The 72,089-nt window shown below is 47.4% G+C and overlaps 2 protein-coding genes across 2 annotated transcripts; one reads left to right on the top strand and one right to left on the bottom strand.

Annotated features, from left to right (window-relative positions):
- Positions 1–22,414: 22,414 nt before the first annotated feature.
- On the bottom strand, positions 22,415–33,687 carry LOC140724241 (beta-1,3-galactosyltransferase 5-like). Its single transcript, XM_073038721.1, has 3 exons — positions 33,627–33,687; positions 25,156–25,302; positions 22,415–23,373 (listed from the first exon to the last, which is right to left on the bottom strand). The coding sequence occupies exons 1-3, from the start codon at positions 33,685–33,687 to the stop codon at positions 22,415–22,417; spliced, it is 1,167 nt and encodes a 388-aa protein (XP_072894822.1).
- A 6,777-nt stretch (positions 33,688–40,464) lies between these two features.
- On the top strand, positions 40,465–49,389 carry LOC140724242 (beta-1,3-galactosyltransferase 5-like). Its single transcript, XM_073038722.1, has 3 exons — positions 40,465–40,598; positions 41,267–41,360; positions 48,431–49,389. Exons 2-3 carry the CDS (start codon positions 41,300–41,302, stop codon positions 49,387–49,389), a joined length of 1,020 nt encoding a protein of 339 aa, XP_072894823.1. The 5' UTR covers positions 40,465–40,598; positions 41,267–41,299.
- Positions 49,390–72,089: the final 22,700 nt, after the last annotated feature.

Here is a 72,089-nt window from a genome sequence, read left to right on the forward strand (position 1 = left end):
ATGGGATTAATCATTTGGATGGTAGGGGTATGGTGGGCTATGGCCCCAGCACAGGTCGATGTGATTAATCATTTGGATGGTAGGGGTATGGTGGGCTATGGCCCCAGCACAGGTCGATGGGATTAATAATTTGGATGTTAGGGGTATGGTGGGCTATGGCCCCAGCACAGGTCGATGGGATTAATCATTTGGATGTTAGGGGTATGGTGGGCTATGGTCCCAGCACAGGTCGATGGGATTAATCATTTGGATGGTAGGGGTATGGTGGGCTATGGCCCCAGCACAGGTCGATGGGATTAATTATTTGGATGTTAGGGGTATGGTGGGCTATGGCCCCAGCACAGGTCGATGGGATTAATCATTTGGATGGTAGGGGTATGGTGGGCTATGTCCCCAGCACAGGTCGATGGGATTAATCATTTGGATGGTAGGGGTATGGTGGGCTATGGCCCCAGCACAGGTCGGTGGGATTAATCTTTTGGATGTTAGGGGTATGGTGGGCTATGGCCCCAGCACAGGTCGATGGGATTAATCATTTGGATGTTAGGGGTATGGTGGGCTATGGCCCCGGCGCAGGTCGATGGGATTAATCATTTGAATGGTAGGGGTATGGTGGGCTATTGTCCCAGCACAGGTCGATGGGATTAATCATTTGGATGGTAGGGGTATGGTGGGCTATTGCCCCAGCACAGGTCGATGGGATTAATCATTTGGATGGTAGGGGTATGGTGGGCTATGGCCCCAGCACAGGTCGATGGGATTAATCATTTGGATGGTAGGGGTATGGCGGGCTATGGCCCCAGCGCAGGTCGATGGGATTAATCATTTGGATGTTAGGGGTATGGTGGGCTATGTCCCCAGTACAGGTCGATGGGATTAATCATTTGGATGGTAGGGGTATGGCGGGCTATGGCCCCAGCGCAGGTCGATGGGATTAATCATTTGGATGGTAGGGGTATGGTGGGCTATGGCCCCAGCACAGGTCGATGGGATTAATCATTTGGACGGTAGTTGTATAGTGGTCTATGTCCCCTGCACAGGTCGATGGGATTAATCATTTGGACGGTAGGGGTATGGTGGGTTATGTCCCCTGCGCAGGTCAATGGGATTAATCATTTGGATGTTAGGGGTATGGTGGGCTATGTCCCCAGCACAGGTCAATGGGATTAATCATTTGGATGTTAGGGGTATGGTGGGCTATGGACCCAGCACAGGTCGATGGGATTAATCATTTGGATGGTAGGGGTATGGTGGGCTATTGTCCCAGCACAGGTCGATGGGATTAATCATTTGGATGTTAGGGGTATGGTGGGCTATGGCCCCGGCACAGGTCGATGGGATTAATCATTGGATGTTAGGCGTATGGTGGGCTATGTCCCCAGCACAGGTCGATGGGATTAATCATTTGGATGTTAGGGGTATGGTGGGCTATGGCCCCAGCACATGTCGATGGGATTAATCATTTGGATGTTAGGGGTATGGTGGGCTATGGCCCCGGCGCAGGTCGATGGGATTAATCATTTGGATGTTAGGGGTATGGTGGGCTATGGCCCCAGCGCAGGTCGCTGGGATTAATCATTTGGATGGTAGGGGTATGGTGGGCTATGGCCCCAGCACAGGTCGATGGGATTAATCATTTGGACGGTAGGGGTATGGTGGGCTATGGCCCCAGCACAGGTCGATGGGATTAATCATTTGGATGGTAGGGGTATGGTGGGCTATTGTCCCAGCACAGGTCGATGGGATTAATCATTTGGATGTTAGGGGTATGGTGTGCTATGGCCCCAGCACCGGTCGATGGGATTAATAATTTGGATGTTAGGGGTATGGTGGTCTATGGCCCCAGCACAGGTCGATGGGATTAATCATTTGGATGGTAGGGGTATGGTGGGCTATGTCCCCAGCACAGGTCGATGGGATTAATCATTTGGACGGTAGGGGTATGGTGGGCTATGGCCCTAGCACAGTTCGATGGGATTAATCATTTGGACGGTAGGGGTATGGTGGGCTATGGCCCCGGCGCAGGTCGATGAGATTAGGCAGTTTAAATTCATCCGCCGAAGGACCCGTTTCTGTGCTGTACTTGTCTATGACTCTATTGCTCCTACTCCGATCTATTATGGAGATTATCGGAGATCCATAATACAGACAATTGGCTGATTAAATGATGGTCCAAAATAAATATCAGTAGTTGAATTATTCACCCCAAATCCTCCCCCCAGAAAAGAAGTTTCAACCGCATGGATGTGTTTTGAAGTAGTTTCACACTTCCTGGCCCACTGGCCCACCCGCTCCCACTCGCCGATCTTTCGTAACCATGGTAACACTGAAGTTGCTGCAGGAACTCAGCAGGTCTGGCTGCATCTGTGGAACTGAATCATTAATCGATGTTTCGCACCAAGACCCCTCAGTGGAATTGGAAAGGAATGAGGAAGAGGCCAGATCATTGATTTGGAAGATGGGGGTTGTTGTTCTGTTTGACTCTGAGCTCAGGCTCTGTGTGTAAACAGCAGCTGCCTGTCCGTCAACATTCCTCAGAACAGGGAGCGGCCTTTCTGCTGAAATCTAATCTAATCGGTTTGACAATTCACCCTCATGCGGGTGTGAAAAAAGTAATTACATTATGTATTTAACCATTTCTACTGCAGGATAATGCGATAAAAATCTGCAACGTGATTTATAATAAATTGCCCGGGGTCGTGAACCCGCCACGTTACCAGTTACAGTTGCTGCCCCGTTTGCTGCGAGTATGCAGCATTTTATGTTTACCTGAGACTCACACAATCAGCTACTGTTTTAAAAAACTATTTTTCACTATGCGTTTAAATAAATCGACCCGTGACATACCAACCTCGACATTTCACAATGTAAAGAACTTTATCAAGTATCTCGAACCTGGTTCATTCCAAGTCACAGTTGCCAGTAATCTTTTAAATGGCGTTGATGTACGGGTGAGAGTGAGGGGAAGGGACACGGTGATGTGGATGGTGAGGAGTCAGCAGGGCAGGGGAGGGCAGGCTGTGGAGAGGGAAAAGCTGAAGATGTGTTTCACTATTTGGGGCAGGTAGAGGGAGAGAGAAGGGGGGAGCGAGAGAGAGAGAGAGAGAGAGAGAGAGAGAGAGAGAGAGAGAGAGAGAGAGAGAGAGAGAGAGAGAGAGCTAGGGAGAGAGATGGAGAGAGTGAGAGGTGAGGAGAGGGAGAGAGCGGAGGACAGAGAGGGGATAGAGGGTGAGTTAGAGGAGGAGATGTCGAGAGCGGAAGTCAGAGGGGAGAGAGAGAGAGCTAGAGAAAGAGATGGAGAGAGAGAGACAGGAGAGAGTGAGAGGTGAGGAGAGGGAGAGAGCGGAGGACAGAGAGGGGATAGAGGGTGAGTTAGAGGAGGAGATGTCGAGCGGAAGTCAGAGGGGAGAGAGAGAGAGAGAGCTAGAGAGAGAGGAGAGTGAGAGGTGAGGAGAGGGAGAGAGCGGAGGACAGAGAGGAGAGAGAGAGAGAGAGAGAGAGAGAGAGAGAGAGAGAGAGAGAGAGAGAGAGAGAGAGAGAGAGAGAGCGAGAGCGAGAGAGAGCGCTAGGGAGAGAGATGGAGAGAGTGAGAGGTGAGGAGATGGAGAGAGCGGAGGACAGAGAGGGGATAGAGGGTGAGTTAGAGGAGGAGATGTCGAGAGCGGAAGTCAGAGGGGAGAGAGAGAGAGAGCTAGAGAGAGAAATGGAGAGAGAGAGGAGAGAGTGAGAGGTGAGGAGAGGGAGAGAGCGGAGGACAGAGAGGGGAGAGAGGGTGAGCTGGAGGAGGAGACTGTGAGAGAAAGGGTCTGAAGGATGGCGAGAGGGTGAGTGAGAGAGGTAGAGAGGAGAGGGAATAAGGAGTGGGGGGAGAGCGAGGAATCAAAAGGTTAAGAACGATATGATAATGTCCTAATGGCGATATGATTAATATTTCAGTGTAATGATCACTGAAGGACAGGCAGATGAGCTACTGTAGTCATTAGGCTTGTTCACAGGACGGCAGGCCTGACAGCTCAGGATTTCGGGGTTCCGTTGTTTTAGATACAAGAATGTGGGCGGGATTAAAGGGGGGGGGGTTGCGGCGTTACTCGTCGGGAAAATGTGATGTCATTGCTCCGTCAGGACAGACTGGAGAACTCGCCCACTGAGAACACAGAACAGCTCAGCACAGGGACAGACCACGTGGCCCACAATGTAGTGCCGGAGCACCTGAGCAGCAAATCAAATCTCATAAACACTAATCCCTCTGATGCACCATCAGTAACTCACTCTGAGACGTAAGAAGCGAGATATCGGCTTTTATGGACTGGAAGAATGAACAACTCAACATCTTGGAGAATGCGGGCCGGCCTCAGGCCTCATTCGCCTTTGTACAGGGGTTTGTGGGAGGAGCCTCAGGAGCAGTCAGCAGGGGTCTGTTGGGAGCAAACCACTCTGGTATATGTAGTTCACTACACCCTCCCACCGACACCATGTCCAGATCCCCAGTCTTCCTTACATCAATGTGCCTATCCGAACGTCTCTTAGAAACCTCTAATGTCTCTGCCTCTCCCTCCACTCCAGGCAGCACATTCTCTGAACACGACTCTGAATGAAGAAGCTTGCCCCTCACATCCCCCTCGAAGCCAACCCCCCCGCCCCCGCCTTCAATACATGCCCTCTGGTATCAGACATTGCAACCCCGGGAAACAGATAACCCCTGACCACTCCAGTTAAGCCTCTCATAATATTTTAACCCTCTATCAGATCTCTGCTCGACTTTGTTGCTCCAGTGAACAGCCCATTTATCCGGCTTCTCATGATAACTCATACCCTCTGTAGAGGGCAACATCCTTGTAAACCTCTTCTGCACCCCCTCCAAAGCCTCGGCATCCTTTCTACAGTGGGGTGACCAGAAATGTACCAGTTCTCCAGATGTGGCCTCACTGGAGTTTTATAAAGTTGCAATATAATCTCCTAACTTTTGAGCTCAATGCCCCGACTAATATAGGCAAACATTCCATGAGTCTCCTGAACCACCTTATCGACCTGTGTAGCCACTTTCATTGAGCTATGAATTTGGATCACGGATCTCTCTGCTCAGCCAGATTGTTAAGGATCTTGTTTCTAACAGTGTCCTGTCTCCTCCATCTGCTATTTCTCAGCCACATCTGTGACTGTTCTACATCACGTTGTATTTACTGACAGTCTTCTACACGATCGACAATTCCACCGTCCTGGTATGATCCACAAATGTACTAACGGACTCCGGTTACACAGTGCATATTGTTCAGCTAGGACAGCCAGAGGGCATTACATCATGAGTGGTTCGACTGGAGCGATCAGCGAACTGGAAAGGATCTCGTGTAACCGGGGGGAAAGATTTAATCTGCTCCACGAGCATCCTTCCATAATAATTGTTTCTAATGCCACCAGACCACGGGGTGGGTTATTATCAGCAGAATAGTGTCAAAGATTAAATAAGGTGACGTGAAAGCCATTCTGTTTTGGAACCGAGCCACACGCTTTAAAATGGCATGGGTTCGTTTACAGGAATCGCAGCACCGACTGGCCTACTTGCGCCCAGCCGCGTCCGGTTACACAGCGCCCGTTTGCGCTCTACCACTGGATTGCGCCCTGGTGCCGGGATTCTGCCTTGCAACCGCACGGGGTGATCAGGGACACATTGTCTGAAGAACCAGCCCTGCGGCACGGAGCGGATGGGACGCGTCAGTCGTGGGTGATCGGAACTGCGGGGAAGATCGGAGTGGCTGAGCAAATCGGTCCAGCGGCTTCACCTGTGGCGGCACAATGAGCAATGGACGCCTGTTTCAGAAGTGCAGGTTGAAGCACTTTTCTAACTATGGGACAGGATTTCCTCTCACCTTTGGTGTCTACAGTTGGTGTTGGAGCACCTGTTTCTCGCCGTATGTCGCTTGGAACTCTGATATTTAAGAAAAAACGAACAGCTAACGTTTCGGGCCGAGTCCTGACGAAGGGTCTCGGCCCGAAACGTTGACTGCTCGTTTCCACGGGTGCTGCCCGACCCGCTGAGTTCCTCCAGCGTGTTGTTTTCACCCCAGCATCTGCAGTGTGCTCTGTGTTTGAGATCGACGACAACTTTTCTTCTTTTACTACATATAACAATTTTCCTGGAAGGACTCCCCAGGAGAGACATCATATTGATATTTTAGACCGCAGACGTTTTCTCAGAACAGGTGACGTCCATAAGCATTCCCCGGGTCTTGTCTGCATAGATTGTAGACTTCTGTTCTAATGATATGACGGATCAGAATGTCCCTGATTATACCAGTGCCAAAGAAGAATAACGTGGGCTACCTCAACGACTATCGTCCGGTAGCACTCACATCGACGGTGATGAAATGCTTTGAGAGGTCGGTTATGACCAGACTGAACTCTTGCCTCAGCAAGGACTTGGACCCGTTGCAATTTGCCTATTGTCACAACAGGTCAACGGCAGACACAATCTCCATGGCTCTTCACACGGCTTCAGACCACCTAGACAACACAAACACCTACATCAGGATGCTGTTCATCGCCTGTAGTTCAGCATTAAATACCATCATTCCCACAATCCTGATTGAGAAGTTGCCAAACCTGGGCCTCTGTACCTCCCTCTGTAATTGGATCCTTGACTTCCTGACCAGAAGACCACAGTCTGTGCGGATTGGTGATAATATCTCCTCCTCGTTGACCATCAACACTGGCGCACCTCAGGGGTGTGTGCTTAGCCCACTGCTCTACTCTCATTATACCCATGACTGTGTGGCTAGGCATAGCTCAAATACCATCTACAAATTTGTTCAGGATACAACCACTAATGGTAGAATCTCAGGTTGTGACGAGAAGGCATACAGGAGTGAGATATACCAACTGGTGGAATGGTGCCGCAGCAACAACCTGGCACTCAACGCCAGTAAGACAAAAGAGCTGATTGTGGACTTCAGGAAGGGTGAGACAAACCAATCCTCATAGAGGGATCAGAAGGGGAGAGAGTGAGCAGCTTCAAGTTCTTGGGTGTCAGGATCTCTGAGGATCTAACCTGGTTCCAACATATTGGTGTATTCATAAAGAAGACAAGACAGCGGCTATACTTTATTAGGAGTTTGAAGCGATTTGGCATGTCAACGGATACACTCAAATACTTCTATAGTTGTACCGTGGAGAGCATTCTGACCGGCTGTATCACTGTCTGTTGTCTGGTATGGAGGGGCCACTGCACAGGACCGAAAGAAGATGTAGAGGGTTGTAAATCTAGTCAGCTCCATCTTGAGCACTAGCCTACAAAGTACCCAGGACATCTTCAGGGAGCGGTGTCTCAGTAAGGCAGAGTCCACTATTAAAGACCTCCATCACCCAGGGCATGCCCTTTTCTCACTGTTACCGTCGGGAAGGAGGTACAGGAGCCTGAAGGCACACACTCAGCGATTCAGGAAGAGCTTCTTCCCCTCTGCCATCCGATTCCTAAATGGACATTGAAGCTTTGGACTATACCTCACTGTTCTTAAGTATATAGTATTTCTGTATTTGCACATTTTTAATAATCTATTCACTATACGTAATCTACTAGTTTCTTTATCATTATGTTTGCTTTTATTTAGTATTATTATTTCTCCCTCTGCCAGATTATGTATTGCATTGAACTGCCTGTGTTAGGTTAATAAGTTGTACGCAGCATGCCAGTGATAATAAGCCTGATTCCGAGCGTCTAATTCAGCTTTTTAAAAAAAAGCCCATTTTATGCCAGGTCTATAAAACTTCCCAATTATAGCTATAATACAAGCGGAAATGATGGTGAACCTCCCGAGTTCATTGCCAAGCTTTGTGTTTACATAAAGCAGTAAGACTTTCAAAGGGCAAGAGGCGGGTGGTGCAGAACACTGAGGAAACCGCGCGGCTGACCCGACGGGCCGAATAGCAAATTTCGCTCTGAGGCGTTAGTGTCGCATATTGAGCTGCGGAAAAGAAAAAAAAAACCGCCGTCATACATGTGCACATAACATAATATTCTCTATTTTTGCCTTGAACCAACCTTGAGCCGAGGACCGGAGAATGACTGCAGAGATTTCAGGAACATGATCACACCCTGGTTAAAGTTTAATTGCCAGCACGCTCATTAAAACAGGACTTTAACCTCCTGAATCCGTCTCCTTGCACTTCCTTGTTGAATTATGCAAAAACACCCATCCCTATCGTGTGGTCGGATCCAAAAGTTCCTGCTTCAGCTCAGGGTGTCAAATGATTACACTTCTCGTAGCAGTTCCATCTGTTCCTGGAATGAGTCACCAACTCATTTCTGGTTCAGTGCGGTTATCGCCCTGATTCATTGCTCAGCTTCAGGGGGGTTCAACGCCGAACTATGAACCCCAGAAGCCGCTGCGGAGAAATGCCACTGAGGTTCTATTGGAAAAAAATAAAAAAATAGATATACAGGTATACTACTGCAGAGCTGCCCCAGTCTGACGCCTTTTGAGAACCAAATATTCCTCTCTCCAGGCTTTAACCGCAAACTTGCTGTTTGAAGCTGGACTAGGGGCTTTATGTAGGGTGTGTGTCGAGGGTGCTCCACCTGCTAGGTTGGTGATAGGGGGAAGGTACCGTGAGAGATATTTAGGAATCCCTTAGATAGGTAGATGGGTGAAAGCAAACACGCGGGCCAGCACTGCGCTAAAATGTTGTGCAGTAACTTCCCAGATATGTCACGTATCTCCCGTCAGCGGATGATCAAAGTTGTCTGAGCATTAAATTCATTCTGTCTCATTTGCCAAATTGCGCTGCAGGTTTTTTTTTTTTTGTTCATTGGAAGGACATTTGTTCATCTTTGCACTCCTCACCTATCATGGCTGACCTGTCCCTTTCCTCTGCCTCTCAGTCCTCCTTCGCCCCACTTTGATCACGGCGGATCGATGCGTGCTGTCAGCCCGTCAGTGCATCGATCCCTCTGCACCACCTCCCTCCCTCTCCTGTCAAGGATCTGTGCGCATTGCGGAATCAGACATGTTGACAGAACCCCGTATGCTTCCTTTGAAGAGGTGATTTTTTAAAAAAAATGCTGAAATCCGCCACGGGCAGTCCCACTCTCGCCTGCGAAAGGAAGCGTGGGTTCACCACGTGCTCACACTCTGTTTCTCTCCCTCACCTAGTTTCTTCTATACAATCTCATCAGTTTCCTCCACAAAACCTGCTCGTTCTAGCTCTCTCTCTCTCTCTCTCTCTCTCTCTCTCTCTCTCTCTCTCTCTCTCTCTCTCTCTTACAGTTTCTTCCATACCATCTGCTCACCCTCTCTTAGACACAGACACACACACACACACACACACACACACACACACACACACACACACACACACACACACACACACACACACACACACACACACACACACACACATTAAAAGATTTGCAAAGCAAAGTTAGATTTATTCTTTCAATACGTGCATATCACCACAGACCAGCCGGAGATGCATTCTCTTACGGGCACTCAGAGTAGACAAAAATAAACACAATAGAATCAATCGAACTTTACTTACTTTCTCATTTCCACATCGGTTTTGCTTTTATTTAGTCTTTGCAAGTAGGTTTTCTCTCGATTTTCCATAGAATTTCTCTGTTCTACTGTGAATATGATCGCGGGGTAGTATATTGTGACTTGCTGTACTGCGGAAAATAAATTATACTTTGAACTCTGAACTTTTCGGGGTTTGAAGGGGAGATGGAGAGCACGGAGGAAATGTTCTCTGTGTCGCTTTACCGGTCGGAATCTCCTCCCACCTTCTACGCGGCTGCACATTTCCGCTGTCCCTGGTGCTTTACATTGGTAACTCAATGGACTTTAAGCTCAAGCAACGCACACAAAACGCTGGTGGAACACATCAGGCCAGGCAGTACCTATAAGGAGAAGCACTGTCGACGTTTCGGGTGCTTCTCCTTATAGATGCTGCCTGGCCTGCTGTGTTCCACCAGCATTTTGTGTGCGTTGCTTGAATTTCCAGCACCTGCAGATTTCCACGTGTAGACTTTAAGCTCAGGTATTTTAAAATTATATTTCCGCCTTCAGCATTACCTGAAGCCTGCTTAATATAGGCACCAACTCGGTGCGGATGCAGACTGAGATAACTACAGCCAAGTGCTTTGAGGGCTGCTGACAGGGGCATCGCTTTACCAAACTCTACGTGGGTACAACTCAAAGTGATTCATCTGAGACCAAAGCATGCATTACTTTTTCCGTTTGGTGTCATTGTCTATCTTGCTGTGCATTGTCTTTCCAAATTCGTCACTGAGCACGAAACACGTCATACAGACTCGATTTAATGAATGGTTTTATAAGCGACTGATCTTAGTTTACCAAGGACTCGCTTTCCACGAAACACGACACATTAAAACCGCCGGCAGGTTCTTTTTTTTTTTAAAGCATCTGACTTTCATATGCCTGCCGAAACTTAATGATGAATTATATGAAAAAGTCTCTTTGTTCAGCTTATCGCTGTGACGAAGGCGGTATAAAACCCAGCAAGGAGTGAATGCAATATTGATCTTTGGACATCACTATAATGTGGTAGTTTGCACAAGGTGTTTGCTATTCCTTTTGTAAACGCTCCACCCTGCCGGAATTTGAATCCTTCTCTTAATAGTGATGGGATACACGCACGTCTGCCTATGTACTGAGGCACAGAAAAACGAGGTGTGTGGTGGGTGGAGGAGGATTAAATACAATAAACGGAGCAATGAAGAATGCCTGATAGTTGAAACAATGGATCATTGTCCGCCCTGGAACGGATTGCTCGTTCCCCACCAAAAGGTGCGATCCTCCGGCCAACAGTTCAAGATACCGGAGATATTGATGGACAATTGATTGTTTTACCAGGAGTGGAATGCCACTTGGGCAACCGACACCATAGGTGAATATACAACTACGGCGGGGGCACGGTTCCCCAGTATGAAAAAAAATAGACTGAGTTACACCTGAACTGGCTGTTACCTGCAAGGAGCAGGCTCAACCCAATACCGGCCAAAGCTACGTGGAAAGTTCGTGATTGGATCTGCCAAAGTTTGTAGCCGCTGTCCCCCTTGGATTTTCTTTTTCTTCCATTACACGAAGTGCAAAGGTCGAGATATCGGACCGCTGGAAAGGGATCCTGGGGAGGTAGTAATGGGGGACAAAGAAAGAGAGGAGGAAGAGAATAAGTACTTTGCATCAGTCTTCACTGTGGAAGACCAGAGCACGTGTCAGGGGGCAGGAAGAGTGTCACGTTCCCAGAACAGGGTAAAAACTACTTGTGAAAATGATAGGTCTGAATGTGGAGAGGTCACCTGGACCAGGTGGAATACACGTCAGAGTTCCGAAAGAGGCGGTTACAGAGATTGCAACGATCTTTCAGGAATCACTGTATTCCAGAATGGTTCCAGGAGAATTGAAAATTGGAAATGTCGCTTCGCTCGTCAGAAGCGGAGAGAGGCCGAAGAAAGGAAATTATTAGGCCAGTTAGTCTGACCTCAGTGGCTGGGAAATATTGGAGGCGATTTTTAAGGATGCGGTCTTCGGGTACTTGGAGGTATTGTTTCCTCAAGTCAGAATTGTTTCCTCAAGTGAAACAATGGGGATTTTCCCCTCTTGCCTGAAAACTCTACTGGAATTCCCTGAGAAATAACAAGCAGGATAGACTATGGAGAAATGGATGATGCGGTAGTAGTTGATTTTTCAGAAGCTCTCTAGCAGGGTGGAGACCATGGTACTGCAGGAAAAACTCCAGCATGGATAATGTAATGGCTGATTGGCAGGAAGGAAAGAGTAGGAATAAAGGGAACATTTTCTGGCTCCCTACCGGTGACTAGTAGTGTTCCACAGGGGACCGATGCATTTTACATTATACGTCAGTGATTGGAAAGTTGGAATTGACGGCTTTGTTGAAATATTTGCAGACGGTATAAAGATAGGTGGAGGGGCAGGCGGTTTCTCGGAAGTGTGGATGCTGCAGAAGGACATAGGCAGATTAGGGGAGTGGACAAAGACATGACAGGTGAAATGCGGCTTGTTGAAGTGTTCGGTCACTAACTTTGATAGAAGAAATGAATGGGTTGGCTATTTTCTAAATCGAGAGGAAATACAAAAACTTAAAAAGCTGAGACGCAAACGTACTTGATCGCCTTTGTGCAGTATTCCCCGAAGGTTTATTTGCAGGTTGAGTCTCCGGTGAGGAAGTCAAATAAAATGTTGGTATTCAATCTCTGGATTGCTACCTGTGCCACGTGCGAGTGAGGCAAGGAACAGAAAGGTTATACAGATTAATACGTGGCTGAAAGGATGGTGCAGGAGGGAGGGCTTCAGGTTTGTAGATAATTGGGCTTTGTTCCAGGGAAGGTGGGATCTGTTCCGAAGGGACGGTTTACACCTGAACTGGAGCGGTACTAACATTCTTGTGGGGAAGTTTGCTAGTGCTTCTTTGGGGGGTTTAAACTAAATTTGCAGGGTGCGGGGATCCAGAATGTGAGAGAGGATAGCGAGAGGAAGAATAAAGGACAGGTGGGGACTACACGGTTCCGGAATATTAAGTGTGTAGTAGAGAAATGTGAGGCGGAACGAGTGATAAGGGGGACACATGTACAGAGGGATGGTCTGACGGAACATGGAGTTAAATGTGTTGAAAGAATAAATATATTTAGGAAGGACAACAAAATTCTAGGGGCATATAGCCCGATGGGAGTTCGGGGAGCTGGGTTAAGCACAATAGGCAGCGATTCAAACAGAGAGAGGAGAAATGGGCTAAAAATTCTATATCTGAATGCACGAAGTGTCAGAAATAAGGCGGATGAGCTTGAAGCCCAGGTGCGAATGGGTAACTATGATGTTGTTGGGATAACGGAGACATAGCTGCAGGGAGATCAGACCTGGGAAATGAATGTACAAGGGTATACGTGCTATCGTAGGGACAGAAATGTGGGCAGAGGGGGTGGGGTGGCCCTGTTGGTGAGGAATGAGATTCAGTCCTTTGCAAGGGGGGATATAGGGTCAGGAGAAGTAGAGTCTGTGTGGATAGAACTGAGGAACAATAAGGGCAAAAGGACCCAAATAGGTGTTGTCGACAGGCCACCAAACAGTAGCATGGATATTGGGTGCAAGTTGAATAGGGAGTTAACATTGACATGTGGCAAAGGTAATGTCGCAGTAGTTATGGGGGATTTCAACATACAGGTGAACTGGGAGAATCAGGTTGGTGCTGGACCACAGGATAGGGAGTTTGTAGAGTGCCTACGGGATGCATTCTTGGAACAGCTTGTATGAGAGTCGACCAGGGACAAGACTATTCTGGAATTATTGTTATGTAATGAACAGGATTTGATAAGAGATCTTGCAGTAGGGAGCCATTAGGAGGTAGTGATCATAATATGATAAGTTTTTATCTGCAATTTGAGAAGGATAAGGGCAGCTCGGAGGTGTCAGTGTGCAGATGAACAGGGGAAACTATGGAACCATGAGGGAGGAGCTGGCCAAAGTTGACTGGACGGATAGCCTAGCAGAAAAGACAGTGGAACAGCAATGGCAGGTATTCTTGGGAATAATGCAGGAGGTGCAAAATCAGTTCATCCCCCAGAGAAGGAAGGATTCAAAGGGGGGAGAGGGGCTACAGAGGTTGACAAAGTAAGTCAGAGATTGCATAGCATTAAAAAAAAGGAAATATGACAGAGCTAAGGTGAGTGGGAGGACAGATGATTGGGAAGTTTTTAAGGAACAACTGAACTTAACTAAAAAGGCAATACGGGGAGAAAAAAAAATGAGTTACGAACGCAAGCTAGCCAGGAATATAAAGGAAGATAGCAAAAGCTTTTTTAGGTATGTGAAGAGAAAGAAAATAGTTAAGAACAATGTTGGGCCCTTGAAGAATGAATTGGGTGAAATTATTATGGGAAACAGAGAAATAGCAGAAGAATTTAATGAATACTTTAGATCTGTTTTCACTACGGAAGACACAAGCAATCTCCCAGATGTATGGATGGGCCAAGGACATAGGGTAACAGAAGAAATGAAACAGATTGACATTAGGAAGGAAACGGTGATGAGAAGACTGATGGGACTGAAGGCTGACAAATCCCCAGGTCCAGATGGTCTGCATTCTAGGGTACTAAAGGAGGTTGCCCTGGAGATTGCGGATGCATTGGTAATCATTTTCTAATGTTCCTTAGATTCAGGATCAGTTCCTGAGGATTGGAGAATAGCTAATGTTATCCCACTTTTTAAGAAAGGAGGGAGGGAGAAAACAGAGAACTATCGACCTGTCAGCCTGACATCGGTGGTGGGGAAGATGCTGGAGTCCATTATTAAGGATGAAATAGTGACATATCTAGATAGCAGTGATAGGATTGGGCCGAGCCAGCATGGATTTACCAAGGGTAAATCATGCTTGACTAATCTGTTGGAGGTTTTCGAGGATGTAACCAGGAAGTTAGACGGGGGAGATCCAGTGGATGTAGTGTACCTCGATTTTCAGAAGGCATTTGATAAGGTGTCACATAGGAGATTGGTGGGTAAAATCAAAGCTCAGGGCACCGGGGGGAAGACATTGACATGGATAGAAAACTGGTTGGCAGATAGAAAGCAAAGGGTAGCGGTGAATGGGTGTTTCTCGGAATGACAGGTGGTGACTACTGGGGTGCCACAGTGCTCGGTATTGGGACCACAGCTGTTTACAATTTACGTCAACGATTTAGATGAAGGCATTGAGAATAACATCAGCAAAGTTGCTGATGATACTAAGCTGGGTGGCAGTGTGACATGTGATGAGGATGTTAGGAGAATTCAGGGTGACTTGGATAGGCTGGGTGAGTGGGCAGATACTTGGCAGATGACGTTTAATTCGAATAAGTGTGAGGTTATCCACTTTGGGAGTAAGAACAGGAAGGCAGATTATTATCTGAACGTTGTAGAGTTAGGTAAGGGAGAAATACAAAGAGATCTCGGAGTCCTTGTTCATCAGTCACTGAAGGTGAATGAGCAAGTGCAGCAGGCAGTGAAGAAGGCTAATGGAATGTTGGCCTTTATTACAAAGGGAATTGAGTATAAGAGCAAGGAAATCCTCTTGCATTTGTACAGAGCCATGCTGAGACCACACCTGGAGTATTGTGTACGGTTTTGGTCTCCAGGGTTAAGGAAGGACATCCTGGCTGTAGAGGAAGTGCAGCGTAGATTCACGAGGTTAATCCTGGGATGATAAAAAAGAATTGAGGGTCTCTATTGTACATTTTCTTATAGCGAGTCAGCTTTTCACAATTCCTGAATAAGTGTCCCCTATCGACAGCTTGGGCGGTAGCCATTTGGAGATGGCTGCATGGATGCCCGCGCAATGATCATAATGCACTTCTCCTCCAGTTACTTGCTCACTTACAGCATAATATCCCGTCATCAATCAAAGGAAATTACCACCACCGTACTTACCCTCCTCCTGCTGGTGCACATCCCCTCGCAGCACGTTTACCCTACAGATATATCAAGTATCTGCCGGTAGTGAATGATCGAAACACCCCGAGCATTACACCTAATCTGCCCCTGAAAAGGGAACGTGCTTCTCAGCTCGCCTCCTCTCTGATCAGGGCTGATCCATCCTCCCCCCTCTGCCCGTCAGACCTGTTGCCCCTCACTGTGATCTCGGCTGCTCTAGCTGTCCTCGTCGCCCCTCGGTCCTGTTCCCAGATTACCGTGAGCACGGCCGATCCGTCTGTGGGATCGGCCCCTCGGTGCTTCGACCTCCTGCGACACCTCATGACCATTCCGACAGCGGAATGAAACGGAGGGACAAAACGCCAGCTGCTTCCTTCGAATAGGCGAATTCCAAACTACACATAAAGGAAAATGGACAGACAAATGGCTAATATACATATGAAGACAAGCTGCACATTACATTATTATTATTATTATTATTATTATCATCATTATTATTATTTGATATTACTGTCATTACTGTTGTTAATGATATTACTACTACTACTATTGCTATTGTTGTTATCACAGGCCGATGATGTAGTGCCACCAGCACCCAGCTTCGAGATGATGGTCCCGAGTTCAAACCGAGTTCAAACTCACATGCTGTCCAGTCGTGCTGGGATGAGCGTCGAATTGTCAACTCGGCCTCCTAAAAGCAGCCAAAGGCTACGGAAACGGCAAGCATCCTGCCCGATGCGCCCCTCCCCCAAAGGCGCGAAAGGTAACAACACTAACCATAATAAGTAATGTCTTTGTGTAGTCCCATAGGTTGTGAGGTTCCTTGTTGAGGTGAGTGAAATTGTCCACGTTGGATCAGCAGGCCGATGTTTAGAGGATCGTGACTGCTTTCTGAAGCTGGTGGTGTGACACCTCATTCTCCCATATATTCCTTTTTGACAGTTCTTCCAGCAAACTATACCCACCTCTATGTCAAGGTCCCGAGTTATCTTTCATTTCCCAGCAGATGCTCACTCATTCCTCTTGAGAGAGAGAGAGAGAGAGAGAGAGAGAGAGAGAGAGAGAGAGAGAGAGAGAGAGAGAGAGAGAGAGAGAGAGAGAGAGAGAGAAAGAGATGTTGAGGTGAACAGTGTTTCTGGACTCTAGTTTATGGTCTCTTCAAGTGAAGGGAAAGGGGATTTTGCCGGTTTGTTGCTGGTGTGGGGGAGGGGAGGGGTCTTCGGGATTCTAGCCTTTCTCTGTCGTTCACTCCTTAGGGTGTTGCATCTGTCCCATGGCTAAAGTTTGCACCCCGGGTACAGGGTCTGATATTGAATAGTACCGCTGAACTATTGAGCAAGAAGGAGAGAGAGAGGAGGGATGGGGGGCAGAGAGAGAGAGCGAGAAAGGGAGAGAGAAGATGGGTGTGGGGGGAGGGGGAGACAGGAGGAAAAGAGACGGAGAAAGGGATGTGTATACGTCGTAACATGGTCGGTCGATAATCCAAGCGCGCACACCCTATTACTGTCTATTCAGTTAACGCGGGACATTCCTTCAATGCTGACAGTACAGAAAAGGGCACCTGCAATATGATGGAGGAACTCAGCAAGTGGACGTTTGGGGTGGGGTATGAATTTTATCTTCGTATTTTGGAAAATACATCAGTCTAATGACAATATTTAGTCACCGTGTTTCTGCAAGGGGTGGGCGGAAGCAGCAGTGGGAGAGAGTGAAAGACAACTAAAAAGAAAGCGAATTTCAGAAATCCCATTACGATAGTAACCTCCCTGTCTGCTGGAGAAATTGTGGAAATCAAAATGCAAATCATTATCATATTTTTTGGGTCTGTCCTGTTATCAAAAACTATTGGAGGGGGATACACAATGCCCTACAAGACATCTTTAAATGTGAAATACCCTTAGATTGTAAGATCATATATTTTGGATATATACCTCAAGAATAGTTGAAAAGAGATATATATTGAATGAATATACTGTTGGTGCCTGATAAAAAGACTCTTACTAGGAAATGGTTATCACAGGAGAGCCCAACTTTAAATACATGGATGGAAATTACAATGGACATTTACAAAATGGAGAAGATAACAGCATCTGTTAATCATAAGCTGGAACAATTTGATTCACACTGGGAAAAATGGTTTAACTACATAATGCCTCATAGGCCTGATTTTATTCTCACAAATCAATGAATCTGTTGTAAAAAAAAAAGATCACTCCCTACTTGTACATAGTTCTTTCCTTTTGCTTGTTTTTTTCTTTCCACTCTTTTCTATAAGTGTATACCTCAGATAAATACTTTGTGGAGATTTGTGATATATATGATTCTATGATATATATGTACAATGTCTGAAATACATCTTATGGAAATGTTTGTTTGATGAACTTCAATAAAAAAATAAATTACAAAGAAAAAGAAAGCGAATTTTACCACGCATGTTCGGAGTATTATGTATTTATTTATTTTATACATTACATTTATCCTTATAAATTGCCGCTTTTTGTACTTAAACATTCTCTTTGTTTTTTGTTTTTTTTTGCACATCGGTGTTGCCTGTCAGGTTTCCCATTCATTTCTCCACTGACTCTATTGTATTGCGCGGTTCCACTGTGGATACCAGGAATGCCTGGAGTTGTGCGAGTGCATTGAGAGACTTTGATCACAAATTTCCCTTGAATGCATTTTGACTTTGAACTGCTGTCTGCCTGAAGGAGAGATGGTGAGCCTGCAGGAAAGAGTGGAGGCATTCTTCGTTTCCTGCAAGGAGTCGAAATCTCCTCCCACCTACGCTGCGGCTGTGCACTTCCCTTGTCCCTGGTGCTTTACATTGGTAACACGATAGAATTTCAGCCAACATTTTTTTAAATTATTATTTTTAATAGAGTCCCGCGGTCAGCATTACCCAGACCGTGTTATTATCAGGCAGGACAAGGATGCACTCTGCCAGCTGCCTTGGGACCTGCTGCCAAGGCCGGCGCTTTACCAAACTCACCGAGGGGTAAAATGCAAGGTGACTCATCTGAGACCAAGACACTCAAAACATCCCCATGGTGGCTCACTGTTTATGACGGAGGACAGTCAAATTTGGTTGGTGGGAACGCGTGATTTAATACTTTCTAATCTTGTCTGTAAAACTTGTAAGCTGCTGATCTGGGAGTACAGTTAGACGAGAAGCTAGACTGGACTGCCAACACAGATGCCTTGAGCAGGAAGGCACAGAGTCGACTGTACTTCCTAAGAAGGTTGGCGTCATTCAATGTCTGTAGTGAGATGCTGAAGATGTTCTATAGGTCAGTTGTGGAGAGCGCCCTCTTCTTTGTGGTGGCGTGTTGGGGAGGAAGCATTAAGAAGAGGGACGCCTCACGTCTTAATAAGCTGGTAAGGAAGGCGGGCTCTGTCGTGGGCAAAGTACTGGAGAGTTTAACATCGGTAGCTGAGCGAAGGGCGCTGAGTAGGCTACGGTCAATTATGGATAACTCTGAACATCCTCTACATAGCACCATCCAGAGACAGAGAAGCAGTTTCAGCGACAGGTTACTATCGATGCAATGCTCCTCAGACAGGATGAAGAGGTCAATACTCCCCAATGCCATTAGGCTTTACAATTCTACCGCCAGGACTTAAGAACTTTTTAAAAGCTATTATTAATGCTTTTTGAGATAGTGATTTAGATGCATATCATATTTTTTTTACTGAGTTAAGTATTGTATGTAATTAGTTTTGCTACAACAAGTGTATGGGACATTGGAAAAAAAGTTGAATTTCCCCATGGGGATGAATAAAGTATCTATCTATCTATCTATCTATCTATCTATCTATCTATCTATCTATCTATCTATCTATCTATCTATCTATCTATCTATCTATCTATCTATCTATCTGATCATAATTTAAGAAGGGTTGAATTTCCATTCAATACGACAGACGAAATCGGCCGGCAGATTTTTTTTTGAACACGTGACTTTGTTAGGATGTGGAAATTTAACTACGAGTTACATAATAAAACCCTTTCGCCTTTGCTTTGCTTATCCGGGCTGGGGGTGGGGGGGGGGGGTGTGGACAGCGATATAAAATCGAACATGAAATGAGCGCAGTATTGCTCGGTGAAGATCGACATATGTGGATATTTGCGCAAGTTATTTACTTTTCCCATTGTAAATGCTCCAGGCGGCCACACTTTGTGATTCGTCACCCGATCTCCATCTGGTAGATCTGTTACCGCGATAGAGTGTATAAGAGGCCTGCGTGTACTCTGCAGCACAAAGAACGTGTGGCGTGGGTGGGGGGGGGGGGGACGACGAACATAATCTACAATGCACGAATGCTTTGATTGAGTATAGTGATGCATTGACTGCACGGAATGGATGATTGCTGAATGGTTGGGTCGAACACTGTTTCTTTTGGTGGACTCGAGATCATGGGCTTTGCCGTTGCGTGCATGGCGCGTGCCGGGGGTCGGTTCTTTTGCTGAGGGAGGTGGCGGAGAGGGGGGGGGGTGGAAGGGGTGGAGGGGGGAGGGGAGGGGGAGGGAGAGCGGCGGGGGAGAGCGAGGAGAGTGCCTGATGTTTCGCTGCGGCCTGCGCGTGGGAGGGGAACCTCCGTGTTCTAAAGTTTCTCAGTATGTTCCATCTGTTCCGATGTGCATAGAAAACCTACAGCACAATACAGGCCCTTCGGCCCACAAAGCTGTGCCGAACAGGTCCCTACCTTAGAAATTACCTCGGTTTAGGTTCAGCCCTCTGTTTTCCTAAGCTACATGTACCTATCCAGGAAACTCGTAAAAGGCCGGGATCTAGGGTTAAGGAGGAGATTTAAAAAAGAGGATCAGCCATGATTGAACGGCGGGGCAAATTCGATGGGTCAGATGGCATAATTCTGCTCCTGAGCCTTATGGTCTTATAGATATATAATCACCGAAGTCCCCTGTGGTTTCTTCTTCACTCTCTGTTTTCAGAGAGTGGTTAGTGAGCGGAATGCACTGCCTGAGTCAGTGATGGAGGCAAATGCACTGGTGAAGTTTAAGAGACTACTAGACAGGTATATGGAGGAATTTAAGTTGGGGGGTTATATGGGAGGCAGGGTTTGAGGGTCGGCACTACATTGTGGGCCGAGGGGCCTTCAATGTGTTGTACTATTCTCTGTTCTATGTTCTATATACCTTAGTAGCAACTGGCTGGCAACTGAAGGGGGCATAACAGATCAGCAGTGGACAAGAGTGGGTCTAAATATTCTATTTTACTTAGAGATATAGCTTGGTAACGGGTCATTCAGACCCAGTGAGCTCACGTCGCCCAATTACATTCAAGTGACATCCTGATTGTCTTTGAAATGGCGGAGGAAACCAGCGCCGAGGATAATAAATAAGCCATGATGGAATGGCGGAATATAAAAAGTGGGCCCAATGGCCTAAGTCTGTTTCTGTCTCTTGTGGTCTTCATTGATCCCTATCTTCCCCGTTTTCTTTTTTCTGACTCTTAATTCTCTTCTTCTTTAATTCTCTTTCACTCCTCAAAGGCTTTCCTTCTTACTTATCATTGCGTAAGGACAATGCACAGTATGTTCCGTAATTACTGAGTGAGGTGCCATCCGTAGTAACACGATACGAGCCAGAACCTGAACGTCCATTGTTTTATGGCCATAAAGTTCTATTTCAACTATATTGGACACAGGACCTGCTTCCAAAATGCATCAGGCTTGTTCAGATGCTTCTTTGAACCTTTTGAACAGAGCTTTTTGGCTGCCGTGAGCAAGGATAGGTTTGGAGAAAAGAAAAACGGTGCAGAATTTCATGAAGAGAAACCCTCACCTACTGTTAGGCATGGGGGTGGGTCGAACATGCTTTGGGCTTGTGTTGCAGCCAGCAGCACGGGGAACATTTGCTGGTAGAGGGAAGAATGGATTCAATTAAATACCTGCAAATTCTAGAAGAAACATCACACCGTCTGTAAAAAAAAAAAAATGCTGAAGATGATAAGAGGATGGCTTGTACAACAGGATAATGATCCTAAACACACCTCAAAGTCCACAATGGACTACCTCAAGAGGCACAAGCTGAAGGTTTTGACATGGCCCTCACAGTCCCCTGACCTAAACATCAGCAAAAATCTGTGGGTAGACCTCAAAAGAGCAGTGCATGCAAGACGGCCCAAGAATCTCACAGAACTAGAAGCCTTTTGCAAGGACGAGTGGGCGAAAATCCCCCAGACAAGAATTGAAAGACTCTTGGCAGGCGACAGAAAGCGTTTACAAGCTGTGATACTTGCCAAAGGGGGTGTTACTAAGTACTGACCATGCAGGGTGCCCAAACTTTTGCTTCGGGCCCTTTTCCCTTTTTGTTATATTGAAGCTGTAAGAGACGGAAAGTTAAAAAAAAAGAAAAACCTTGCTTAACAATTAAAGAAATGTGTCACCTTTAACTTAATGACTTTTGGAAATCAGTTCATCTTTTATGAGCTTAGCTATTCACAGTCACATAAATTTTGACTGGGATGCCGAAAATAAATATATATATATATACTGACTGGACTACTGAGATTCACCGGCATTGTATATATCTTTCACTGTGGAATTCGGTCATCTGCAGAATATATTTTGTGTTAGTGCGATATATAGTCGAATAGGGATTGTGCGCTTGTATAATAAACAAACCATCTTTTTGCTGACTGCCCTTTCCCCACATACACACCCACCTCCCCCCCCCTCTCTCTCTCTCTCTCTCTCTCTCTCTCTCTCTCTCTCTCTCTCTCTCTCACACACACACACACACATACATACTCTCTGTCCCCCTCGCTCTTATCCACCTTCCTCTCCCTCTCAGTCACAGCATTCTCAGCGCCATCACACTCCGCAATGTCCATCACACAGCGGCATTCCATCGGCCCGCCGATCCACCCGCCCTCTCCCGATTCTGGCCTCCACCTTCTACTTACAGTGCAACACCCACCCCCAACCCCCCACCACCACCTCACCCTCTCCCCGATACGCTTTCGTCACTTCTTTTCGGGGCAGTCCGCGCTGTCTGAGTCCATAACGCCTCGCCAGTAGAGCAGCTTATCCGAGTCGGCCACGTGATGCGAGGTGACGAGCCGCCGGTAGGTGCAGATGGAGAACGGAACCCTGCTATGGAAGAACACGCGCTTGGAGTGGATGGGCACCGGCTTTATGTTCAGCTCCGCCAGGCGCAGCCCCACGTGAACGTCCTCCAATTTGAACAGCGGCGCGGTCCGGGAGATGTTCCACACAGCACACGCCGTGTCGGTGGACAGGACGTAGCCGGTGCCGGAACAAAAAGGTGGGTAACTTTTCCCAGGGTACTCCTCCGTGCTGATGTACCACCGGCTCTGTTTCAGGCGATCCGGATGCAAGTTCATGAAAATGGCCCCGGTGGCTAAGTTGCTGCGGGGGGCGCGGGACAGGAGCTCCAGCAGGTAGTCGGTGTTGACGAACATGTCGGTGTCGGTCTTCATCACGAAGGCGGCGGAGGGGCAGTAGCTGCAGAGCCACCCGAGGCCCGTCAGCACCTTCCGGGTCAGGTTGTAGTACGTGTCATGGAAGTCAGCCTGGATGATGTCCCGGTGCAGGGCGTTCTCCCTTTCGATCCAGGGCTGCCGCTCCCGCCCGTGTCCCAACACGAAGTAAGTGACCGCTGTGGCTCCTCCGACCCGCCGCCTGCTCCCCCAGGTTTGGCGGATAACGTTGCGAGTATGGAATTGACCGGGGGAACTCGTGACCAGTAGGACGAGGAAGATGGTGTTGCTGATACATTCACTGGACGGCAGCATCATGAAGGAAGTGTTTAACGTTAGGGAGCGACTGCTCCGGACGTCGCTGAAACTAATATTTCGGCTCCAGAGAACCATAAGGAAAGCCAGTAGGACGACGATACAACTCTTGAGGGGTCGCTTGCCACGTAACGAGCCGCTGAGCATCCACAGCCATCGGCAGGAAACTGCAGGGAAATATAACGGAAGAAAGTACGCTTTCGCATTCTCAACACTGAAAATATTGCAGCCAACAATACTGTAACAGTAAGCACTGGGAGGTACGAGATGTAGCAGAGTGAGCCGATGCCGATGGTCGGTTAACAGCTAACGAAAACAGAGGGACACACCTCCGCTGCTCACAAACTCTCCGCTCCCCTAAGCCAACGTCCCATCTCCGCCCCCCCCCCCACCCCCACCCCACACACCCTGGGACCACACACTATCCGATCTCCTCTGAGTTACCCACCCCAGGGTGACACAATCTAGGGGGACAATTGAGAATTTGTTTCAGTGGTGAATGTGGAGTTCTTCACAGGTCGAGGAAAGGGGAAGGCTTTCATACCAGAAGGACTTTACCGGGCCTGTTGGAATATATATCTTTTTTTCAAAATGACGTGACGTACTTTCAGCCGGTTGAACCGAGATGGCATTCTGGTGGCTGCAGAATTTGTTTCAAATTTCCTCTTACTTGTAGTTCTATTTAATTAACTTCGCTCCAATCTGCAGCCATGACCTTATAACTCATAATCCTCTCAACAATGATCTACTAACTCACAGCAAATATCCTCGGTACCCAACGGTCGACAGGAGAACGCAGAGCAGTCAGGCGCCATGGCCAGAAGCGTGGGGGAAGAGGAGAGGGGGGAAAGCAAGCGGGCTGAAACGCCGATGGATGACGCCTCCTCTAGCCAGCATCTCGTTGGCGAATGTGCAGTCGCCGGGGTGCAAAGCTGACGATTTCAGGGCGACTGCTGCATCAGAGGCAGATGAAATATATCTCGGCTGTTTGCTGTATGGAAACGTGGTTATCTCCTGACAGGCCGGATGCAGCAGTCAGAGAGAAGGATTCACGATTTTCCCATCATTGTAAAATTGCGCGGGTTCCGGGAGGATAAATGTCATCAGAAGCTTCTGACGGCGGGAAGTAATTGACAAGGAATTGTTGCTTGTCCCTCGCTCAGTGGTTTAATAGGAGTAATTAAGTGGCATCCTAACTTATGAAAGGCGAACGTGTTTGAGGCGAGGATGATACCGAGTATACACCCGAATATACAAGATAAATCACAGCTGGAGAATGCAATATTCTTAGTGGAGCATCATGGTCCGCCATATGCTCTATCAACTTTCGATACCTGGTTGCTGCCAACTTTTCTCTATTTATAAGTCGAATTGAATTGAATTGAATTGAATTCAGTTGAATTGAATTGAGTTGAATTTAACTGAATTGAATTGAATTGAGTTGAATTGAATTGAATTTCGGTTTATTTTCATTTTGAAAAGACAACTGCAATGCAGTTAAGAAAATGAAACAACGTTCCTCCAGAACGATATCACGAAAGCACACGAGAAAACAGACTACACCAGAAAATCCACATAACGTTTGGCAATCCCCAAATCCGGAGAGGCTGCTGCGTATTAATTTCGCGCTACCGTCTCAGCGCGTTCCCCGGAAAGGAGCTCCAAACCCACCAGACAAAACAAGACTACCCAGACACACCAAGTCAGGAGACCAGCTCTACCACCCAACAAACCAAATACTAAAGCAACAAGACCTACACAAAACCACATAGTTACATATAGTTATAGTTAACATATAGTTACAACAGTGCAAAAGTTGTGGCTTTTTATCCGTCGGTCCTTCGAGGTGGCGCTTATGTAGAACTCGTGTTCCTCCTGCTTGGAAGAGCGAAGGATAGAATGCAGACCGTTCCGTTCGCCTCTGTGAATGCGGCTTACATACCACCAACAGCTGATCACAAGGAAGCGCTTGCGACGCTGCGTGATGTCGCCTGTAAAGAAGAAACAGGCCACCGCGGCGCATTTGAAATTGTCGTCGGAGACTTCAAGCAGACCCGTTTGCAGGAAACTCCGTCCAGTGACCACCAGCAGGTACCCTGTCGGACCAGAGATCTTACCACACTGGATTAAGATAATGAACGCCTACCGTTCCTCGCCCAGACCGCGTTTTGGTACTTCTGCCTGCATACAGGCAGAGCGCAAGAAAGCAAGGCTGCAGAGATTGGAACAATTATCCGGCGGTCTTGGGGTGGGGTGGGAAGAGAAAGGAGAAGAGCTAAGAATGAACACGCCATGGCTGTAACAGACGCCATCAAAAAGCCAGCGGATGAGAGTGTCCCCACTAAATCATAGAAACATAGGAATCCTACAGCACAATACAGGCCTTTCGTCCCGAAGAGTTGTGCCGAACATGTCCCTACCTCCGGAATTACTGGGTTTACCTATAGCCCTGTATTTTACTATGCTCCATGTACCTATCTCAAAGCCTGTTAAAATACCCTATCGTATCCGCCTCCACCACTGCTGCCGGCAGCGCATTCCAATCAGAGGCCCCGGATGAACCACGTGTTCCAAGCTTTGCCGAGGGCCACATCAGAGGCTTTCAAATCTGGAGACCAAGAATGCTAGAGGCGGTGCAGGTATCACCCCCAGAAAGCCATCTCGTGGGCGGGACAAAGCTGGAAATCAAGCGGGGATGTTTGATAGCGGGAGCAGGGCTTGAATGCTATAACCCTTCTACAAAGTTAAATCAAGCGACATGGGAAACAGCAGGGCGCCGCGCCCAGATAATCTCGATGCGTTGACCGTCCGGACACTGATGATCCTTTGCCCTCAGCTTTCGTGAACATCATGCTGCTGAACCCGCTGCCGTGGATCAGGATCTCTGCAATGCGCCAGGTAAAACTAGCAATCTTGTAGTTAGGGTTCCTTTTAGAACAGTGATCAGTGTGATTGAGTTTCTCATTGGAATGGAGGGCGCAATATTCGACCTAAAACCAGTGTTTTAAAGCTGCTCTTAAATTCAATCCCTCTCGCAATGAAGGCCAACACTCTGCAAACTAACATTTTGCGATTCATGCACGGGCACCGCCAAGTCCTTCTGCACAGGAACATCCTGCAATGTCGCAGCATTTCAAATAATAATCTGTTCTTCCATTTTTCCTTCCGAAGTGAATGACCTCGTATTTACCAGTATTGTACTCCATCTGCCAGACTCTGGCCCTCTCACTTGACTTATCTACAGACTTTCCGTATCCTCTGCAGGATTTGTTTTTCCGCCCAATTTACTATCATCAGCAAACTTAGATACACTACATTCGGTCCGCCCTTCCAGATCATTAGTGTATGTCATGAACAGTAGTAGGCCCAGCATTGACCCCCTGTGGGACACCGCTCATCATTTTTTGCCAACCAGAGAAAGACCCTCTGCTTTCTATTGGTTAACCAATTCTCCATCCATGCTAACACATCAGCCCCAACTCTATGTTTCTGTATCTTATGGATAAGTCCCTAATGTGGCACCTTATGGAACTCCTTCTAGAAATCCAAGTAAATAACGTCCACCTGCGCTCGTTATCTCCTCAAAGAATTCCAGTAAGTTTATCAAACAGTACCTGCCTTTGCTGAATCCGTGCCGGGTGTGCATGATGTGTCAATTCATTTCCAAATGCCGCGCTGTTTTCACCTAAATGATAGTTTCACATATTTTCCCAAGTACAGACGTTAACCCAGCTTGCCGATAGTTCTATTGCCTTTTGCAACCATCCTTTTCTGAGCAGTGGCGTGACATTCGCCTTCTTCCAATCCTTCGGGACCTGCTCAGAGTCCAGAAGCCTCTACTACAACCCCTGGTATTAATTTCAGCACCCTCGGGTACATTCCATCAGAGTCAGGGGACTTGTCAATCTTTAGGCTCACACGTTTGCTTAACACTACCGAGTGAGAGCTATTGTATGGAGGTCCACACCTTCTATTGCACCCATACCAACTGTCTTCGGCAAATTAGACGTGTCCTCCACTGTGAAAACCAACACAAAACCACCTCTGCCACTTCCTCAGTACCCAATACCAATTCCCCCTTCTCGTCCCCCCGGGATCCTACGTTCTTTTTGCCAACCCTCATGAATTCTGTAATTATAAAAACATTTACTATCAGTTTTCTATATTTTGTGCTGCTTTATTTTCACAATCTATCTTCCCTTTCTTTATTGCTCGCTAAGTGTTTTCGTTGCTTTTTAAAGTTCTCCCAGTTTTCCATTTCACCACTACTCTTGGTGACTTTGCACGAACGACTTTTGCATTTGACGCCTTCCTTTATTTCCTCTGTTATCCATTTCTGGGACTCCCACGCTTACTGCCCTTGCTTTTAATTGGGAAATACTTTTATTGAGCACCGCGAAAACTCCCGTTGAAAGTTCTCCATTGTTCGTCAACCGTCCCACTGTGTTCCAAGTCTACCCTATCCAACTCCTTCCTCATCCCGTTGTGGTCTCACTTGTTTAGATATAATACACTGGTTTTCGGTCGAGCTGTTGCACCTTCCATTTCGATGAGACACGCAATCACACTGTGATCACTTTTCTAAAAAGCACCGTAACTACAAGATTGCTAATTGGACGGATTCCTGACACGGTATGCTGACAGGCCCGCTATGGGGAATGCCATACATGATCTAGTATCAGGTAATGAACCGGGTCAGGTTACAGATCTGTTAGTGGGTGAGCATCTGGGGGACAATTATCACCACTCCCTGGCCTTTAACATTATCATGGAAAAGGATAGAATCAGAGAGGACAAGAAAATTTTTAATTGGGGAAGGGCAAATTATGAGGCAAAAGGCTGGAACTTGCGGGTGTGAATTGGGATGATGTTTTTGCGTGGAAATATACTATGGACATGTGGTCGATGTTTAATGATCTCTTGCAGAATGTTAGGGATAAATTTGTCCCAGTGAGGAAGATAAAGAATGGTAGGGTGAAGGAACCATGGGTGACAAGTGAAGTGGAAAATCTAGTCAGGTGGAAGAAGGCAGCATACATGAGGTTTAGGAAGCAAGGATCAGATGGGTCTATTGAGAAATATAGGGTAGCAAGAAAGGAGCTTAAGAAGGGGCTGAGAAGAGCAAGAAGGGGTCATGAGAAGGCCTTGGCGAGTAGAGTAAAGGAAAACCCCAAGGCATTCTTCAATTATGTGAAGAACAAAAGGATGACAGGAGTAAAGGTAGGACCGATTTGAGATAAAAGTGGGAAGATGTGCCTGGAGACTGTTGAAGTGAGTGAGATCCTCAATGAATACTTCCCTTCGGTATTCACCAATGAGAGGGAACTTGATGATGGTGAGGACAATATGAGTGAGGTTGATGTTCTGGAACATGTTGATATTAAGGGAGAGGAGGTGTTGGAGTTGTTAAAATACATTAGGACGGATGTCCCCGGGGCCTGACGGAATATTCCCCAGGCTGTTCCACGAGCCGAGGGAAGAGATTGCTGAGTCTCTGGCTAGGATCTTTATGTCCTCGTTGTCCAGAGTAATGGTACCGGAGGATTGGAGGGAGGCGAATGTTGTTCAAAAAAGGTAGTAGGGATAGTCCGGGTATTTACAGACCAGTGAGCCTTACGTCTGTGGTGGGAAAGCTGTTGGAAGAGATTCTTAGAGATAGGATCTATGGGCATTTAGAGAATCATGGTCTGATCAGGGACAGTCAGCAGGCTTCGTGAAGGGCAGATCATGCCTAACAAGCCTGATAGAGTTCTTTGAGGAGGTGACCAGGCATATAGATGAGGGTCGGGCAGTGGATGTGATCGACATGGATTTTAGTAAGGCTTTTGACAAGGTTCCACACGGTCGGCTTATTCAGAAAGTCAGAAGGCATGGGATCCAGGGAAGTTTGTCCAGGTGGATTCAGAATTGGCTTGCCTGCAGAAGGCAGAGGGTTGTTGTGGAGTGAGTACATTCGGATTGGAGGGTTGTGACTAATGGTGTCCCACAAGGATCTGTTTTGGGACCTCTACTTTTCGTGATTTCTATTAACGACCTGGATGTGGGGGTAGAAGGGTGGGTTGGCAAGTTTGCAGACGACACAAAGATTGTTGGTGTTTTAGATAGTGTAGAGGATTGTCAAAGATTGCAGAGAGACATTGATAGGATGCAGAAGTGAGCTGAGAAGTGGCAGATGGAGTTCAATCCGGAGAAGTGTCAGGTGGGTCACTTTGGAAGGACAAACTCCAAGGCAGAGAACAAAGCAAATGGCAGGATACCTGGTAGTGTGGAGGAGCAGAGGGATCTGGGGGTACATGTCCTCGGATCCCTGAAATATGCCTCACAGGTAGATAGGGTAGTTAAGAAAGCTTATGGGGTGTTAGCTTTCATAAGTCGAGGGACAGAGTTTAAGAGACGCGATGTAATGATGCAGCTCTATAAAACTCTAGTTAGGCCACACTAAGAGTACTGTGTCCAGTTCTGGTCGCCACACTATAGGAAGGATGTGGAAGCATTGGAAATGGTACAGAGGAGATTTACCAGGATGCTGCCTGGTTTAGAGAGCATGGATTATGATCAAAGATTAAGGGAGCTAGGGCTTTACTCTTTGGAGAGGAGGAGGATGAGAGGAGTCATGATAGAAGTGTACAAGATATTACGAGGAATAGACAGAGTGGACAGCCAGCGCCTCTTCCCCAGGGTACCACTGCTCAGTACAAGAGGGCATGGCTTTAAATTAAGAGGAGGGACGTTCAAGGCGAATATTAGAGGAAGGTTTTTCACTCAGAGTGTAGTTGGTGCGTGGAATGCACTGCCTGACTCAGTGGTGGAGGCAGCCACACTAGTGAAGTTTAAGAGACTACTAGACAAGTACATGGAGGAATTTAATGTGTGGGGGGGTTATATGTGAGGCAGGGTTTGAGGGTCAGCACAACATTGTGGGTCGAAGGGCCTGCAATGTGCTGTACTATGCTATGTTCTATGTTCAATGTTTCTGTAGTGGCAGTAACTCATACCACTTCATTCACATTTCTGCCACAAGTTCACTGACTTTGTTACGAATACAACGACAATTCAGAGAAAGTGCCTTTACACTCACTCTGCCTTTAAGTTCTAGTAATATGTCCTTGGCTTTTCACTCTCTTTTAGCTTTTGCTCTTTAATTTATCACTACGCACGCTTTTTCGTTTCACTTTATCTATACTTCCCCAATCCATTGACCCACCACACTGCTATTTAGTTTAAAGCACTGTCCACGACACTAGTTATGAGATTCGCCAGGATCCAGGCCCCAGCACAGTTCGGATGGAAACCGAAAGCTCCCTCCTTCCCCAAAACTGGTGCCAGTTTCCCGTGGATTCAGTTCTCACGCACCAGTCCTTGAGCCACGCGGTTATGCAGATGACACTAAGATAGGTGGCGTTGTGGATAACGAAGTAGGTTTTCAAAGCTTGGAGAGAGATTTAGGCCAGTTAGAAGAGTGGGCTGAAAGATGGTAGATGGAGTTTAACGCTGATAAGTGTGAGGTGCTACATATTGATAAGAATAATCAAAATAGGACATACATGGTAAATGGTAGGGCATTGAAGAATGCAGTAGAACAAAGTGATCTGGGAATAATGGTGCATAGTTCCCTGAAGGTGGAATCTCTTGTGGCTAGGGTGGTGAAGAAAGCTTTTGGTATGTTGGCCTTTATAAATCAGAGCATTGAGTATAGGAGTTGGGATGTAATGTTAAAATTGTACAAGGCATTGGTGAGGCCAAATATGGAGTATTGTGTACAGTTCTGGTCACCGAATTATAGGAAAGATATCAACAAATTAGTGAGCGTACAGAGAAGATTTACTAGAATGTGACCTGGACTTAAGCACATAGGTTACAGAAAAGGTTGAACAAGTTAGATTTTTATTCTTTGGAGCGTAGATGGTTGAGGGGGACTTGATAGAGGTATTTAAATTTACGAGGGGGGTAGATAGAGTTGACGTGGACAGGCTTTTTCCATTGACTGTAGGGGAGATTCAAACATGAGGACATAAGTTGATGTTAGGGGGCAAAAGTTTAAGGGTAACACGAGGGGGAATTTCTTTACTCAGTGAGTGGTAGCTGTGTGGAACGAGCTTCCAGTAGAAGTGGTAGAGGCAGGTTCGATGTTGTCATTTAAAGTAAAATTGGATAGGTATATGGACAGGAAAGGAATGGAGGCTGAGTGAAGATCGGTGGGATGAGGTGAGAGTAAGCGTTCAGTATGGACTAGAAGGGCCAAGATTACCTGCTTCCGTGATGTAATTGTTATATGGTTATCTGGTTATATTCAACTCTCTAATCCTCTTAACGCTGTGACAATTTGCACGTGGCTCAGGTATTAATCCAGAGTTTACCACATTTCTGGTTCTGTGTTTTAAATTAATCCCGCGCTGCTCGAATTCCCTCTGTAGAAACTCTTTCCTCGTTCCACCTATGTCGTTGATGCCAACATGGACCAAGACAACTGGGTCTTTCCTCTCCCACTGCAAATTTCTCTGCAGGCGTTCTACACTCGGAGTTTGCGGAGATTCCGCGTGATTCCTAAGCCTTTGACAAATCTCTACAGATATGTACAGAAGGGTGTATTGACTGGCTGCAACTCGGCCTGCTATAAAAGTACCAATGGCATGGAACGGTTAATTCGACAAGGAGCAGTGGATCCGCTCTCGTACATCACGCAAAAAAAACTATCCACCCCCCCCCCCCACACCCCCCACCCCGGAAAACCACTCCCCAGCCATGAGCACATCGCTATGAAACACTGCTGTAAGAAAGCAGTATTCATCATCAGCGACCTTCCCGGACCGACTCGTGCTCTTTTCCACGCTCACTGCAAGTTGCTCTGCAGGTCTTGTTCATTAGGAGCTCGCCGAGATCCCGCGCGATTTCTAAGCCTTTGACAAATCTCTACAGATATGTACAGAAGAGTGCATTGACTCCCCAACCGACTCGTGCTCTTTTCTCGGTGCTGCCACCGGGTACAAAAGCTCGCAGAGCCTCAGGCCACGCACGGTCATGTTCAAAAGGTCCAATTAACCGACAATCATTGGGCTTATGGTCAAAAGCGGGCAACGACACTCATTTCCCACAACCAATGATCTTACTTAAGGGGCTCTTTATCCTGGTATTTCATGTTACTCGTTACTTACTTATATTTACAGTTTCTTGCATTGATCTTCCTATCGTTACTATTCTATTGATCTACTGCGCATGTCTGCAGGGAAATGCATCTCGGGGCTGTCCGTGACGACGTGTCTGCACATGGATAATTGAATTTACTTCGAACTTGGATAGCAAGTTATGGCCATTGGGACATAAGACATGGGAGTAGAATTAGGCTATTTAGGCCTAATGGCTAAATAGGACATGGCTTTGAGGACAGTTTATTGCATTCTAGTTCATCTTTCATTGATCCGCCTACCGTTACTATTCTATTGATCTACTGCGCATGTCTGCAGGGAAATGCATCTCGGGGCTGTCCGTGACGACGTGTCTGCACATCGATAATTGAATTTACTTCGAACTTGGAAAGCAATATGGCCGTTGGGACATAAGACATGGGAGTAGAATTGGGCTATTTAGGCCCTTCGTTTCTGCTCCGCCATTTCTTCATGGCTGATTTAATATCATTCTCATTTACCTGCCAACTTCCTGTAAACTTTGATATCCTTAACAATTACCAGTCTGTCACTGTCCCTTTTAAATATATTTGATGACCCGCCCGTCAGCGGCAACGAATTCCACAGATTCACAATCCCCTGGCGGAGGGCGGTGCTCTTCAGCATTACTCTGAAGATGCGTCCTTCTATTCTGAGGCTGTGCTCCCCGGTCCTGCACTCCCCCACCACACGGAATATCCTCTCCCCATCCAATCTATCTAGGGCTTTCAATAGTCGGTAGGTTTCAATTAGGTACGGCTGAGCTCCAAAGACTGCAGGCCCACAGCCATCAAACGCTCCCTGTGTGTTCACCGAGTATTGCCCGGAATTATTCACAGGTGCCGCACCCACTCTCTCAGAGAACTGGCCCAGACCTGATCCGAGGGCTCGGAAGACATTTCACAAAGAGAAAACACAGCGTATTCCCTGGGAAATCGAAACCCATTACTATCACCCTCAGGGCACTCCCCAACTATTTCATCAGCACCGTTCTGGTCTGGGTGACCCTCTGCCCTGTCCGCTCTTCGGCAAATCCCTGCAATATCTCGCTGTGGTGACGCGCAGCGCAACGCGCTGTAAGCAGCGTGAAGCAGGCAGTAGTTATACCCCTTTCCTCATTTGACTGTGCTTTCCCAATAGATGTTAACCCTCTCTCGTCTCTCTCTTCCGTCCCTTCACAAATCATTTGCGGACACCAATTAAATCCAGACACACCACAGATTAGTATTTATAATTAAATTTAAAAAACTGTAACATACCCGTGTTCTTTCCTGCTGTTGATGTATTTGAGAAGCCATTTCTCTCAGCCCCTTCAGCCATTTTGCGGACAGAGTATCGTCAGGCGCCGGTGTTCTGTAACAAACAGAAAATTATTAGTGAGGTCAAAAAATTAAATAAGTTGACGTGGAAGCCTTTCTTTTTATGTTTGTTTTCAAACCAGCCACGTGCTTTAAAATAACTTGGGGCCCCTTCACAGGGGTGCTGACACTTGCGCCCAAACTCACTAGGTCACATAATGCCCAAATGCGCCCTGCGCCATCACTCTCCGTGGAGTCTGCACCCGTTGTTTCTCTCGTGTAATATTGTTTCATAGACGAATCCTGCGGCACGGAGCGGATGTGTCGTGTCAATCGTGGGTCATTGGATCTGTAGGGAAGATTGGAGGGGCTGAACAAATATTCCAAGCAACCTCGTTCCTGTTGTCACTGGGGTTGGGTGGGAAAACAAGTACAGATCATGGACTTAAGGGTGAAAGGTGAAAGGTGTAAGGGGACGGGGAGAGATTTCTTTGCTCAGAGGGACGGGGAGGGTGTGGAACGAGCTGGAAGCGGCGGATACGCGTTCGATTTCATCATTCTCGGGCCGGGAACTTCCTCGGGTCTGGGGAAGCGGATGGGTGCCAGAACACGGAAGGTCGGCGGGTTGGGGGTCGCGGAAAGAAGGAGACGAGCTGCGTATTGATAGGTAAAGCCAGGTGAAAGAACAGCCGTGGTAAACCAACCTGCAGCCAAAACCAAAGAAGGAGAGCGTTCACATAACGCAGATAAACGGCGACACGAAAGATTTAACCTCATGTGTCCTTGTCTCCATTATCCCGACAACAATGTCTGAGGCTTGTTGAAGAAATCCCTGAAATGGTTAACTACCCGCAACTGACGCGAGCTGTATGAGTGGAAGTTATATTTTCTGTCCGCTCTGCCTTCTCTGGAGCCGCCGGGCTCTGATTCAGCCGAGTCCCGATACAGGTTCTGACCGTGAATCGTCACGCCTCCATTAAGTAATGTGTGTGCTCGGTAAACCACTAACCTTTATCTGATGATGCCGGCCCAGCGTATTTCCTATTTAGGATTTGTTTCAACGAACTCGCTGATCAGTGGTTTATTGTTCCGATTGTCCGTGTGTGGTGGCGTTCTGATTGGTAATCTATCTGTGTCCTCGCTATGTCGGTTTACTGCCCTCGATGTCCTGATTTTAAGCTTCCAACCCGGCTCCTGCCCTGCTCGCTTCAAGACCGGATCTCTTCTCTCAGCGCTTCGCCCTTGTCTCGCGTGTGATATCACGCCGCAGTTTGATTATATCACACAGCACGTTTATTACCCAGTCTTAAACTTCAGACAGCGAGGGGGACAATAACGATCACCAACAATGTCCGCACGGGACGCGCTTTGAGACAAATGTCTCTGTGGCACGGTGTCACCTTCCCAAAGGGGTAAAGTACACGCTGAAGTAGCCAAACCCTTTAAATTTCAACCTTGAAACCATTGTGCTGACTCCTTTATTGCCGGTAAGAGATAAAGGGCAGCCGAATCATAAATGCAACCCTTTAGAGATAAGTATCTGGTTGATCATTACATATCCTAGATGAGAGCATTTTGTCCTGAATTTAATGTTGCAATCTTGAACTTTCTTATCAGCTTGAAACGAAAATTACAATCGGGTATCTCTTTTTTTTTTATTATTTTCTTTCTTTCACTTGTATTTCTGATTTTATATAAACGAATTTATTAGGGGACGGATGGGAAATGCACAGCCAGCGCCGAGTACGCCTGAGGCGTTTGCCCTCAAGAATAGGTAGACAAAATTAGATACTGTTAATGGATGCGGCCAACCAGCGGGGAGCCACCGAAACCGGGTCTACGGAACTGCGTCACGGTGCAGAGACGTGCAGAGGAACGCAGTGTTGATAGGAGATACCATCGTCAGGGGAGCAGAGACGAGATTCGGTGGGCGCTATTGAGACACCCGACCGGTATATTGTTTCCCAGGTGCCAGGGTCAGGGATGTCTCAAGATCGGTTCCATGCCACTCTCAGGGGCGAGGGTGAGCGGCCAGAAGTCTCAGTAGGCAATATGAGGAGGTCCTGAAGAGATATTTCAGGGAGCAAGGTAGAAAGCTAAGGAAGAGAGCCCGCAGGGCATCAATGTTTGCCCGTGTCACGTTCCAAAGAGGGTAAGTGTCGCATGATGTTGCGGGTGATATGGGCGGCTCAGGAACTGGTCTGGGGAGGGGGAAGAGGCTCCGATTTATGGATCATTGGGAACTCTTCTGGGGAAGGGACGACCTGTTCAAAAGGGACGGGTTGCACCTGAGCCTGGGGGCGTCCAGTATCCTTGCAGACAGGTTCGCTTGGCACCGCCACTGCTGGGAAGCTTCCAAGGTCCCTGCTTTAAGTTGGATAACTACCCCTGATGTTCGAGGGGGTTTAACCTAATTTGGCAGGGGGGTGGTGCTGAGGATGAGCTAGTCGGTTTACAAATAACGGCAACCTGTAATGATATTCCTTGCAAGGAGAGGCCGGTGACCGGGCAGGGTTGCAGTTGACAGGATGATTTTCAATGTAAAGGCAGACAAGATTGGCAAAGGGCGAATGCGGGACTGAAGGGGCTATACTTGAATGCGCGCAGTAAACGGCGAAAAGGAAGATGAACTTGCAGCGCCATTACAGAGTGGGATGTACGATGTTGTATGCATCGCTGATTGAGAGCTGAAAGAAGAATTTAGCTGGCAGCTTAACGTCCAATGATAGATAATCCACCGAAAGTACTGGCTGGTAAGCAGAGGAGGTGGCCTGGCACCGTGGGTAAAAAAAAAATAAAATTAAATAAAATTATTGTACAGGTGACATGGGTTCCGAAAGTTTTAAATTATCACGACTGGAACTACAGAACTGCAAGGGTAAAAGAAATACCCTGATGGGAGTTATATACAGACCCGTAAACAGTGGTAAGGATGTGGTCTGCCATGTACAGCAGAATATGGGAAATGTAGGCCGAAAGTCCGCATGGATCAAATGACATATTTCTGTTCCAAAGTTTTATCATCTAATGTTAAGCGTCTGAAAATTCCGCCATGGCAAGTGCTCTTATTAAAACCGCCACAGTGTTGCTCTCGATACTGACAACAGCGAATTCAAGTTCCAGAATTTTATAGCTCCTTCGCACAGTCATAAAGCTGGTCTTCAGTCTCATTATCTCACACCTCCGCACTGTGATATTGCCAACGTGGTCTCCGATCCGAATTTATCACTTCACATCACGGTGAGTGTGATTGCGTTTCCTTCAACAATTCCACCTGAGGAGACATGACCTGAATTCCAGTTCCCTTCGGTTGGGGCAGCGCTCTGATTTACTGTTCACCTTCGAACCAATTTATAGACAGATGGTAAATCTTATGGGCAGCTAAAGACAAACAGCGCTGTGGCTTTCTTGGGCGTAGGCAGCCCAAGGAAGGGCCCTGAGATTCTTAAAAGTTTCATCTGGATACAGCGCGTATCAGATTCTTCCAGGCGAATCAGCCGCGACCCCCGGCAATGTACCTTTAAACACTGGCCTTATCACAGGGTAATTTCTAATGACTATTAATCTACCGACCGGTATATCTTTGGACTGTAGGAGGAAACCGGGACCCTGGTTGTAAACCCACACAACCCGTGGGAAAGGTACACACTGCGGACAGCCGGCGCAAAACTTAAGGACTAACGTGGCACTCTACTCCGACCAAATGTTATTGGTTTTGAAAAACCTTTCCTTTTGAAGCCTGGATATGCATTTCCCCAGCGTTTCACTGCGGGTCTGCTGCTTGAAGCAGCACCAAGCTTTTCGCACAGCGAACGGCGGGAGGGGTGGGTGTTCCAGCTGCTGAGGGTGGCGGTACAGACACATGACTTAGGAACATGGATCAGAATCAGCTTTAATTAAATCAGGTTTACTTTAGTTAAATCCAATAAGCAGTGCAAAAACGGAAATAAAATATAGTGAGGTATTGCTCATGGGTTTAATGTCCATTCACAAACCCTTTCCTCGGTCAGTGAATGCGTGCCTTCAGGCTTCCGTACCTCCGTCCTGACGGTAGCCATGGCAACCATCAACGAGCAGAAATGAGCGTCTCCGGTGTGCTGAGGAGTGCTGTAATGTTGCAGATTCTAACGGCTGTGTTAGCATTTTACAGATCAACAGCAACTGTTATTAATTAACATTGCAACAATCGTGAGTAGTTTAATGAGAACTAAGAGTAAAGTTTGCATAAGATAAAGATAGGAATGCGCTTCACCCCCACCCACCTGTTACAGTGCCTGTAAAAGGTATTCAAACCACGCCCTCGCGGAAGAGTTCATGTTTTACAGTTTTACCACTTTGAATCACAGAGGATCCAATTTGGCTTTTCTGTATCCTGATCAACAGATAAATGTATATTGTGCTAAAGACAAAAGTCAAAGCAGACGCAATGTTGCCGCGTTAAGTGATCTGAATTAATGTCAAATATAAAACACAAAGCAATCGATTGCTCATGTATTCAGTCCACATTTTAATATGACGCACCAAATTATCACTGCTGCAGCTAATTGGTTTTAGAAGTTACAGAGTTAGAGGAATGGAGATCGCCGTAGCACTCAAGGTGTTTCGACTGACTGTAGTAAAAATACACCTGTACCATATAACCATATAACAATTACAGCACGGAAACAGGCCATCTCGGCCCTTCTAGTCCATGCCGACCGCTTAATCTCACCTAGTCCTTCGGCCTTACCAATGCCTTGTACAATTTTAACATTACATCCCAACTCCTATACTCAATGCTCGGATTTATCAAGGCCAACATACCAAAAGCTTTCTTCAACACCTTATCCATATGAGATGGTCCATCTGTTGGTGATTCAGGCCACCTCCTCTGCTTACCAGCCAGTACTTTCGGTGGAATATCTATCCTTGGACGTTAAGCTGCCAGCTAAATTCTTCTTTCAGCTCTCAATCAGCGATGCTTACAACATCGTACATCCCACTTTGTAAATGTGCTGCAAGCTCATCTTCCTTTTTCCCGTTTACTCCGCGCATTCAAGTATAGCCCCTTCAGTCCCGCATTCGCCCTTTGCCAATCTTGTCTGCCTTTACATTGAAAATCATCCTGTCAACTGCAACCCTGCCCGGTCACCGGCCTCTCCTTGCAAGGAATATCGTTGAAGGTTGCCGTTATTTGTAAACCGACTAGCTCATCCTCAGCACCACTCCCCCTGCCAAATTAGGTTAAACCCCCTCGAACATCAGGGGTAGTTATCCAACTTAAAGCGGGGACCTTGGAAGCTTCCCAGCAGTGGTGGTGCCAAGCGAAACTGTCTGCAAGGATACTGGACGCCCCCGGGTTCAGGTGCAACCCGTCCCTTTTGAACAGGTCGTCCCTTCGCAAGAAGAGTTCCCAATGATCCATAAATCGGAGCCTCTTCCCCCTCCCCAGACCAGTTCCTGAGCCGCCCATATCACCCGCCACATCATGCGACACTTACCCTCTTTGGAACGTGACACGGGCAAACATTGATGCCCTGCGGGCTCTCTTCCTTAGCTTTCTACCTTGCTCCCTGAAATATCTCTTCAGGACCTCCTCATATTGCCTACTGAGACTTCTGGCCGCTCACCCTCGCCCCTGAGAGTGGCATGGAACCGATCTTGAGACATCCCTGACCCTGGCACCTGGGAAACAATATACCGGTCGGGTGTCTCAATAGCGCCCACCGAATCTCGTCTCTGCTCCCCTGACGATGGTATCTCCTATCAACACTGCGTTCCTCTGCACGTCTCTGCACCGTGACGCAGTTCTGTAGACCCGGTTTCGGTGGCTCCCCGCTGGTTGGCCGCATCCATTAACAGTATCTAATTTTGTCTACCTATTCTTGAGGGCAAACGCCTCAGGCGTACTCGGCGCTGGCTGTGCATTTCCCATCCGTCCCCTAATAAATTCGTTTATATAAAATCAGAAATACGAGTGAAAGAAAGAAAATAATAATAATAATAAAAAAGAGATACCCGATTGTACTTTTCCATTCACGCAGATAAGAAAGTTCAAGATTGCAACATTAAATTCAGGACAAAATGCTCTCATCCAGGATATGTAATGATGAAACAGATACTTATTTCTACAGGGTTACATTTGTGATTCGGATGCCCAGTATCTCTTACCGGCAATAAGGGAGTCAGCACAATGGTTTCAAATTTGAAATTTAAAGGGTTTGGCTACTTCAACGTGTACTTTACCCCTTTGGGAAAGTGACACCGTGCCACAGAGAAATTTGTCTCAAAGCGCGTCCCGTGCGGACATTGTTGGTGATCGTTATTGTCCCCCTCGCTGTCTGAAGTTTAGGACTGGGTAATAAACGTGCTGTGTGATATAATCAAACTGCGGCGTGATATCACACGCGAGACAAGGGCGAAGCGCTGAGAGAAGAGATCCGGTCTTAAAGCGAGCAGGGCAGGAGCCGGGTTGGAAGCTTAAAATCAGGACATCAAGGGCAGTAACCCGACAAAGCGAGGACACAGATAGATTACCAGTCAGAACGTCACCACACACGGAGAATCGGAGCAATAAACCACTGATCAGCGAGTTCGTTGGAACAAATCCTAAATAGGAAATACGGTGGGCCGGCATCAACAGATAAAGTTTAATGATTTACCGAACACGCACATTACTTAATGGGGGCGTGACTATTCACGGTCAGAACCAGTATCGGGACTCGGCGGAATCAGAGCCCGGCGGCTCCACAGAAGGCAGAGCGGACAGAAAATATAACTTCCACTCATACAGCTCGCGTCAGTTGCGGGTAGTTAACCATTTCAGGGATTTCTTCAACAAGTCTCAGACATTGTTGTCGGGATAATGGATACAAGGACACATTAGGTTAAATCTTTCGTGTCGCCGTTTATCTGCGTTATGTGAACGCTCTCCTTCTTTGGTTTTGGCTGCAGGTAGGTTTACCACGGCTGTTCTTTCACCTGGCTTTACCTATCAATACGCAGCTCGTCTCCTTCTTTCCGCGACCCCCAACCCACCGACATTCCGTGTTCTGGCACCCATCCGCTTCCCTAGACCCGAGGAAGGTCCCGGCCCGAGAATGATGAAATCGAACGCGTATCTGCCGCTTCCAGCTCGTTCCACACCCTCCCCGTCCCTCTGAGCAAAGAAATCCCTCCCCGTCCCCTTAAGCCTTTCACCTTTCACCCTTAAGTCCATGATCTGTAGTTGTTTTCCCACCCAACCCCAGTGACAACAGGAACGAGGTTGCTTGGAATATTTGTTCAGCCCCTCCAATCTTCCCTACAGATCCAATGACCCACGATTGACACGACACATCCGCTCCGTGCCGCAGGATTCGTCTATGAAACAATATTACACGGGGGAAGAAAACGGGTGCAGACTCCACGGAGAGTGATGGCGCAGGGCGCAGTCTGTGACTTGTGCGCAATTGGGCAATATGTGACCTAGTGTGTTTGGGCGCCAGTGTCAGCACTCCTGTGAAGGGGCCCCAATTTATTTTAAAGCACGTGGCTGGTTTGAAAACAAACATAAAAAGAAAGGCTTCCACGTCAACTTATTTAATTTTTTGACCTCACTAATAATTTTCCGTTTGTTACAGAACACCGGCGCCTGGCGAAACACTGTCCGCAAAATGGCTGAAGTGGCGGACAGCAATGGTTTCTCAAATACATCAACAGCAGGAAGGGGCATGGGTATGTTACAGTTTTTTTAAAATTTAATTATAAATACTAATCTGTGGTGTGCCTGGATTTAATTGGTGTCCGCAAATTGCAAATAATTTGTGAAGGGACGGAAAAGAGAGACGAGAGAGAGTTAACATCTATTGGGGAAGCACAGCCACATGTGGAAAGGGGTCTAACCACTTCCTCCTTCACTCTCCTTACAGCGGGTTGCGCTGCGCGTCACCACAGCGAGATATTGCAGGGATCTGCCGAAGAGCGGACAGGGCAGAGGGTCACCCAGACCAGAACGGTGCTGATGAAATATTTGGGGTTTGCCCTGAGGGTGACAGTAATGGGTTTCGATTTCCCTGGGAATACGCTGTGTTTTCCCTTTGTGAAATGTCTTCCGAGTCCTCGGATCAGGTCTGGGCCCGTTCTCTAAGAGAGTGGGTGCGGCACTCGTGAATGATTCCGGGCAATACTCGGTGAACACACAGGGAGCGTTTGATGGCTGTGGGCCTGCAGTCTTTGGAGCTTAGCCGTACCTAATTGAAACCTACCGACTATTGAAAGCCCTAGATAGATTGGATGGGGAGAGGATATTCCGTGTGGTGGGGGAGTGTAGGACCGGGGAGCACAGCCTCAGAATAGAAGGACGCATCTTCAGAGTAATGCTGAAGAGCACCGCCCTCCGCCAGGGGTTTGTGAATCTGTGGAATTCGTTGCCGCAGACGGGCGCGTCATCAAATATATTTAAAACGGACAGTGACAGGCTGGTAATGATTAAGGATATCAAAGTTTACAGGAAGTAGGCAGGTAAATGAGAAGGATATTAAATCAGCCATAAAGAAATGGCGGAGCAGGCACAAAGGGCCTAAGTGCTTTGAACAAAATAGCTGTGAGGATTGGGGAAATATAACCCCCCACCTTAATTTCCTGCATATACTTGTCTAGTAGTCTCTTAAACTTCACTAGTGTGTCTGCCTCCACCACTGACTCAGGCAGTGCATTCCACGCACCAACCACTCTCTGAGTGAAAAACCTTCCTCTAATATCCCCCTTGAACTTCCCTCCCCTTAATTTAAAGCCACGTCCTCTTGTACTGAGCAGTGGTGCCCTGGGGAAGAGGCGCTGGCTGTCCACTCTATCTATTCCTCTTAATAACTTGTATACCTTTATCATGTCTCCTCTCATCCTCCTTTTCTCCAAAGAGTAAAGCCCTGGCTCCCTTAATCTCTGATCATAATGCATACTCTCTAAACCAGGCAGCATCCTGGTAAATCTCCTCTGTACCCTTTCCAATGCTTCCAGATCCGTCCTATAGTGTGGCGACCAGAACTGGACACAGTACTCCAAGTGTGGCCTAACTAGAGTTTTATAGAGCTGCATCATTACATCGCGTCTCTTAAACTCTATCCCTCGACTTATGAAAGCTAACACCCCATAAGCTTTCTTAAGTACCCTATCTACCTGTAAGGCAACTTTCAGGGATCCGTGGACATGTACCCCCAGATCCCTCTGCTCCTCCACACTACCAAGTATCCTGCCATTTACTTTGTTCTCTGCCTTGGAGTTTGTCCTTCCAAAGTGTATCACCTCAGTCTTCTCCTCGTTGGACATCATCTGCCACCTCTCAGCCCACTTCTGCATCTTATCAATGTCTCTCTCCAATCTTCGACAATCCTCTACACCAGAGGTGTCAAACTCATTTTAGGTCACGGGCCGGATTGAGCAAAATGCAGCTTCATTCCGGCCGGATCAGTCGGACGCGTGCGAACGCAGCTTTCGTTGCCTCCGTTTTTTCAGCCTGCTCTCATGTGCCTCAGTCTCTGCTATAACTACAAAGTGTTTCACTTTACAAATTCCGTTTCTTATGAAGAAGACTGCCGAGCAAGACTGCCGAATAAACACTAAAAACCCTGAAAAGCTGGTACCTGAATAAACTCAGCATTAGCCATATCATACGCCATAGGCGCTTCGATTACTGGGGCCAGCTTTAATAGTAATTAGCTATTATCTCGCGGGCCAAAGATAATTCCACCGCGGGCCGGATTTGGCCCGCGGGCCTTGAGTTTGACATATATGGTCTACACTATCCAACACCCCACCAACCTTTGTGTCATCTGCGACCTTGCCAACCCACCAATCTACCCCCACATCCAGGCCGTTAATCAAAATTACTAAAGGTAGGGGTCCCAGAACTGATCCTTGTGGGACAATCACGAGTCACAACCCTCCAATCGGAGTGTACTCCCTCCACCACGACCCTCTGCCTTCTGCAGGCAAGCCAATTCTGAATCCACCTGGCCAAACGTCCCTGGATCCCAGGCCTTCTGACTTTCTGAATCAGCCTACCATGTCGAACTTTATCAAATGCCTTACTAAAATCCATGTAGATCACATGCACTGCACTAACCTCATCTATATGCCTGGTCACATCCTCAAAACTATAAATGTTAGACAAGATCTGCCCTTCACAAAGCCATGCTGACTGTCCCTGATCAGGCCATGATTCTCTAAATGCCCATAGATCCTATCTCTAAGAATCTTTTCCAACAGCTTTCCCACCACAGACGTAAGCCTCACTGGTCTATAATTTCCCGGACTATCCCTACTAACTTTTTTTGAACCAAGGGACAACATTCGCCTCCCTCCAATCCTCCGGTACCATTCCCGTGGACAACGAGGACATAAGGATCCTAGCCAGAGATGGATAACAGAGGAAATAAAGGAAGGCGTCAAATGCAAAAGTCGTTCGTGCAAAGTCACCAAGAGTAGTGGTGAAATGGAAAACTGGGAGAACTTTAAAAAGCAACGAAAGCACTTAGCGAGCAATAAAGAAAGGGAAAATAGATTGTGAAAATAAAGCAGCAGAAAATATAGAAAACTGATAGTAAATGTTTTTATAATTACATAATTCATGAGGGTTGGCAAAAAGAACGTAGGATCCCGGGAGGACGAGAAGGGGGAATTGGTATTGGGTACTGAGGAAGTGGCAGAGGTGGTTTTGTGTTGGTTTTCACAGTGGAGGACACGTCGAACTTGCCGAAGACAGTTGGTATGGATGCAATAGAAGGTGTGGACCTCCATACAATAGCTCTCACTAGGTAGTGTTGAGCAAACCTGTGGGCCTAAAGATTGACAAGTCCCCTGACTCTGGTGGTATGCACCCGAGGGTGCTGAAATTAATACCAGGGGTTGTAGTAGAGGCTTCTGGACTCTGAGCAGGTCCCGAAGGATTGGAAGAAGGCGAATGTCACGCCACTGCTCAGAAAAGGATGGTTGCAAAAGGCAATAGAACTATCGGCAAGCTGGGTTAACGTCTGTACTTGGGAAAATACGTGAAACTATCATTTAGGTGAAAACAGCGCGGCATCTGGAAATGAATTGACACATCATGCACACCCGGCACGGTTTCAGCAAAGGTAGGTCCTGTTTGATAAACTTACTGGATGTCTTTGAGGATATAACGAGCGCAGGTGGACGTTATTTACTTGGATTTCTAGAAGGAGTTCCATAAGGTGCCACATTAGGGACTTATCCATAAGATACGGATACACAGAGTTGGGGCTGATGTATTAGCATGGATGGAGAATTGGTTAAGCAATAGAAAGCATAGGGTCTTTCTCTGGTTGGCAAAAAGTGATGAGCGGTGTCCCACAGGGGGTCATTGCTGGGCCTACTACTGTTCATGACATACACTAATGATCTGGAAGGGAGGACCGAATGTAGTGTATTTAAGTTCGCTGATGATAGTAAATTGGGCGGAAAAACAAATCCTGCAGAGGATACGGAAAGTCTGTAGATAGGTCAAGTGAGAGGGCAAGGGTCTGGCAGATGGAGCACAATACTGGTAAATACGAGGTCATTCACTTCGGAAGGAAAAATGGAAGAACAGATTATTATTTGAATGCTACAACATTGCAGGATGTTCCTGTGCAGAAGGACTTGGCGGTGCCCGTGCATGAATCGCAAAATGTTAGTTTGCCGGTGCAGCAGGCTGTCAAGAAGGCAAATGGAGTGTTGGCCTTCACTGTTAGAGAGATTGAATTTAAGGGCAGGGAGGTCAGGCTGCAACTGTGGTGCTGGTGCTGGTGAGGCCGCACCCGGAGTACTGCGTGCAGTTCTGGTCTCCTTACCCGAGGAAGGATAGACTGGCTTTGGAGCCGGTGCAGAGGAGGTTCATCAGTTTGATTTCAGAGATGATGGGGTTAGACTTTGAGGAAAGATTGAGCTGACTGCGACTGTACTCGCTGAAGTTCAGAAGGATGAGATCTTATAGAAATATATAAAATTATGGAAGGGATAGATAGGACAGAGGGTGGAAAACTGGTTCCGCTGCTAGGTCAGACTAGAACCAGGGAACACATACTCAGGATTCTGAGGGGTAAATTTCGGACGGAGATGAGGCAGAACGGCTCTTCCAGAAGAGTGGTGAAACTGTGGAATTCTCTCCCCAGTAAAGCCGTGGAGCCTCTCGAATCAGCTCATCACTGTGAATGCAAGTGTAACAAGTTGATTTTCAGTCGGCAGTTTATCAGAGTCTTCTTCAGCACCGGGATAATTGACGCCTGCTTGAAGCAGGTGTGTAGCACACACCAGCCAGTTGGTTCGGACTCGGCCAGATACTGAGCTCAAAGGGTCAAAGGATCATCGATTCTCAGTATCCTGACGGTCAAAGAAAGCACAGAACGCATCGAGATTATCTGGGAGCAACGCCCTGCTGTTCCCCATGTCGCTTGATTTAACTTTGTAGCCGGTTATAGCATTCAAGCCCTGCTCCCGTTGTCAAACATCCCTGCTTGATTTCCAGCTTTGTCCCGAATCTCTGTTCCGCCCACGAGATGGCTTTCTGGGGGTGATACCTGCACCGCCTCTAGCATTCTTGGGCTCCAGATTTGAAAGCCTCTGACGTGGCCCTCGGCACAGCTTGGATCTCGTGGTTCTTCCGGAGCCTCTGACTGGAATGCGCTGCCGGCAGCAGTGGTGGAGGCGGATACGATAGGATCTTTTAACAGGCTTTGAGATAGGTACATGGAGCATAGTAAAATACAGGGCTATAGGTAAACCTAGTAATTTCGGAGGTAGGGACATGTTCGGCACAACTCTTCGGGACGAAAGGCCTGTATTGTGCTGTAGGATTTCTATGTTTCTATGATTTAGTGGGGACACTCTCATCTGCTGGCTTTTTGATGGCGTCTGTTACAGCCATGGTGTGTTCATTCTTAGCTCTTCTCCTTTCTCTTCCCACCCCACCCCACGACCGCCGGATAATTGTTCCAATCTCTGCAGCCTTGCTTTCTTGCGCTCTGCCTGTATGCAGGCAGAAGTACCAAAACGCGGTCTGGGCGAGGAACGGTAGGCGTTCCTTATCCTAATCCAGTGTGGTAAGTTCTCTGGTCCGACAGGGTACCTGCTGGTGGTCACTGGACGGAGTTTCCTGCAAACAGGTCTGCTTGAAATCTCCGACGACAATTTCAAATGCGCCGCGGTGACCTGTTTCTTCTTTACAGACGACGTCACGCAGCGTCACAAGCGCTTCCTTGTGATCAGCTGTTGGTGGTATGTAAGCCGCATTCACAGAGGCGAACGGAACGGTCTGCATTCTATCCTTCGCTCTTCCAAGCAGGAGGAACACGAGTTCGATATAAGCGCCACCTCGGAGGACCGACGGATAAAAAGCCACAACTTTTGCACTGTTGTAACTATATGTTAACTATAACTATATATAACTATGTGGTTTTGTGTAGGTCTTGTTGCTTTAGTATTTGGTTTGTTGGGTGTTAGAGTTGGTCTCCTGACTTGCTGTGTCTGGGTAGCCTTGTTTTGTCTGGTGGGATTGGAACTCCTTTCCGGGGAACGGGCTGAGACGGTAGCGCGAAATTAATACGCAGCAGCCTCTCCGGACTCTGGATTGGGGATCTTTTGTCTTGTGCTTTTGTGATATCGTTTCATTTTTTAACAGCATTGCAGTTCTCTTTTCTAAATGACAATAAACCGGAATTCAATTCAATTCAACTTATAAATAGAGAAAAGTTGGAAGTAACCAGGTGTCGAAAATTGATAGAGTATATGGCGGACCATGATGCTCCACTTACAATATTGCATTCTCCGGTTATAATTTATCTTGTATATTCGGATGTATACGCGGTATCATCCTCACCACAAACACGTTCGCTTTTCGTAGGTTAAATGCCACCTAATTACTCCTATTAAACCACTGAGCGAGGGACAATCAATAACTCCTTGGCAACTACTTTGCGCCGTCAGAAGCTTCTGATGACGTTTATCCTCCCGGAACCCGCGTAATTTACAATGATGGGAAAATCGTTAATCCTTCTGTCTGACTGCTGAATCCGGCCTGTCAGGAGATTACCACGTTTCCATACAGCAAACAGCCGAGATCGGACAGCGTGTGGTCCCAGGGTGTGTGGGGGTGGGGTGGGTAGGTGGGGCGTTGGCTTAGGGGAGCGGAGAGTTTGTGAGCAGCGGAGGTGTGCCCCTCTGTTTTCGTTAGCTATTAACCGACCATCAGCATTCGTGTCTACATACATGACTGAAGCACCGGAAAGCCGTTTTTCGCGAAGGGCGCGCCCTGGAGCGTCAACGCCGGACTGAGGCCACAGAGTGTGGGTTACTTCTGGATTGGCGACGTCAAGGGAGCCCCATGGAGGCAGATTCAGCTCTTTGAGGATGCCGAGTTCAAGGAGAGGTCGTGCAAAGTACAGCGCCGAGAAACGACACAATCGGGAGTTGGTAGGTGAGAGGTGCGATACAGCTGCAGAGGGGTAACCCGATGAGATGGGTAGAATCCAGGCAGCTCAGCAAGTGGGAGGGTGAATGAGAACAGACGCACGCACCGTGACGGGACGGGCCGAAAGAAACTTAGAATGGGAGTGACTGTATGAAAGAAACGCCGCCTGCTGGCAGGAGGCCCATTGTGGCGGCGATCTGCTGTTAGAGGTTCCGCTCCACGAATCAATCTTCGCTAACTGTACATCTCGTACCTCCCAATCCTTACTGTTACAGTATTGTTGGCTGCAATATTTTCAGTGTTGAGAATGTGAAAGCTTATTTTCTTCCGTTATATTTCCCTGCAGTTTCCTGCCGATGGCTGTGGATGCTCAGCGGCTCGTTACGTGGCAAGCGACTCCTCAAGCGTTTTATCATCGTCCTACTGGCTTTCCTTATGGTTCTCTGCAGCAGAAATATTAGTTCCAGCGACGTCCGGAGCAGTCGCTCCCTAACGGTTAAGAGGTCCTTCATGATGCTGCCGTCCAGTGAATGTATCAGCAACACGATCTTCCTCGTCCTACTGGTCACGAGTTCCCCCGGTCAATTCCATACTCGCAACGTTATCCGCCAAACCTGGGGGAGCAGGCGGCGGGTCGGAGGAGCCACAGCGGTCACTTACTTCGTGTTGGGACACGGGCGGGAGCGGCAGCCCTGGATCGAAAGGGAGAACGCCCTGCACCGGGACATCATCCAGGCTGACTTCCATGACACGTACTACAACCTGACCCGGAAGGTGCTGACGGGCCTCGGGTGGCTCTGCAGCTACTGCCCCTCCGCCGCCTTCGTGATGAAGACCGACACCGACATGTTCGTCAACACCGACTACCTGCTGGAGCTCCTGTCCCGCGCCCCCCGCAGCAACTTAGCCACCGGGGTCATTTTCAGAGGCATGCGGCCGTTCCGCCAGAAACAGAGCCGGTGGTACATCAGCACGGAGGAGTACCCTGGGAAAAGTTACCCACCTTTCTGTTCCGGCACCGGCTACGTCCTGTCCACCGACACGGCGTGTGCTGTGTGGAACATCTCCCGGACCGCGCCGCTGTTCAAATTGGAGGACGTTCACGTGGGGCTGCGCCTGGCGGAGCTGAACATAAAGCCGGTGCCCATCCACTCCAAGCGCGTGTTCTTCAATGGCAGGGTTCCGTTCTCCATCTGCACCTACCGGCGGCTCGTCACCTCGCATCACGTGGCCGACTCGGATAAGCTGCTCTACTGGCGAGGCGTTATGGACTCAGACAGCGAGGACTGCCCCGAAAAGACGTGACGAAAGCGTATCGGTGAGAGGGTGAGGTGGTGGTGGGTGTTGTACTTTAAGTAGAAGGTGGAGGCTAGATACGGGAGAGGGCGGGTGGATCGGCGGGCCGATGGAATGCCGCTGTGTGATGGACATTGCGGAGTGTGATGGCGCTGAGAATGCTGTGACTGAGAGGGAGAGGAAGGTGGATAGGGGCGAGGGGGACAGAGAGTAAGTATGTGTGTGTGAGAGAGAGAGAGAGAGAGAGAGAGAGAGAGAGAGAGAGAGAGAGAGAGAGAGAGAGAGAGAGAGAGAGAGAGAGAGAGAGAGAGAGAGAGAGAGAGAGAGAGAGAGAGAGATGAGTGGAAGCCGAGCGAGGAAAAGATAGCGTGTTCTTTTTTTGTGCGCATAGAGTCGGTCTCGGCGACCGGTTCGTCATCTCGGTCTGCAGGTTTTCCAACGTCTACCGCTACTGTATTGATTGTTTTAATCACTGTACTCCGTTGGTGCTCTTGGTCAGCTCAGACTAACAACAGCGGTCTACAGTCGCAAAAGTGTGACGTCGACATAGTGCCTTGTGACGTAACGGACGGGACTGGCGACGAGACGGTAGTTACCTGGAGACTGAAAGCAGAAGTATTGAGTAGATTAGGAGAGAAGGCAAACACAATTGAGGAATGGTTACACTGGGAACAGTGTTGGAAAATTAGGCAATGTTGGATCAAGGACTAAAAGAGAAATCATTTAAGAGAGGAGGGAGGCAAAGCTAGGGGAGAGACAGGAAACAACAAAGGTAGAGGTGTGGTGACTAGAACAGGAGTAAGAAAATGGACAGACAAAGTGCGCGTGAATTGGGCAGAGCGAGAGAGGAGGTAAGGGCTGGAGAGAGAGTGCGTGGATCTGGAAGACCTAGATGGGAGAAAGAGGACATTTTAAATTTGTTTCCTCACCTTTTTCCTCTGTCAAGCTTACAGTGGCGTCGGCTGGGCACGGCTTCACATGGGAAACGTCTTTAACAACAGTCCACAATCCCACATTTTATGCGGTGATAGGACGTAGAGACATTGCTCTTGCCGGTGACGTCATAAACCCCAATCCCGCGCTGTCTACCATCTGTGCGATTGGCTGATATCTGACGTATGATTTACAGTAATTTGCGTTTTACTAATTTTCTGAACGAGCGGGCTAATGATTATCATCGAGAAGGGAGAGGGCTGGGAAACGAAATAAACGCTTAACAATAACTTACTTCTCTGTCTCGTCTGTCCTCCTTTTGTACAGCATAGTGTTCCAGTTTCTTTCTTCTTTGCAGTCACGAGTTTAGTCCGCCGTTTCCCCATCCGGTAACATTTACAACATTCATCGTACACGATTTTGCAACGATATCCATGAGAGGTGGTGGTGGGGGGGGGGGGGGGGGGGTGGGGGATAGTCAGGGGGAAAGAGAGAGAGAGAGAGGGGGGAGGTGGGTGTGTATGTGGGGAAAGGGCAGTCAGCAAAAAGATGGTTTGTTTATTATACAAGCGCACAATCCCTATTCGACTATATCGCACTAATACAAAATATATTCTGCAGATGCCGGAATTCCAGAGTGAACGATATATACAATGCCGGTGAATCTCAGTAGTCCAGTCAGTATATATATATATATTCAGTTTCGGAATCCCGGTCAAAATTTCTGTTACTGTGAATAGCTAAGCGCATAATAGATGAACTGATTTCCAAAAGTCATTAAGTTAAAGGTGACACATTTCTTTAATTGTTAAGCAAGATTTTTCTTTTTTTTTAACTTTCCGTCTCTCACAGCTTCAATATAACAAAAAGGGAAAAGGGTCCGAAGCAGAAGTTTGGGCACCCTGCATGGTCAGTACTTAGCAACACCCCCTTTGGCAAGTATCACAGCTTGTAAACGTTTTCTGTAGCCAGCTAAGAGTCTTTCAATTCTTGTCTGGGGGATTTTCGCCCACTTTTCCTTGCTAAAGGCTTCTAGTTCTGTGCGATTCTTGGGCCGTCTTGCATGCACTGCTCTTTTGAGGTGTATCCACAGATTATCGATTATGTTTAGGTCTGGGGACCGTGAGGGCCTTGGGCAAACCTTCAGCTTGTGCCTCTCGAGGCAGTCCATTGTGGATTTTGAGTCTGTTTAGGATCACTATCCTGTTGTAGAAGCCATCCTCTTATCATCTTCAGCTATTTTCTTCCAGACAGTGCGCTGTTTCTTCTAGAATTTGCAGGTATCTAATTGAATCCATTCTTCCCTCTACCAGCAAATGTTCCCCGTGCTGCTGGCCTGCAACACAAGCCCAAAGCATGTTCGACCCACCCCCATGCCTAACAGTAGGTGAGGGTTTCTCTTCATGAAATTCTGCACCGTTTTTTCTTTTCTCCAAACCTACCCTTGCTCACGGCAGCCAAAAAGCTCTGTTCAAAAGGTTCAAAGAAGCATCGGAACAAGCCTGATGCATTTTGGAAGCAGGTCCTGTGGACTGGTGAAGTTGAAATAGAACTTTATGGCCATAAAACAATGGACGTTCAGGTTCTGGCTCGTATCGTGTTTACTTCGGATGGCACCTCACTCAGTAATTACGGAACATACTGTACATTGTCCTTACGCAATGATAAGTAAGAAGGAAAGCCTTTGAGGGATTAAAGAGAATTAAAGAAGAAGAGAATTAAGAGTCAGAAAAAAGAAAACGGGGAAGATAGGGATCAATGAAGACCGCAAGAGACAGAAACAGACTTAGGCCATTGGGCCCACTGTGTATATTCCGCCATTCCATCATGGCTCATTTATTATTCTGGTCGCCGGTTTCCTCCGCCATTTCAAAGACAATCAGGATGTCACTTGAATGTTATTGGGCCACGTGAGCTCACTGCGTCTGAATGACCAGTTACCAAGTTATATCTCTAAATAAAATAGAATATTTAGACCAATTCTTGTCCACTGCTGATCTGTTATGCCCCCTTCAGTTGCCAACCAGTTGCTACTAAGGTATATAGAACATAGAACATAGAAGAGAGAATAGTACAACACGTTGAAGGCCCTTCGGCCCTCAATGTAGTGCCGACCCTCAAACCCTGCCTCCCATATAACCCCCAACTTAAATTCCTCCATATACCTGTCTAGTAGTCTCTTAAACTTCCCTAGTGTATTTGCCTCCATCACTGACTCAGGCAGTGCATTCCGCGCACTAACCACTCTCTGAGTAAAAAACCTTCCTCTAATATCCCCCTTGAACTTCCCTCCCCTTACCTTAAAGCCATGACCTCTTGTACTGAGCAGTGGTGGCCCTGGAGAAGAGGCGCTGGCTGTCCACTCTGTCTATTCCTCTTAATATCTTGTACACCTCTATCATGTCTCCTCTCATCCTCCTTCTCTCCAAAGAGTAAAACCCTAGCTCCCTTAACGGAACGAACACTCTATCTATTCCTCTTATTTCCTCTATTGAATTGAATTGACTTTATACTTCTTACATCCTTCACATGCACGAGGAGTAAAAATCTTTACATTACGTCTTCATCTGAATGGGTAATCATAGTAATGTTATAATCATTTATAATAGATAGAGCAGTCAATGTAATTTTGAGTGCTCTCAAGTCAGCATGAGTCCCATCAGTCTGATGGCCTGGTGGAAGAAGCTGTCCCGGAGCCTGTCGGTCCTGGTTTTTATGCTGCGGTACCGCTTCCCGGATGGTAGCAGCTGGAACAGTTTGTGGTTGGGGTGACTCGGGTCCCCAATAATCCCACGAGCCCATTTTACACCCCGTCTCTGTAAATGTCCTGAATAGTGGGAAGTTCACATCTACAGATGTGCTGGGCTGTGCGCACTACTCTCTGCAGAGTCCTGCGATTGAGTGAGGTACAGAGAGGAGTACCGTGTCCTCAGAAGGAAAGATTACTCAGAATTTTTTTTTTTGTCACAGTAGGGCGCATGAGTAATATCGCAGTCTCTTTCCAAAAACTTAGTGACCTCTGTCCACAGGGGACTTCGGTGCTTATATGTCTGTAAGGAGCAGAATTATGCCATCTGACCCATCGAATTTGCCCCCCCATTCAATCATGGCTGATCCTTTTTTTAAAATCTCCTCCTTAACCCTGGATCCCGGCCTTTTCCCCGTAACCTTTAATGCCGTGTCCAATCAATTTCTGCCTTAAATAAGCTCAACGACCTGCCCTCCATTGCTGCATGTGGCGACATATTCCACCACCCGTTGCCTAAAGAAATTGTTCCGCATCTCTGGTTTGAAAAGGTGCCCCTCAGCCGGAGACTCTGCCCTCTTATCCTAACCGCTCCCACCATGGGAAATCCCTTTCCACATCTACTGTTTCTCGTCCTTTCAACAATCGAAAGCTTTCAATGAGATCCCCTCATCCTTCTGAATTCCAATGAGATCCCCCCCTCATTCTTCTAAACTCCAGCGAGTACAGACCCAGAGCTATCAAATATTCCTCTTATGATAAACCTTTTATTCCTGGAATCTTACTTGCGAACCTCCTCTACACCCTCTCCAATGCCAGCACATCTTTTCGAAGAGGAAGGGCCCAGAACTGTTCACGATGCTCATGGTGAGGATTCACCAGTGCCTTATAATCTGACAATAAACTGGTTTGAAGTTGAACAATGAATCGGGGCGATAATCCCAGCCAGACTGAACCAGAATTCAGGTCATGACTCCTTCCTGGGGAAGATGAAATAGCTGAGCGGAGTGTAATCACCCTCACATTGAGGTGGATGACAAATCGTCGATAGGAGAACGTGCAGGAAATATCTTCTGGGCGAGGTTTTGGGCAGTTCAATACAAGCGATGGGGAACAGGATGTGCAGGCACGTGCTAAAGACGCTGAAGTCCTGGTTTACGAACGTGTCGCCGATTAAACGTAGTTCAGGATCGGGCGCTCTGCAGATGGAAGGTTCACAGACTATACTGGGCAACATTATAGCATTTTAATGCGCGCACACATCACGGCGGTGTTTGTAGCAGTTCAATATCAGCAATTAACACACAGTAGCAGACGTGGGACATTTGGAACTACAGTTTATTATTAACCCCCCCAACCCCATTATTCTGTCATCTCCCCGTGACCTTAGACACCTTTACTAAGCAAAACCGTGTCCAGTTTAACCTATACCGAATGCCTTGTCGTATGTGGCAATGCAAACAGCAGTTTCACTACCCCCCTGGCTAAAGAAATTCCTCCAATATCATCGTTAATATTGTGACTAGAGATCTGGAATAAAGTACTGTTTTAAATTCGGTGCTTCTGACAATGATCCTCAAAATAAAACTTCCTGAAATATTTCCTGCCGGAAGATTTGACGTTGTTCTTGAAACCACGCAGACAGTGGTTCGGACATCCCAGCGCATCTCTAGTTGTGAACTTCCCATGATTCAGGACGTTCACAAGGTCAGGTGTGTCGAGGAGGCGATGGCCCGACGTGTCTCACTGAAACAAACTCATTCGTAAGGCCGGTGATGTTGTGGGGGTGGAATTGGACTCTCTGACGGTGGTGTCTGAAAAGAGGATGGTGTCCAAGTTGCATGCCATCTTGGACGATGACTCCGATCCACTCCATGATGTACTGGTTAGGCACAGGAGTACATTCAGCCAGAGACTCATTCAACCGAGATGCAACACTGAGCGTCATAGGATGTCATTCCTACCTGTGGCCATCAAACTTTACAACTCCTCCCTCGGAGTGTCAGACACCCTGAGCCAATAGGCTGGTCCTGGAGTTATTTCCACTTGGCATGATTAACTTATTATTATTTAATTATTTATGTTTCTATATTGCTATATTTCTTCTCCATTCTTGGTGCGACTGTAATGAAATCCAATTTCCCACGGGATCAATAAAGTATGTCTGTCTGTCTGTCTGAAGAGGAATGGGGATTGGAATTGAACTGGCTAGCCACCGGCATGTTGCAGATTCGCGCTCAGTGGAGATCGGGCAGTGATTGGAGCGAGGTGGTGTGGCTTCGGGGAGATCGGACTGCGCGTATGCAGCCGAGCTGCACCCCTCCCCTTCCGTTGACTGTGCAGCTGCCTATCGGCATGTATGACTGAAGCACGGTGGGGGGGGGGGGGGGGGGGTGGGAGCTGTGCTTCATGAAAAGCGAACTGCCCAACGGCAGAGACGACTTGATGATGCAGAGCGGGAGGAGCCATGCTGAGCATCGCTGAACATCTGGATTGGCAAGGTAACGGCGGCAGACCCTGGAGGGCTTGTGAAGGTAGAGGGCAAAAGTAATGCAGCGCAATACAGGAAAGTCCTGGAGAAAAACCTGATGCGGACTGCAGGAGAGCTTAGGTCTTTATTCTTTGGAGCATAGAAGATTGAGGGGGTGGGGGGACTTGATAGAGGTATTTAAAATTATGGGGATAGATAGAGTTGATGTGGATAGGCTTTTTTCCATTGACAGTAGGGGAGATTCAAACAAGAGGACATGAGTTGAGTTAGGGGGGAAACGTTTAAGGGTAACACGAAGGGGAACTTCTTTACTCAGAGAGTGGAGTTGTGTGGAACGAGCTTCCAGTAGAAGTGGTAGAGGCAGGTTCGGTATTGTCAGTTAAAGTAAAATTGGATAGGTATATGGACAGGAAAGGAATGGACGGTTATGGGCTGAGTGCGGACCGGTGGGACCAGGTGAGAGTAAGCGTTCGGCACGGACTAGAAGGCCGAGATGGCCTGTTTCCATGCTGTAATTGTTATATGGTTATATGGTTAACTTGGGAGAAGATTTGCTTTCTCGCAAGAAAATGTCCACAAGCATAAAGCGAAATCTGCACAGGATTGGCTTAAAAGCAACAAATGTAATGTCTGAAAGAGCTTGAGTAAGTTTGTAAAGAAGAATGTGGAGAAAATTGCAGTCCAGACAGACTCAAGGCTGTAATTGCTACCATAAGTGCATCTTCTAGATACTGACGTGAAAGGGCTGAATACCTACGCAATCAATTTCTTTGGCTTTTTTATTTGTAATTAACTTAGATCACTTTGAAGAGAGATTTTTCACTTTGAGACGAGAGTCTTCTTCTGTTGATTAGCGCAGTACACCCGATGGTCCCTCAGTCTGACCAAGGAGATAACTTAAGTACTCGCTTCATCTCCATGTCAAAAATATGCAAAGTTATATGTTGTAACCATACGACTAAAAGATGCAGAAGCAGAATTGGGCGATTTTGTCCTTCGAGTCTGCTCTGACGTTTCGTCACGGCTGATCCAAAGGTCCTCTCAACACCAGTTCCTGCGATCTCCCAGCATCCCTTCATGTCCTGAGCAACCAAACATATATTAACGCCTGCCTGAAAACCTAGCCTCTGGAATAAAAATTAACAGATTCACCCCTTTCTGGCTGAAGGAAGTCCTCCTCATCGCGGTTCTAAAACGTCGCCCCTCGATTCTGAGGCGGTGACCTCTGCACTTCCACACTCCTCCACGATCGGAAACATCCACATCATATTCACTCGCTGAAGACCTTTCAACGTTTGATAGGTTTCAATGAGGTCGCCCTTCATTCTTCTGAATTCCAGAGACACCAAACGTCCTCCTTCAGAACACAAACCGTCCATCCTGCTACATTCCGTGAGCCTCCATTGAACCCCCCCCCCCCCCCCCACCAATTTTAGCAAATCCTTTTGGAAGATAATGGGCCCAAAACTGCTCGGAATACTCCAAGTGAGATCTCAGCAGTTGTTTGGAAAGTTGCACGATTACACCCTTGTTTTTACATTCTGGTCCTCTTGAAATGACAACAGACAACAGACAATAGACAATAGGTGCAGAAGTAGACCATTCGGCTCTTCGACCATTCCCCATTATCTACAAACCTGAAGCCCTCCCTCCTGCACCATCCTTTCAGCCACGTATTAATCCGTATAATCCTTCTGTTCCTTGCCTCACCCGCACGTGGCACAGGTAGCCATCCAGAGATTGAATACCAACATTTTATTTGACTTCCTCACCGGAGACTCAACCTGCAAATAAACCTTCGGGGAATACTGCACAAAGGCGATCAAGTACGTTTGCGTCTCAGCTTTTTAAGTTTTTGTATTTCCTCTCGATTTAGAAAATAGCCAACCCATTCATTTCTTCTATCAACGTGAATGACCGAACACTTCAACTAGCCGCATTCCACCTGTCATGTCTTTGTCCATTCCCCTCATCTGCCTATGTCCTTCTGCAGCATCCACACTGCCGAGAAACCGCCTGCCCCTCCACCTATCTTTATACCGTCTGCAAACATTTCAACAAAGCCGTCAATTCCAACTTTCCAATCACTGACGTATAATGTAAAATGCATCGGTCCCCTGTGGAACACTACTGGTCATCGGTCCCCTGTGGAACACTACTGGTCATCGGTCCCCTGTGGAACACTACTGGTCATCGGTCCCCTGTGGAACACTACTGGTCATCGGTCCCCTGTGGAACACTACTGGTCATCGGTCCCCTGTGGAACACTACTGGTCATTGGTCCCCTGTGGAACACTACTGGTCATCGGTCCCCTGTGGAACACTACTGGTCATTGGTCCCCTGTGGAACACTACTGGTCATCGGTCCCCTGTGGAACACTACTGGTCATCGGTCCCCTGTGGAACACTACTGGTCATTGGTCCCCTGTGGAACACTACTGGTCATCGGTCCCCTGTGGAACACTACTGGTCATTGGTCCCCTGTGGAACACTACTAGTCACCGGTCCCCTGTGGAACACTACTAGTCATCGGTCCCCTGTGGAACACTACTAGTCACCGGTCCCCTGTGGAACACTACTAGTCATCGGTCCCCTGTGGAACACTACTAGTCATCGGTCCCCTGTGGAACACTACTAGTCACCGGTAGGGAGCCAGAAAATGTTCCCTTTATTCCTACTCTTTCCCTCCTGCCAATCAGCCACTACGTTATCCATGCTGGAGTTTTTCCTGCAGTACCACGGTCTCCACCCTGCCAGAGACCTCCTGAAAAATCAACTGCTACCGCATCATCCATTTCTCCATAGTCTATTCTGCTTGTTATTTCTCAGGGAATTCCAGTAGAGTTTTCAGGCAAGAGGGGAAAATCCCCATTGTTTCACTTGAAGAAACAATTCTGACTGTGGCCTCACTTATCATGTACCTCCAAGTACCCGAAGACCGCATCCTTAAAAATCGACTCCAATATTTCCCAGCCACTGAGGTCAGACTAACTGGCCTAATAATTTCCTTTCTTCGGCCTCTCTCCGTTTCTGAAGAGCGGAGCGACATTTCCAATTTTCAAGTCTCCTGGAACCATTCTGGAATACAGTGATTCCTGAAAGATCGTTACAATCTCTGTAACCGCCTCTTTCGGAACTCTGACGTGTATTCCACCTGGTCCAGGTGACCTCTCCACATTCAGACCTATCATTTTCCCAAGTAGCTTTTACCCTGTTCTGGGAACGTGACACTCTTCCTGCCCCCTGACACGTGCTCTGGTCTTCCACAGTGAAGACTGATGCAAAGTACTTATTCTCTTCCTCCTCTCTTTCTTTGTCCCCCATTACTACCTCCCCAGGATCCCTTTCCAGCGGTCCGATATCTCGACCTTTGCACTTCGTGTAATGGAAGAAAAAAATCCAAGGGGGACAGCGGCTACAAACTTTGGCAGATCCAATCACGAACATAACATGTCCTCCGTGCTCTCCATCTCCCCTTCAAACCCCGAAAAGTTCAGAGTTCAAAGTATAATTTATTTTCCGCAGTACAGCAAGTCACAATATACTACCCCGCGATCATATTCACAGTAGAACAGAGAAATTCTATGGAAAATCGAGAGAAAACCTACTTGCAAAGACTAAATAAAAGCAAAACCGATGTGGAAATGAGTAAGTAAGTAAAGTTCGATTGATTCTATTGTGTTTATTTTTGTCTACTCTGAGTGCCCGTAAGAGAATGCATCTCCGGCTGGTCTGTGGTGATATGCACGTATTGAAAGAATAAATCTATTTTTGCTTTGCAAATCTTTTAATGTGTGTGTGTGTGTGTGTGTGTGTGTGTGTGTGTGTGTGTGTGTGTGTGTGTGTGTGTGTGTGTGTGTTTGTGTGTGTGTGTGTGTGTGTGTGTGTGTGTTTGTGTGTGTGTGTGTGTGTGTGTGGGCGTGTGTGTGTTTGTGTGTGTGTCTAAGAGAGGGTGAGCAATTGGTATGGAAGAAACTGTGTGTGAGAGAGAGAGAGAGAGAGTTAGAACGAGCAGGTTTTGTGGAGGAAACAGATGAGATTGTATAGAAGAAGCTAGGTGAGGGAGAGAGACAGAGAGTGAGCACGTGGTGAACCCACGCTCCCTTTCGCAGGCGAGAGTGGGACTGTCCGTGGCGGATTTCAGCAACTTTTTTTTTTAAATCGCCTCTTCAAAGGAAGCATACGGGGTTCTGTCAATATGTCTGATTCCGCAATGCGCACAGATCCTTGACAGGAGAAGGAGTGAGGTGGTGCAGAGGGGTCGAAGCACTGACGGGCTGACAGCACGCATCGATCCGCCGTGATCAAAGAGGGGCGAAGAAGGACTGAGAGGCAGAGGAAAGGGACAGGTCAGCCATGATAGGTGAGGAGTACAAAGATGAACAAATGTCCTTCCAATGAACAAAAAAAAAAAACCTGCAGCGCAATTTGGCAAATGAGACAGAATGAATTTAATCCTCAGACAACTTTGATCATCCGCTGACGGGAGATACGTGACATATCTAGAAAGTTACTGCACAACATTTTAGCGCAATGCTGGCCGACGAATTTGCTTTCACCCATCTACCTATCTAAGGGATTCTTAAATATCCCTCACGGTACCTTCCCCCTATCACCAACCTAGCAGGTGGAGCACCCTCGACACACACCCTACGTGAAGCCCCTAGTCCAGCTTCAAACAGCAAGTTTGCGGTTAAAGCCTGGAGAGAGGAATATTTGGTTCTCAAAAGGCGTCAGACTGGGGCAGCTCTGCAGTAGTATACCTGTATATCTATTTTTTTATTTTTTCCTATAGAACCTCAGTGGCATTTCTCCGCAGCGGCTTCTGGGGTTCATAGTTCGCCGTTGAACCCCCCTGAAGCTGAGCAATGAATCAGGGCGGTAACCACTCTGAACCAGAGATGAGTTCGTGACTCATTCCAGGAACAGATGGAACTGCTACGAGAAGCACAATCATTTGTCACCCTGAGCTGAAGCAGGAACTTTTGGATCCGACCACACGATAGGGATGGGTGTTTTTGCATAATTCAACAAGGAAGTGCAAGGAGACGGATTCAGGAGGCTAAAATGCTGTTTTAATGAGCGTGCTGGCATTTAAACTTTAACCAGGGTGTGATCATGTTCCTGAAATCGCTGCAGTCATTCTCCGGTCCTCGGCTCAAGGTTGGTTCACGGCCAAAATAGAGAATATTATGTTATGTGCACATGTATGACGGCGGTTCTTTTTTTTCTTTTCCGCAGCTCAATATTCGACACTAACGCCTCAGAGCGAAATTTGCCATTCGGCCCGTCGGGTCAGCGGCGCCGTTTCCTCAGTGTTCTGCACCATCCGCCTCTTGCCCTTTGAAAGTCTTACTGCTTTATGTAAACACAAAGCTTGGCAATGAACTCGGGAGATTCACCATCATTTCCGCTTGCATTATAGCTATAATTGGGAAGTTTTATAGACCTGGCATAAAATGGGCTTTTTTTTAAAAGCTGAATTAGACCCTCGGAATCAGGCTTATTATCACTGGCATGCTGCGTACAACTTATTAACCTAACATAGGCAGTTCAGTGCAATACATAATCTGGCAGAGGGAGAAATAATAATACTAAATAAAAGCAAACATAATGATAAAGAAACTAGTCGATTACGTATATTGAATAGATTATTAAAAATGTGCAGAAGTGAGGTATTGTCCAAAGCTTCAATGTCCATTTAGGAATCGGATGGCAGAGGGGAAGAAGCTCTTCCTGAATCGCTGAGTCTGTGTCTTCAGGCTCCTGTGTGTCTTCCCAGACGGTAACAGTGAGAAAAGGGCATGCCCTGGGTGATGGAGTTCTTTAATAATGGACGCTGCCTTACTGAGACACCACTCCCTGCAGATGTCCTGGGTACTTTGTAGGCTAGTGCTCAAGATGGAGCTGACTAGATTTACAACACCCTGCATCTTCTTTCGGTCCTGTGCAGTGGCCCCTCCGTACCAGACATCAGACAGTGATACAGCCGGTCAGAATGCTCTAACTATATGTACCAACAGAATGTACCAACTATAGAAGTATTTGAGTGTACTCGTTGGCATGCCAAATCGCTTCAACCTCCTAATAAAGTATAGCCGCTGTCTTGCCTTCTTTATGACTACACCAATATGTTGGAACCAGGTTAGATCCTCAGAGATCTTGACTCCCAGGAACTTGAAGCTGCTCACTCTCTCCCCTTCTGATCGATCCATGAGGATTGGTTTGTGTTCCTTTGTCTCACCCTTCCTGAAGTCCACAATCAGCTCTTTTATCTTACTGGCGTTGAGTGCCAGGTTGTTGCTGCGGCACCATTCCACCAGTTGGCATATCTCGGTCCTGTCCGCCCTCTCGTCACCACCTGAGATTCTACCATTAGTGGTTGTATTCTGAATAAATTTGTAGATGGTATTTGAGCTATGCCTAGCCACACAGTCATGGGTATAATGAGAGTAGAGCAGTGGGCTAAGCACACACCCCTGAGGTGCGCCAGTGTTGATCGTCAAAGAGGAGGAGATATTATCACTAATCCGCACAGACTGTGGTCTTCTGGTCAGGAAGTCAAGGATCCAATTACAGAGGGAGGTACAGAGACCCAGGTTCGGCAACCTCTCAATCGGGATTGTGGGAATGATAGTATTTAATGCTGAACTACAGGCGATGAACAGCATCCTGATGTAGGTGTTTGTGTTGTCTAGGTGGTCTGAAGCCGTGTGAAGAGCCATGGAGATAGTGTCTGCCGTTGACCTATTGCGGCGATAGGCAAATTGTAACGGGTCCAAGTCCTTGCTGAGGCAGGAGTTCAGTCTAGTCATAACCGACCTCTCAAAGCATTTCATCACCGTCGATGTGAGTGCTACCGGACGATAGTCGTTAAGACAGCCCACGTTATTCTTCTTTGGCACTGGTATAATCAGGGAAATTTTGATCCGTCATATCATAAGAACAGAAGTCTACAATCTATGCAGACAAGACCCGGGGAATGCTTATGGACGTCACCTGTTCTGAGAAAACGTCTGCGGTCTAAAATATCAATATGATGTCTCTCCTGGGGAGTCCTTCCAGGAAAATTGTTATATGTAGTAAAAGAAGAAAAGTTGTCGTCGATCTCAAACACAGAGTACACTGCAGATGCTGGGGTGAAAACAACACGCTGGAGGAACTCAGCGGCTCGGGCAGCATCCGTGGAAACGTGCAGTCAACGTTTCGGGCCGAGACCCTTCGTCAGGACTCGGCCCGAAACGTTAGCTGTTCGTTTTTTCTTAAATATCAGAGTTCCAAGCGACATACGGCGAGAAACAGGTGCTCCAACACCAACTGTAGACATCAAAGGTGAGAGGAAATCCTGTCCCATAGTTAGAAAAGTGCCTCAACCTGCACTTCTGAAACAGGCGTCCATTGCTCATTGTGCCGCCACAGGTGAAGCCGCTGGACCGATTTGCTCAGCCACTCCGATCTTCCCCGCAGTTCCGATCACCCACGACTGACGCGTCCCATCCGCTCCGTGCCGCAGGACTGGTTCTTCAGACAATGTCTCTCTGATCACCCCGTGCAGTTGCAACGCAGAATCCCGGCACCAGGGCGCAATCCAGTGGTAGAGCACAAACGGGCGCTGTGTCACCGGATGCGGCTGGGCGCAAGTAGGCCAGTCGGTGCTGCGATTCCTGTAAACGAACCCATGCCATTTTAAAGCGTGTGGCTCGGTTCCAAAACAGAATGGCTTTCACGTCACCTCATTTAATCTTTGGCACGATTCATCGTATTAAAGAAACGGGTAGGGAAACTGTCTTGGTCTCAATACCTCACTCTGCAACAGCGAGACCTCAGTCAGTCTGTTTGGGCAGCAACGTCTCTAGTCCCATTACTCCGAGGTCGAGCGCGCTCCAAGGCTACGTGCTCAGTCCGTTACTGTTCACACTGCTGACGTATGACGGTCTCGCAGGATCAAGCTCAAACCGTGCCATCTAATTTGCGGAAGACAGAACAGTGGTTGGCCCTATCACGAGCTGCTGGTTGATTAATAATTGAGTAATAATCTAACCCTGCACGTGGAGGAGCCAGAGGAAATCCTTGTGGACTCCAGGAAGGAGCAGCCAGACCACTCCCGTCTGCGAATTCATGGGTGCTCCGTAGGGAGAGTTAATTGCACCAATTTCCTGGGAGCTCACATCACGATGACCTCACCTGGTCCCTGAATTTCACCGGCCTGGAGACCACGGCAGAGCAGCCCCTGGACGCTCCCGGAAGATTGAACCAAGCAGGGCCCCAGCACCCCGCCACCCCCATCTTAAATAGGTTTAACATGAGAAACATTGAGGGCTTCCTGTGAAGTTGCGTTTCCATCTGGTATGGGAGCAGTCGAGAACTGGAGCAGAAGACTGTGCAAAAGCTTTGTGTGAACAGCTAGAGAGGATCACGGGACATCTATCAGGAACGAGGCTCTTGGCATTATTAAGGATCCCACCGATCCATACAGCATCCTCTTTGACTTTCTACCATCAGGCAGGAGACTATGTTGAGTAAAAATAAGAGAGGGCCGGATGATAAACGATTTCTTCCTCCAGGCCATTAGGCTTCTGAACACGCAGCCGTCTCGTATTCAAAGTGTCAGTGGTTAGTCTGTCCCGAACCTTCCAATATTGAAAATTCTTGCACTTTAGTTTGTTACTTATGTGCGATTCGCCTGTAGTTTCTATCCTTACTTTCATAAGTTATCGCGCAATATATGCGTAATTTATACTACTGAGGTTTACAGACTGTTTGATGAAACGTTGTGAATTTTCTATACATATTATATTGTTACATCGTTTAAATGCACTTATATAGTCAAATGACAATACTAATGAATTAGTTTGACTTCACTTGACTTGAATATTATTAATTTATTTTTGTTTTGAAAGCACCAGACCCTGAGGGAACCGGCCCGGACATGAAACGAGCATCAATGACAAAGCAGGAAAGGAGACGGGTGTGCAAGTCAAGTCAAGTCACTTTTATTGTCATTTCGACCATAACTGCTGGCGCAGTACATAGTAAATATGAGACAACGTTTTTTCAGGACCATGGTGTTACATGACGCAGTTCAAAAATTAGACTGATCTACGTAAAAAAACTACACTACAGACCTACGCAGGACTGCATAAAGTGCACAAATCAGTGCTGTTTCTGAATCACTGAGTGTGTGCCTTCAGGTTTCTGTACCTCCTACCTGGTGGTAACAGTGAGAAGAGGGCATGTCATGGGTGGTAGGGGGGGTGCGGTCCTGTCTGAGAGACTGCTCCTTGAAGATGCCCTGGGTACTTTGTAGGCTAGTACCCAAGGTGGTGCCAAAAGTGTGGAGAGACAGAGACAAAGTGTGGAGAGACAGAGACAAAGTGTGGAGAGACAGAGACAAAGTGTGGAGAGATAGAGACAGACAAAGTGTGGAGAGACAGAGACACAAAAACTGCTCTATACGACGGACCTACCCAGGACTGCATAAAGTGCACAAAACAGTGCAGGGATTACAATAAATAATAAACAAGACAGTAGGGCAGTAAGGTGTCAGTCCAGACTCTGGGAATTGAGGAGTCTGATGGCTTGGGGGAAGAAACTGTTACACAGTCTGGTCGTGAGAGCCCGAATGCTTCGGTACCTTTTCCCAGACGGCAGGAGGTAGAAGAGTTTGTATGAGGGGTGCATGGGGTCCTTCATAATGCTGTTTGCTTAGCGGATGCAGCGCGTAGTGTAAATGTCCGTGATGGCGGGAAGAGAGACCCCGATGATCTTCTCAGCTGACCTCACTATCCGCTGCAGGGTCTTGCGATCCGAGACGGTGCAATTTCCGATCCAGGCAGTGATGCAGCTGCTCAGGATGCTCTCAATACAACCCCTGTAGAATGTGATGAGGATGGGGGTGGGGGTGGGGGGTGGGAGATGGACTTTCCTCAGCCTTCGCAGAAAGCAGAGACGCTGCTGGGCTTTCTTTGCTATGGAGCTGGTGTTGAGGGACCAGGTGAGATTCTCCGCCGGGTGAACACCACGAAATTTGGTGCTCTTTACGATCCCTACCGAGGAGCCGTCGATGTTCAACGGGGAGTGGTCGCTCCGTGCCCTCCTGAAGTGGGATGTGTCGGAAAGAAGAGAGTGAATTTAATAAAGGTTACTAAACTAATAGTGCGTCTGAAATTACAAATGATTTGGGAAGGGGCGGAGCAGGCAGCTGAGAGTGAGAGTTGACATCCTCGGGGGAGCACAGTCACATGTGGAAGGGGTACCATTGCTCGCTACCTCACGCTTCTTACAGCGGGTGGTGATGCGCATTACAACAGCCAAATAATCTATGGTTTTCCTCGGAAAAAGGGTGTGCGGCGTCGGAGAGGCCCCAGACGCCGTTCGCGAGAACGATCCCTGTAAATAAAGACGGGACGTGTGAGCTAGGATTGATGGGTCCAGGCCTGCTTTCGTTTGAACTTCGAAGAATGAAGAGTATCTTATTGGAACCTATCCACTATTGAAAGGCATAGATGCACTGGACATGGAGGCAATTATTACTTCGAGGTGGGCGGGGGAGTCTTTGACCTCAGAATAGAAAGACTTCCCCTCAGAACAGTGATGACCAGCAACGTCCTTCGCCAGCGGATCGTGAACATGTGAAATTTGTTGCCACAGACGCTTGTGCAGGCCAATGCATTAGATACATTTAAAACGGATGTTGGTAGGTTGTTAATTATAAAGGGCTTCAAATTTAACAGTAATAAAATCGGAAGGTAGGGGTGGAGTGGGATAATAATTCAGTCAGGATGGGCTGAATTCGATGGGCGGAGCAGGGAAACGCTGCTTCTATGACTGATGTCCACACGGACAGCTTATGGTCACATTTATTTGAAAAAATAACATCTGATTCGTTGAAGTCTTTCTGGTTTGGAAATCTCTCCCCCTTTCTCGGTGTGGAAGCGACTCCACAATCACCACTGAGCTAAGTTCTCAGTCGTTCCCAGAGAATGTGAGGCCTGGGGTGGGTGGAACGGAGGAGGTCGGACGGTATGTTGACCCCGACGGGTGGTCCGGGAGAAATCGGGGTGCGCGGGAGCAGAGGGGCCGTGCCCCTCTCTTTTCGTTCACTCTCTGACAGTCCATCGGTACTGATAACGGCACTTATGACGAACGCACGGGAGGGCCGTGTCTCGCCAAGGCGAGCTGTTGAACGGCAGAGCCGACTGCATGCTGCAGGACAGGGGCAGCCACGCCGAGCGGCCGCTGAGCGTCTGAATTGGCCACGACACGAGGCTGCTGAGATGTGGTACCGGCCGGGCGAAGGAGCCATGGAATATAGAACAGCACAGCACAAGGACAGGCCATTCGTCGCTCCTAGTCATTATTCCCAAGAAACAAAACAATGCCCATCTCCCTCTATCCTCCTGACATTCATGCCCTCTCCAGTCGTTTCCTGACCGCCTGCAATGTATTTACCTTTCCTGCTGTGTCAGGCGGCGTTTCTCAGACTCTGTCAAGCGAAAATCTTCCTCTCACTTCGATGAATGCCCTCTGGTATTAAACACTGCACTCCGTAGAAACAGATGCCATCTATGTCTCTCATTATCCTATGCACCGGTCTCAAATCCTGTCCCGTCCTCCGACGCGCTGGAGGAAACAACCGAATATTGTCACGATTGCCCTGTAAACCAGGCAGCGTCCTAGCAAACCTCGTCTGTACCCCGTCCAAAGATTCAGCATTCTTCCTGCAGTGGGGCAACCAGAACTGGGCAGAATACTCTGGATGCGGTCAACCATGTTTTTATCAATAGGCAACATAAGCCCTAGACTTTTGACCACTGTGCCTCTATAGTAAGTATTCCATAACCCTTACATACAGTTCATATTCTCTATCTTCACAGTATGGCCCGGGTCAATTTTGACCCGGCACAAGAATCCTCTCATAACAAGAGTCTATTCCAAATTTTGAACCACAGGTCCATTTAGAATGTGTAAATAGCCTATCTGACATTAATAAATGGGTGATTAATTAATCCTAATTTAATGTTTCAGAGAACTAAAATCCATTTCAATAGATAGGGATCACATTTGTTCAGGAACGGTCTCAAAATACAAAAATGTTTAGCACTGTTCAAAAGTGTACTTTTAAAATAGTATTTTCGATTTTGTGCATTTTGGGTCACTTCAGGGGGAAAAATCATCACATTTCGGAAAAAAAATGGCATTTGGGTTGTTCTTACTGTTGTCAAATGTCAAAACGGGTCAAATTTGACCCGAACAGCATGTAAGGGATAATCCTTCTTAGCCACCTTATCGACTGGCGTATTCAGGATCAATAAAGTATGACTGTCTGTCTGTCTGTCAACTTTTAAAGTGCTATGAATTCGGACCTCAAGATCTCTTTGCTTATCAACATTGTTAACGATCTTGCCTTAACAGTTTGTTGTCTCTTTGCATTTGCTCTATCAAGGGTTAACATCTAACAATTATCTGTATTAAACTCTATTTGCCATTTATCTGCCCGTATATACAAATCATCTACGTATATCGCCCAACATTCCTTGCCCGTCTTCTGAACTATCCACAAGTCCCACCAATACTGTTAAGACCGGTAAACCTACCAAGGTACCCATCCAGGTCATTGAGATACGTCAGAAACAGCAGGAAACAGCAATCCTGCGGAACACCATAAATTACAGATCTCCAGCTGGGATAAGTTCATTCGACCACTATCCTCTATCTTCTAGACCCTAGGCTGTCCTGAATCCTAACAGCCAATTGGCAGCTGACCCCACAGTTCATCTGAATCTACTAGAATACCCTCCCATAAGAGACGTCGTCAAATCCACGTGGAAAACATCCACTCAACAACTATATCAAGTTTGGAAAACAAGGCCTCCCTGCACAAAGTCATGCCAGTTCTTGCCAATTAGGCCAGCGGCTTCCTCATGCTCAGAAATCGAGAAAAGTCTCCAGTAATTTTCCGACAACTGACGTGAGATTCACTGGTCCAAGACTTTCCCATTGTTCCCCTCTTTAAAAAGACGCACAATAGTAGCCACTCGCCAACCCACCGCGGTTGGAAGAGGCAAGAAGACAGTGGTCAAGGTCCGAGCAATCTCTCTTCTTGTCTGCTTGAAAAACCTGGGCTAAACACAATAGAAACATGGAAAAATAGAAAACCTACATTCACAATACAAGCTCTTCGGCCCACAAAGATGTGCCGGACATGTCCCTACCTTAGAAATTACCAGGCTGACCCATAGCCCTCTATTCTTCTAAGCTCCATGCACCTATCTAAAAGACTCTTAAAAGACCCTATCGTATCCGCCTCCACCACCGTCGCCGGCAGCCCATTCCACGCACTCACCACTCTCTGAGTAAAAAACTTACCTTTTGACATCTCCTCTGTACCTGCTTCCAAGCACCTTAAAAATGTGCCCTCTGGTGTCATCCATTTCAGCCCTGCGAACCCACCCTGTTTCTGACTACCCACCCCGTGATCTGACGATCAATGCCTCTCATCATCTTATACACCTCTATCAGGTCACCTCTCATCCTCCGTCGCTCCAAGGAGAAGAGGCCGTGTTCACTCAACCTGTTCTCATAAGGCATGCTCCCCAATCCAGGTAACATCCTTGTAAATCTCCTCTGCACCCTTTCTATGGTTTCCTGCGCGAAGAAATCCAACCAGCTGTGAGTGGCAGTCCGTAGGAAGCTCCACTGAGCCGATGGATTCCCCCAACGAAAACTTTACTGTAGGGGTGAGTCTTTGAATGCAACGCCAGCTGCTGGCAAGGATTTGACAGTGGCTGCTATCGGTCGTCAGAAGTGCCGTTCCGTGTATGAAACCTCAGGAAGATCGCATACACCTCAACATTGTTTAACTGATGATGGGTGTAATATACTCAAAGAAGCTGCAGAGAGTTGTAAATATGGTCTGCCTAGTAAGTACCCAGGACATCTTCAGGGAGCGGTATCTCAGAAAGGCAGCGTCGATTATTAAGGACCTCCAGCACCCAGGGCATGCCCTTTTCTCCCTCTTACCAACAAGCAGGAGATACAGAAACCTAAAGGCACACGCTCAGCAATTCCGGAACAGCTTCTTCCCCTCGGTCATCCGATTCCTAAATGGACATTGAACCCGTGAACACGACCTCTCTTTTAAATATATATTACAGCATTTCTGTTTTTGCAAGTTGTTTAATCTGTTCAATATACGTATATTGTAAATAATAATATAATAATAACAACGATAACAACAACAACAACAATAACAACAACAACAACAACAATAATAATAATAATAATAATAATAATAATAATAATAATAATAATAATAATAATAATAATAATAATAATAATAATTTATCTACATTGAACTACTGCTGCTGTTAACATATTTCAAGCAACATGCCGGTGATAAAAGAGCTGATTCTGATTCTGATTTCTGACGACGGGAATATTGATTTTCTACCTTTATACTTCCCAGCCGTTTCCAGTCGATGCCAGTAGCTATTCACCCGGTTCCTCAAGGGTGTTTTCCTGTTTCTCCTCATTTATTGCCTGGTTTTCTGGAGCAGGGATTCGGGTCCCGTTCAGAACCGTTGTCCCTTCAGGGCCGACGGCACCTCCTTCCCGATGCGGCGCGCCAGGCAAGCGCAGCGACAGCGCCCCCTTCCGCTCTCTTGTCACGAGCTCCTCCACTCAGATCGAGTCTCGCTCGCTCATCCGCCAAACCCCGGGCAGCGAGCGGTGCTTTGCCGAAGCCAGGGCGATCAACTATTTCGTGTTGGGGCACGGGAGGTATTGGCAGGACTGCATTTGACGGGAGGGCGCTGTGCACCGGGACATCATCCGGAGTGATTTCGATGAGAAGTACCACAACCTGACTCCGAAGGAGCTGTCGGGTCTGAAGTGGCTTTGCTGCTACAGCCCCTCCGCCTCCTTCGTGATGAGGACGGACTCCGACATGTTTGTCCACACCGACTATTTGCTGGAGCTCTTCTCCAGCGTCTCCCGAAGGGATTTTGCGACCGGGGGACACTTACTAAGGCATGAGTCCTACTCGCCAGAAATGGAGTCGGTGAAACGTCAGCGAGGAGGAGTAGCCTGGGAGAACGTAGCCACCTTTCTGTCCCTGTGCGGGTTACGTCCTGTCCACTGACTTGGCCTGCAATGTGTGGGACATGACCGGGACTGCGCTGACGTTCAAGCTGGATGACGTTTGCGTAGGGCTGCGTCTCGTGCAGCTGACGGTATTATACTCACTCTCCGTTTGGTATGATACAGGAGCCCACACTAAGACAGGGGAATTTACATTATCCGACACTCCACAGAGCAATACCGCACCCACTCAGTGCTGAGATTTATACCAAGGCCCCAGCACAGAGAAACAACCGAAAGTCGGAAGTTAGTTATCACAATGAAAAAGCTCGATAGGAACATTCAAGGCAGATCATTGCAAAATGTGCCACCGGATTGAGCTTGCCGTACACTTGCAGTCTTACCCTTTCCAGATACTTTGGCCGCGGCGCCATGATTTATTTGCGGTAAAACCGAGCTGGCTTGCTCGGCCAGTTCGGGGGAACTGTTAGAAGGCGGGTGCGATTCAATTGTTACGTTCCTCCACTTCGAGCAGTCCGCCCCATGTGCCCAATGTAAACAAAATGCCGCTGAGCCACCCAGCGGCACAATAGACCTGCTGGCCCCCTCAGTCTTGTCAAGGCGAGAACGCGGGTACTCGCGGAATCGCGTTGCCGAAAGTGTGCAAAGCTACAGATTGCAACGATGGAGGAGATCCAAGGAGTTGAGCAGTTGCATATGATGTGTTGCGCATCCAATCATTGGCGGTGTAGGATTGTGGCTGCCCCTTGCAGATTAGAGCCATGGTCGGGGTATCGCAGTCTTCTTTTGTTTAAAAAGGGCAAAATTGGCACAATTGGAATGACATCAATCGGCCTGCCCTGTGATTTCGCAGAACATCCTACTGAAGGTCCCAATTTTCCATCGTTTTCCATGGCACCTTGAACTGTTGGCCTGCCGATGGCAATGATGTTAGTTTCAACCGTCAGACATTCGGCACTGCCTCCTCAACAACAGGACTCTTTCTCTCTGCCTCAGAGTACTGGTAGGCGTGTTCGCGTCCCATAACTCAATTATGAGACGGATCTGGGGAGCTGAATTCCAAAGTGCTGCGACGCGGAACATTTCCGGCGGGAAGAGTAAAGAAGTTGAACTAATATCCGCATTATCCTCATCTCGACAGATCAACACTGCACTCACTCCGCGCTGGATTTTATGTCGCAGTCCACACTCAGAAAAGCGAAGAAAAGGTTAAGGTATTTATCATATAACTCATAGGTAAATTATAGCTTTCGACTAATCGACCGACTGGTTGAGGTTTGGAAAGTGAACCCTTCTTAAATTATAATCAGCAGCTTACACGTTTCACAAGTTTTACAGACAAGGTCATCATTCATTAAAAGATGACTTTTGTGATCAAAGTGAAAATTGAATATACTCCGTCATGAACAATAGGTCAACATGGAAAAATAATGCATG

This window comes from Hemitrygon akajei, unplaced genomic scaffold (genome assembly GCF_048418815.1).
Source record: "Hemitrygon akajei unplaced genomic scaffold, sHemAka1.3 Scf000177, whole genome shotgun sequence".
In the NCBI taxonomy this organism is placed as follows: Eukaryota; Metazoa; Chordata; class Chondrichthyes; order Myliobatiformes; family Dasyatidae; genus Hemitrygon; species Hemitrygon akajei.

What these genes read in the sequence shown, in the direction of transcription:
- LOC140724241 (XM_073038721.1), bottom strand. Translation starts at nt 33,687, where the DNA reads ATGGCTGAAGGGGCTGAGAGAAATGGCTTCTCAAATACATCAACAGCA. An exon ending in AACAGCAGGAAAGAACACGG is followed by an intron (nt 25,303 to 33,626) that starts GTATGTTACAGT and finishes CTGGTCCGACAG; the next exon opens with GGTACCTGCTGGTGGTCACT. An exon ending in GCGCTTCCTTGTGATCAGCT is followed by an intron (nt 23,374 to 25,155) that starts GTTGGTGGTATG and finishes ATTTCCCTGCAG; the next exon opens with TTTCCTGCCGATGGCTGTGG.
- LOC140724242 (XM_073038722.1), top strand. Translation starts at nt 41,300, where the DNA reads ATGGCTGAAGTGGCGGACAGCAATGGTTTCTCAAATACATCAACAGCA. An exon ending in AACAGCAGGAAGGGGCATGG is followed by an intron (nt 41,361 to 48,430) that starts GTATGTTACAGT and finishes ATTTCCCTGCAG; the next exon opens with TTTCCTGCCGATGGCTGTGG.